The sequence below is a fragment of the Impatiens glandulifera genome, chromosome 6 (assembly GCF_907164915.1).
Source record: "Impatiens glandulifera chromosome 6, dImpGla2.1, whole genome shotgun sequence".
Lineage (NCBI taxonomy): Eukaryota > Viridiplantae > Streptophyta > Magnoliopsida > Ericales > Balsaminaceae > Impatiens > Impatiens glandulifera.
The window spans coordinates 52,461,158-52,522,105 of NC_061867.1; the positions used below are offsets into that span (position 1 = coordinate 52,461,158).

The window sequence follows — 60,948 nt, forward strand, 5'->3', positions numbered from 1 at the left end:
AGTGAAAGGCATAGAACAGCTAATCAACTATGTTTGATAATTCAACAAAGGAAATTGAATCATACTTCATGATAAATGTACAATAAGTAAAAATAATTATTAATCAAAGATTGACTTTAGAATGTTTTTCATCTAATTTTCAATATTTCATTTTCAACATGAATTAATAGTTGAACATTAAACCAAAAACAAAAATAACAAAACAAATCCTCCAAAATTCTTAAATCAACTTAAATTTGAAAACTCTCAACATTTATAATTAAAGACAATATTATATCGGGATTTTTATCAAATTGTTAATATGAAAAATCCAAAAAAGAATTCGGAAAAAGTTAGTCATTGTTTGTCATTTTCCACTACATCAAATCAAATGTTTTTAAAAAAATAAAGTTAACATAACATAATAAAAAGAAGATAAGTTTTAAAAGTAAAATCAATTATAAAAGAAAAAAAACAATATATGCTTTCTGAAATTCGGTTGAGTTAATCGGGGAGTTAATCGTTCTTCTCGTTTACAAGTTCGATAACCTGTTGACTAACGTTTTTAATTTTAGTTTTATTATTTTTTTTTATTCATGTTTTTATCGTTTATTTAAACGATTATCATCATTTTTAATATACATGAAAACTTTGACTAGTTAATTAATAACAAAACAATACAAACATTACTTTTTTATTTTTATTATATAAATCAATAGTTTTATAGTTCTGCTTTATGTATTATTAAGAAGATAACACTTTAATTGTAATTGGTTAATAAAATCATTGAATAAAGTCACAAAATAGAGTTTTATTGTAGCGGAGCCTAGTCTGGTATCGATTCCTTCTTTATAGTCATCTAGTCTTTCAAAAAGAAATTTAATATTTTCTCCTTTTTAACTTCGCTCTTTATAGCTTCTCCTTATGGTTAGAACCTAACATTTCGAGAGTCTCATACTTGGCCAAAGTGTGATCCGTTAGCCCATAAGTAAGTACTATGACGAAGGGCTATGGCTCACATTATACATCACAATTTTCCCAAGATATTCATCCGATCCTTTAGTCTTTCTTATTAGATAACAAAATCAAACCGAAATAATTATATTATTAATAACAGGACCAAATCATTATTCTGAAAAAAAAAAATAGGAAAGTGCAATCAATTTAAATATTTTTTTTATCACTCTCTCTGGAGTCTGGACAATATAATCGAAGTTCCTTATAAAGAAAAATAATAAAAAAAAAAATGTTTTTTACTGTTATGGACTCTTTTCCTCCTAAACATTCCGGCCCAACTAATAAATTGATTAGCCCAAAATAAAAATAACAGCCCACCTTTTATTTGTAAATTGGCTAAGAGTTATGAAAAGAAATTTCAATGGAAAATAAAACAAAAGCCATTATAACATAAACCATTAAGAAGTTGAAAAGACAAAAATCTCAATTTCAATTTTCACATAACGTCTGAAGAAACTATGATGGAAAGTGCTAGCTTCCTAAATAAATAAAAATTGATAACATAAAAAACCGGTAATATGATCCAATGTGATCTAGAAGATGCACGAACAATATACTACTACTAACAGAGAATATCGAATCTATGTGACATTTTCAGGCGTAATAGGTTTAAGAAGACATTCAAGGTCTTAACATTGCTAGCAATTGTTTGGACTGTTTCGAGACCAAGAGTTTTAACTAGCTTAGCTTTATGGCTTGCTAAGCAATGACAAATAGAAGAGGTCTTTTGGGGGCATTGTTTATTTGCTTTCAAAGAATCCATGTATTATTGTTACTTCAATATTGAATATATAATTACAAATTGGGTAATTTGTTATTGAGTAAGTCCAAACTTAACTTGGTCATACAACTACATTTTTATGAATGAGCAGTTCCATTTTAGTGGTAGTCCCTTTCCTTTTTCCACTCTAGGGAAAACATAAATACATTTTCTTAACTAGGAGGGTAACCTAATTTATTGAAATAATCATTATAACTAAGAAAAATGTATAAACATTGTCACATTCCTTAGCCAAATTGTTGGTTGTTTAAAGATTTTATCAATGTGAAATTGAGACTAGTTGGATGGAGTAAGGTGGGCAAGAATGTCGCAATAAAGGGTTATAAATTGACATCCCGATTTAGCTCCTTTCTTTTAAATCGTTTTTGTAGATTTTCAATTCAAACATATGGTCTTTTGGTGAAACTTATTTGAAACAAGTATGACCTTAATTGTATTGAGTTCATGAAACACACACATGACACACATGGTTGTCGATGCGTCCAAGAGCATTAGTCACCAATAGAAAATGCTTCAATGAAATACTAGTTTCGAGGTTGAATTGGGAAATTCATTAGATATTGGCATGTGGGGGTAGAATAGTCTTATCAATTGTTTTTTTGAAATAATTTTACAATGTGAAAATGACACCCTTCAATATATAGTATACCTTAGATTCTATTAATGGAGACTCTAAGATAATGATGTGATGTCTCTAAGATAGACTTTTAGGATGGATTAATTGGAAAATAGGTAAGCTAAGGAACAATTTTGATAAATTCATGATACAATGTTAATTATAATCAAATATGCCTTGAACAAAGTTCTATAACATTCAAAATTCTTGTTTTGGGTGGTGCATTCTTATATAGACAAATTTTAAATGACTATAAATAATTCTTGAATCAATATATAAATCAATCCATAAATCATAAAAGTTAATATATACTCATACAATTTTTTATTATAAATTAACTATCTTAATTCATTTAATGGAGTTTTGAATAAATGTGCAAAAAAATAAATTAATTAAATATCCTTAATTGTACACTAAACTAATTCAACATGTTTGACATTATTTTAATTTTGATTGTATAATTTCATTATTTATCTTAATATTGTAACTTTAAATAATTATATAATTAGTAAATAATTATATATTAATAAAATAAAGTTTTATGTCTAAATTTTTAAAAATTAAATATTATTTTAATTTAATATTAAATTAAACATCTAATTATTTAAATAATACGAAATGCATCGATTATCACATTTCTACAACGATGTGTTTCAAGAAAAAAAACATTGAGTACTCTCATTATTAAAATTTTATATTAATATTATTTATTGGCTATGCATTTTTAAACTTTTTGGTTTTTCAAAATACAAGTTATCAGGGCTAGTTCAGGGCTTAAGATCTTGTTTGGATGGATTATTTTAATAATTTAGAACTGGTTTATATTGGAGTACAAAATAAAAATTGTTAATGATTTTGATAATGTAACGATTATTGTTGATAAAATGATTTAAAATGTATTAATATATATAAATAAAATATAAAATAATAATTTACATTATAAAATATTTTAATATTTTAATTAATAAATGAAGTGATTTAATAGAAAAAAATAAAAAAATAAAACTATGTTTTAATTCAACCAAAGAAAGGCGTTTAGACTTGTTTGCATTTGGGTTATTATAAAAAAAAGAAGTTATGATCAGTGATAATTTTGAAGATATAATAATTTTTTTAAAATATTTAAATTATATATATATATAAATGAATAAAATAAATAATAATAATTTAAAATATAAAATATTTTAGTATTTTGGTTAATGTTCTGATTAATGAGGGTGAAAGTGAAAAAATGTTTGAGTGAATTGTATTATTTAAATAACTCAAATCATGATATTAAATTGAGAGAAAATAATGATGGGTGATTATCTATATATAATGATGCTTAATTTTTAAAGTGTCCGGATTGCCGGGTCGAGAGCTGTGGTTAATTTGGATACTTGGGTCGGATTGTGGGTTGACCCGTTTTTAAATTTAAAACGGTTAAAATAAAATTAAAAATGTTAAAGGTATGTTTCGAACTTGCAACCTAACAAAAACAAGTACAACTCTTTAACCAACTAGGCTACAAAAACTTTATATTTTAAATTAAACACCAAATTTAATAAACGCGGGACGTTTTAATATTAATATAAATTCAACTTTTTAACTGACTAATATATATATATATATATATATATATATATATATATGGGAAATGATATTTTCAACGAAAGAGTAACGAAAGCAAGGCCACGAATCTACGTGGCCTTGCCAGCTAGGAGAGAGAAAAAAAAAGAAAAAAAAAAAGAAAAAAAGAAAACGTTTCAGTTTCCCCCTTCTTCTTTCCTCTGTCTTTCTTCTTTTCATTTATTCTTTCCGGCGATTTTTCTCTTCTCTGGCGATTTTTCTCTCCGGCGGCGGCATCCCCGACTTCTTCAACTTTATTCATCTTCTTTCTTTCGATCGAAAATGGTAGGTCTTCTCCTTCGGGTATTTCCGTTCACTTCACTGTCTGCATTCATTCGTGAATATCTTTTCTCTTTTTCAGGCTGGTGGTCCAGGTACATCTCCATGCAAGACTCCAAAATCTCCAAGGACAAGGTAAATAACATCTCCTTTAGAATCCTAAAACATTTTGATGATTTGAAGACCGTTTAGGTTTTTACGGTTAGGGTTAGGGTTAGGGTTAGGATTATGGATTTTGATGATTCTGCTGATTCTAATGATTTTAACGATAGAAATGGTTGATTATTTTGTGTTTATTTGCTTCTATGTGATGATTTATGTGATTTTTGATATGTTTGGCTGTTATGGGTCCCGAAAGTGTTGTTTCGGGGACCCGAAAGTATGATTACATAGTCCAGAAATTTGATTTTGATATGTTATTTGAATGAACGGTCCCGAAAGTGTGGTTTCGGGACCCAAAAGTGTTGTTTCGGGACCCAAAAGTGTTGTTTCGGGACCCGAAATGTATTGTTTCGGGACCCCAAAATTGAATTTTGATATGTGAGGCTGTTATAAGTCCCGAAATGGGTGGTTTCGGGACCCGAAATGGGTGGTTTCGGGATCCGAAATGGGTGGTTTCGGGACCCGAAATGGGTGGTTTCGGGACCCGAAATGGGTGGTTTCGGGACCCATAAATCTGATTTTGTAATGTTTGGCTGTTATGGGTCCCGAAAGTGTGGTTTCGGGACCCGAAATGGGTGGTTTCGGGACCCATAAATCTGATTTTGTAATGTTTGGCTGTTATGGGTCCCGAAAGTGTGGTTTCGGGACCCGAAATAGGTGGTTTCAGGACCCATAAATCGGATTTTGAAATGTTTGGCTGTTATGGGTCCCGAAAGTGTGGTTTCGGGACCCGAAATGGGTGCTTTCGGGACCCATAAATCGGATTTTGTAATGTTTGGCTGTTAAGGGTCCCGAAAGTGTGGTTTCGGGACCCGAAATGGGTGGTTTCGGGACCTGAAATGGGTGGTTTCGGGACCCGAAATAAGGTGTTTCGGGACCCAAAATTTTGATTTTTAACTTGTTTTCTCTTGGTTTTTAACTTGCTTTAACTTTGTTTCTCTTAGATTATCTGTTTCATGTTTTTTAAATGTTTATCTTTTGTTTTTGTAGGGCAAATAAACGTAAAAAGAATGCCCAAGAAGAAGCATCTCCCAAAGCAGTTCACAAATCCCCAAAAGCTCCCAAATTAGTTCCGAAATCCCCCAGAGCAGCAGCTCCCAAAGCAGCCCCACACAACCTTTTTTTAACTAGGACATCTTCTTTTGGCCTTTTCAATCTTCTGCAACTACTGTCTAATGATCAAAAGGAGGCTGTGAAGTCAATAGGCTTTGGCCATCTACTTTCATTATCACTTTCAAAATGCCCCGGGGAGATATCTCGTTATCTAGTGAGGCAGTTTGACTGTGATAAATGTTCTTTCACTCTAGAGAATGGCGAGGAAGTGAAAATTGAAGAAGATGTTGAAATGGTATTGGGTCTCCCCAGAGGGGAGTTGGACATTGTAGAATATCAGAATAACGAGACTGATGACAAGCTGAAGGCATTTAGGACTCGATGGGGTAACCCTATTAATGGCGCTCCTTTAGTGACTGCTATGCCGACGAAAATGATTGAGAACAAAGCTGCTGACAACAATTTTAAGATAGACTTCGTATTATTTGTTGTCAGCTGCTTTCTCTGGTGTGATCACCTAGGTCAACTATCAAGGTACTATCATTTTTGTTATTTCATTTGCATGACAACTTATATGACATGTTAATAAATCCTCAAATATGTTTTTTCCCCTTGCAGGTATAGAATTCTGAAATCTATTTCAGATGTTCATAATATCAAGAAGTTCAATTGGTGCAAATTTGTACTTGAAGGATTAGTTCAATCATGCGCAAAAGTGAAGGAGAATGAAAAACGACATTTCCAAGGACCACAGACGTTCCTTATTGTAAGTTATCCGTTAATTAATTTCTCTGTTTGCAAAAATAATTGGTTTTAATTAACATATGTTTGTTTTCAGTTGTGCTACGTGTATAGGGTGAGCAACCCACAACTGGGAGGAGTTAATGACCGTCGATTTCCAATACTGTCATGTTGGAATGACACGACTTTGAAGTTTAGACTGGATACGGAGTTTGAAAATGGAGGATTCGGACGCGGAAGCGTTTTGGGACGAATTCCACTACCGGGGATGTGGGGGGAGAACGATGAGGAGGATAATGATGTGGGGGATAATGATGAGGAGGATATGAATGAGGGGGTGTCTGAGACCCCAAAGGCGGCGGCGGCAGCAGCAGCAGCAGAACCTAGGAATAGGTCACCACCTAGGAATAGGTCACCACCTCGGATGAGGCCACCAATGAGGAGGTCAGAACCAACGCAATCAACACCTATGAATCAAGGCCTACCACCTATGAATATAACACCTATTAACACGGCAGGTCCGGACGTTGATAAACTGACTTTTACAGAGAATTTGGCGTGGATTGCTAAATGTACGTTGTTTATTGAAAAAGCCACGAGAAGACTGGAAGCTTTAACTTCAGGTTGGGATGCAACGCCAATGTATGACAACGCCATCCACGTAATTTATAGAGCAATGGACAGTAATAAACCTTTTAGGGATGCCATGCACAGATACTTCAAAGATCGAACACCCACTAAGGATGATGGGGTAAACGATCAGGACGCTCACACTGAGGGGGCTCACACTGAGGGGGCTCACACTGAGCGGGCTCACAGTGAGGGGGCTCAAACTGAGCGTGCTCACAGTGAGGGGGCTCAAACTGAGGTGGCTCACACTGAAGTGGGTGTTCTCGAAGAGGAAGATGAAGATGAAGTACCTGAAAAAGATGGATCTCCAAGAAAAAGAAGGAGAAATCCAGTGCGACATATGAAAATTCCAGCATGCCTTAAATCTCCATACATGACGCAGAACAAGCCGGCGAAGATCATCCAGCCTGCCCCTCAAACTCATGATGTCGTGGGAAAAGAATTGGTTGCTTCCAAAAAACCGAAGAAATATCCCATACATATGATGGAACTTCCAGCACGCCTTCAATCTCAATATATGAAGAAGAACAAGCAAAGAAATCTAGAGTTCTATCATTATGTCAATATGGAATACCGAGATGAAGTCGTTGTGGGATTCATTTATGCAGTTGATTCGAATGCCAGGTAAATCAAGATTTCATAGTTTCTTAAATCATGTTTGTTTGGCTGAATTAATGGTCCCGAAAGTGTGGTTTCGGGACCCGAAAAGGGTGGTTTCGGAACCCGAAATTTTGTTTCGGGACCCAAAAAGGGTGGTTTCGGGACCCGAAATCTGGTTTCGGGACCCGAAAATGGTAGTTTCGGGACCCGAAATAAGGTGTTTCGGGACCTGAAAACGATGGTTTCGGGACCTGAAATGTGGTTTCGGGACCCGAAAAGGGTGGTTTCGGGACGCGAAATGTGGTTTCGGGACCCGAAAAGGGTGGTTTCGGGACCCGAAAGTTTGATTTTTAACTTGTTTTCTTCTTTATCTGGTTTCAGCAAGGAAGTATTCTATGTATCCGAGCTTACCAATATCAACATAGAGCAATTTCAATCAATGAAAAATGAATGCCATGTTGAAAGTGGGATAATTGATGCGTGGGCAAACATGATCACTCTTCACTGCAAATCAACTTCCGACTCGAAAATAGTTTTTTCGACAGTCGTTTCTGTAAGTCTCTATATCTTTCATTGTTGTTTAAACCAATTATCTCTTATTCTGATGTTGATTTCATTTGCAGGACTTTTGGAGAATGAAAGACCTTTTCATTGAAAGATTGGTTGAAGAAATGAGAATTTTCGAATTAACTCCCGAACACATGAAAACTGCTAAGCTGGTAAGTCCTTTTTTATATTATATGATTTTTGATTATATGTGTCATCTAAATCTTGGTGATATTCTTGCAGATATTTTTCCCAATTTTATATGAAAATCACTATTATGTGGTTGTCATCAATATGCGAAACCAAGCAATTGAAATCACCGACAACCTCCCACTGGACCCAGATATTGAATGGGATGATAAATATGTCACAACTCGGCAACTGGTAATGTTGAAGTCTTTTTTACACATAATGTATTGACTTCTTTGAAAGTGTTTATTAACTTCTTTGGTAAAACAGGTACAGAACGTTGTGGACTACTTCCAAACTATCGACCAAGGGATCGCGGATAAAATTGCTCAATTCTCGTTCAATGTTTTGAAATTACCTTGGCAAGACAGTTCAAATAAAACGGATTGCGGATTATACTGTATGAGACATATTCATTGGTACACGGGCGATACAACAAATTGGAATTGTGGTATAACGATAGAAAATGTAAGTTACATATTTTCACATTTCATTTGTTTTACAAATCTTTAATAACCGCTGAATTATAATTTCCTACAGGCAAGGGGAATGCTTGAAGCATTGCGAGTCAAATACACTGCAATGATCATCCGTTCAAACTTAAACAAAAATATCAAGAACATCTTACAGAAGTTTGTAGACATTTTAAAAGTAGAATGTCCTGAAACATATAAGTTGTATGATAACAGCAACTCTTAATTAATTTAGTACATGTTTTGTCTTCAATTATAATCATGTATAAACTAAGTTAAAACCCAAGTATAAACTAAGTTAAAACAAGTTAAAAACCAAGTATAAACTAAGTTAAAACCCAAGTATAAACTAAGTTAAAACAAGTTAAAAACCAAGTATAAAGTAAGTTAAAACCCAAGTATAAACTAAGTTAAAACAAGTTAAAAACCAAGTATAAAATAAGTGGTTTCGGGACCCGAAATGGGTGGTTTCAGGACCCGAAAGGTGGTTTCGGGACCCGAAAGGTTGTTTCGGGGCCCGAAATAAGGTGTTTCGGGACCCGAAAGGTGGTTTCGGGACCCGAAATATGTGGTTTCGGGACCCGAAATAAGGTGTTTCGGGACCCGAAATATGTGGTTTCGGGACCCGATATAAGGTGTTTCGGGACCCGAAATATGTGATTTCGGGACCCGAAAGGTGGTTTTGGGACCCGAAATATGTGATTTCGGGACCCGAAAGGTCGTTTCGGGACCCGAAATAAGGTGTTTCGGGACCCGAAATAAGGTGTTTCGGGACCCGAAATTTAGATTTTTAACTTGTTTTCTCTTGGTTTTTAGCTTGCTTTAACTTGGTTAGACTATCTTCGTTAGAAATGAAAGGACAAAAATGATAAAAATGTAAAAATATTCAAAGTTATAACATGATCAAAATAAGTACTATCTTCGTTGAATGTTATCACCACACGCGTGATCTTCGACATATACTTGAGAGGACAAAAGTGATGTGAAGGATAATTGAGTTGAAAGTGGATCATTCCATTGTTGTTGTTGTGTTGAATCCAAAACTGTAGATGTTGTGGCCGTATTTTCCTTCTTTTTTGATCTCGAAGTCTTGGGGATTTTTTCAATTAAAGATTGTTTCCTCTTTGTTGGTGGTCGTCCTCGACTTCTAACTTTCTTGGGAGAGTGTATCAAAATGGATGTAGCGGGAGATTGAAATGGAGATGGAGATGGAGATGCTTCTGTGCTTTGGTCTTTAGATGCTTCAGTGCTTCCATGATTAAGTGACATAAATTGTTCCATCAAGCCTTTTATTCCGTTCATCCAAAAAGAACAAGTTACTTCCGATTTTACTCCAACTTGTTGAACCTCTTGCATCAATCGAGTTAGACTATTGTGACGTTTTTTTCTTCCACGGACATATCTGAATCATAAATGTTGGTGATATGTTGATACCCACGCTTAATATCTTTACGCCACCGGTCCATTATATAATACATTGGTACCTCATTCACCCTCATTTTTTTCAACACAGCCATGATATGTCTACACAAAATACCTCTGAACTCAAACAATCGACATTCACATTTCACATTGCAATCCTTTTCGGTGTAATGTACTTTGTAAGAAACATCTCTTAGATGTTCTCCATGAACCCCCAACATGATTTCCTCAACTCTAAATATAGAAACTGAACATTCCTCTTCAATGGCTGAGATGTCGCACAACATCAAACCTCTAACTTCTACTTGAACCAATCTAAATATATCTGGAGTGTATAAGTTTTGGTATTGCCTTTCGAAGGCAAATCCACTAACAGTTGGTATCAAAGAATTAAACGATTGGAAATCCAATTTCTTTTCTCTCTCGATATTTCTCAACAGAGCCCTATCATATTGCTCGACAAATTGTTTGAGGGATGTTTTGGACTGCACGTAGTCATCAAAGAAGGCGTTCATACTTTCACTCCGTTGAGATGTTGACATACCGGCCCAAAATTGTCCTTTGACATAAACAGGTATCCATTTAAATCTTTCCAAATACAAAGATTTCAACCAAACATTATCTTCCAATTGATAATCTTCAATTAGTCTATTCCAATCCTCTTCGCATTGTTGAATATTTATGGAATTGTATACAATGTTTTTCAGCCTCTTCTTTATTAGATGGTATTCAGTATGGCTTCCAAGTTTTATAGGAAGTTTCTTCATTATATGCCACAAACAAAATCGATGATGCGTTTTAGGAAATACCTTCTCAATTGCAATCGCCATGGATCGACATTGGTCTGTGATTATGGCATTGGGAGGTCTATCATGCATACATTCCAACCAAGTTCTAAACAACCATGTGAAAGAATCTGAATCTTCACTTGACAATAACCCACATCCAAGCAAAATGGATTGACCATGATGATTAAAACCAACAAACGGAGCGAAAGGCATGTCATAGCGATTTGTCAAATATGTTGTATCGAAAGAGATAACATCATGAAAATCTTCAAAGGCAGCCCTGCACCTACCATCTGCCCAAAACACGTTTTTAATTCGGGATTCCTCGTCCAAATCAATAAGGTAGAAGAAGTTTGAGTTCCTGGTTTGCATTCTTAAGAAATAATTAGTGAGTGCTTCAGCATCCCCAATCCCTAACCTCAACCGTCGTACTTCTGTAACGTAATTTCTACATGTCCTCTCATCGAAAGACATGTTTTCATACCCTCCAGCTTCAACTACAAGTGATTGAAATGTTTTGGCCACAGTTATTCCAGCTTCATCGTTTGTATCCAATCTTCTCTTTACATTTCCGTCAATTACTTTGTAGGATCTAACATGACGTATTCTCTTAGGGCTTAAAAAATGGTTGTGCTCAAGAGAAATACTTGTTATCACATATTCCCCTTCATTTCGAACAACAACATTAATCTTTGCTTTACAATCTGTCTTCGTTATTGGTCTAGGCTGATGAAACTTGTTTTTTGACTTCGATTCTTTCAGAAAACTCTTGGCACAACCAACGCTGAAGTATTTCCTCTTACCACCTACATTTTTGCTCCCTAATTTGGTAATGCCGAATCCCGTTAATTGGGCATATGATGTGTAGAATTCAAGAAGTTGTTCTTCGGAGGAAAATGTCATTCCAACACTAGGAATGTGACTGTAAAAATTAAGTGAAACCGTAAGAAAAAAGTCCATAAACCACGCATTTCGGGTCCCGAAACCACCCATTTCGGGTCCCGAAACCACCTTTCGGGTCCCGAAACCACCTTTCGGGTCCCGAAACAACCCATTTCGGGAAATAAAAGGACCCTTTTGGGTCCTGAAACAACCCATTTCGGGACAAGGAAGGACCCTTTCGGGTCCCGAAACAACCCATTTCGGGACAAGGAAGGACCCTTTCGGGTCCCGAAACAACCCATTTCGGGACAAGGAAGGACCCTTTCTTGTCCCGAAACCAACCATTTCGGGACAAGGAAGGACCCTTTCTTGTCCCGAAACCAACCATTTCGGGACAAGGAATGACCCTTTCTTGTCCCGAAACCAACCATTTCGGGACAAGGAAGGACCCTTTCTTGTCCCGAAACCACTAGATTTGTTCAGGGTACCTTTTGGGTTCAACAGGGGTGGATCTGTTCAGGTTAAGTTCTTCATCTACTGGGTTGTTCAAGTTCGGTGCTTCGGTTTCCTGAAAATTCAAATAGTTTAAATCCATAAATACTTATGTAAAATGTAAACCCTAGATCTGTAAAATCTAAACCCTAGATCTATAAAATCTAAACCCTAGATCTATTCAAAAAAAAATAAAGATCCTTAAAAAGGATACCATGGAGAAGTAAATGCTGCCGTAGAAAAAAATAAATGCAGCCGGAGAAGAGAAATAAGTGCAGTCGGAGCCGGAGAAGAGAAATAAATGATGCGTTTCAGAGAGAGAAAGAAATGCAGAAATATGAAACCCTATTGGGTGAAAGAGGATATGCAGAAATGTAGATTTTTTTTTTCTTTTTCTCTCTCCTAGCTGGCAAGGCCACGTAGGATTCGTGGCCTTGCTTTCGCTAACCCTTCGTTGGGTTTATCATATCTCTCTCTCTCTATATATATATATATATATAATGTTGCTTAATTTTTAAAGTGTCCGAATTACCGGGTCGAGAGCTGTGGTTAATTTGGATACTTGGGTCGAATTGTGGGTTGACCCGTTTTAAAATTTAAAATGCTATAGGTATGTTTCGAACTTGCAAGTTGCAACCTAACAAAACAAGTACAACTCTTTAACCAACTAGGCTACAAAGACTTTATATTTTAAATTCAACACCGAATTTGATAAACGCGGGACGTTTTAATATTAATATAAGTTCAACTTTTTAACTAACTAATCTATGTATATATAATGATGTTGAGTAAATGGATACTTGGGTCGGATTGTGGGTTGACCCATCCATAAACTTAAAACGATTAAAAATAAAATTAAAAATTTTATTCGTAATTTTTTTTACGGTTTTTTTTATTATTACTCGTGCATTTGCACGGACTAAATGCTAATTTTAATAATGTATGAATACTTTTGATAATTGATAAATAATAATTTAAAATTGAAGATATTAAAATATTTTAATTAATTGATTAATTAAGTAATTTGTAATGTATTTAAGAAAAAATAAAATAATATTTGGATGATTTAAATTATTTACAATTCACAATCAGATTATGACATTGTTTAACTAAATTTCACTTTCTCATGTCACATTATTTAATATTAATAAAAATATTCAATTTTTTTTTTATTTCTGATTGAATATTAATATCTTATAAATAATTTTATAAAAAATCATTTATTCAAAATCACAAACACTCAATATTTTATAAATATATTAATTTATTTTAATAACCCAAATAAAAAATTCAACACAATAAAAAAATAAAAAATAAAATATTGTCGGTAAATAGTCATGTAATTAAGTAGTGAAAAGAGAATGATTAAACCACCGACAGTCTTTTATATATATAAATATATATTCTTTATTTTGGAGCCGATATTTAGCTCGTGTCAGTAAGTCTGTCAGACCTTATCTTTTTTTTCTTTTAATTTTCATACTGTTTCGCTTTATTGTAGGTCTCTGATGTGATTTCACGCTATCCCACTTATTTAATAAATTATTATTATACTAATTTAAAATTCAAAATAAATGTTCAAATGATGGGTTATATATTTAAATTATTTTATTTGATAAAATAAAGTAACATCATCATCAAATAAAAAAATAAAAAAATTATTTTCTCACACAAATTCTTTCACTCAATCATTTTTTATAAAAAAAAAATAATTATTAATCAAAAATTTTAATATATATTTAATTTTTAATAATTAAAATATAGAAAATATTTTATTTAATAAATTATTTAATTTAATAAATTATTTAATTTAATTAATAAAAAATAATATTTAAATAGTTAATTTATATTAAAAATTGTAAATATAACTATATAAAAAAATATTTTATTTATTTTATAAGATAATTTGTACTTATTTTAAATATTTATATTTAAATTAAATTTAGGATTTCTTTTAATAAATATAAATCTAGACCATTTTATTCTATGAAGACCTATTAAATATTTGGTTGATTTTTTAAAAAATTAGTATAAAGTTTATCTAAAAAACAAATCTTAAAAAAGTGTAAGTTTTTTTCCTTGGTCTTTTCAATTAATTTTATTATTTTTTTTTTAATTTTTTTTTTTTATAGTAAATATAGGTTTCTTGTTTTATTTTTACTCTTTAGATTTGAGTTATTATTTCACCTTTCGATTCAGCCTTTTGTGTTTGTCGAATATGATTTTTTTATCACGAATTTTATAATCAGAATAATTAGTTACCAGATTAAAAATAAAATTATTTTAATAAAGAATCACTAAAATAAATTTATCAGTTTAGTCACTCGAAGTTTAGTCACTCGAGTATCTTTCCATTATTTCTATTAATTTCTCACTTTTCTTTTAATAATATGGGTAGATGATTAGTTATCACATGGTATTACATTTGATAAAAAAATTTTCCAACATTCTTTGATTGATTTATTTGACTTCTATACTTCATTACTAATTGCTAAAAAAATTTATGGTCACCCTTAATAAATTACAATATTGTAAATATGTTGTATTATTTAACACTTAAATTTTTATTTAATTGTTTTGATTTTTTTACATTATTTTTGTAATTTTATTTTTGATATATAATTCAAAAATTAATTATATATATATATATATATATATAATTTAGAAAGAACATTTTAACATTAATGCATTAAAAGCATAATAGATGTTGTGACATTTTTTTTATTAAACATTATTTAGTTTCTAAATTAATTTTAAATAATTAATCAAATAAAATCAACTAAAAAATACCAACATAATAATATTTTCAATTATTTTCAATTAAGCAATTTATTAAATAAAAAGAGACAATTTGATATATCTGCTATATAAAAAAACATTTACAGCACATGATCACTTATATAATTTGAGTGGACATCACATTTTAATTTAATTATTTGAATATTATCATACATTTTTATTATATTAAAACTCGATCTCAATTAAGAATTTTCAATCTACCCTAAATTTAACTCATTTTAATTATATAAAATATTCTCAATTAAAAAACTTGAGAGAGAGAGATTAGAGGTGGGTTTGGCTTTTTGTCATGTGACTCTTGAAAAGTCGCAATTGTACAAACAAATACAAGTCTCTTTCCAAACTGCCCCTCCAGATCTTACCAGTTCCACCATTTCTCTCTCTACACATGCATTTATATCTTCTTCATTTTTAATTTTTAAGGGAATATTTACCACAATTAGAATCAAAACCCCATAGTAATAATCCAAACAGAAAACAGAATCGATATTCATTTATTATTGTCTTATCTTAACACTAAATTTATTAATCTTGATATCGATTAATACCTTTGTACATTGAAAATTTCAAATTTATACATTTATTGGATCATTCATTAACATCTTACAATTATTTAAGAACATTAGTCACTTTTATAAACTTGTTCACTCTATATTCCAATTTTCAAACATTAAGAATTATCCTACCAACATAAATAATATGATTCAATGTGATCTCCGGAACCATCTCGCTCATGCAAAAATCATACAAAAATGAGCCAATAACATTTTCAATTTGTCGACTTAAGAGACTAAAATGTCACGGGTTCAATTTCATCTGGAAGCGCTTTGAGTTAAAGCGGAAAACCATTACTATGGGTGTCATGCTAGTTTCCTTAATTCAAAAAAAAATTAAACTTATTTTCTTGTTAACAAAAAAAATAAAATCATTTAAGTTAACTTAATCACATTACTCCAACAATTGACTTCAATTCCTTGAATTTTGAACATATCTCATGCTTGTTAAATGAGTTTTCCCTCTTTCTCTAACAATTTTTTTTTTTTTTTTATAATTTTCTATGTTTTTCACAAAATTTCATTCTAGAATTGTAAATCTAACTAACTTTGTTATCGATCTTTATATTAGTGTATTATATTTCGATTCCTATTTTCTTTAAGAATGATTAGATAGTATTTCAACCATGGATCATATCAAAACCAAACATCTTACCCAAATTTTTCTTTACCTAAACTACCCGAACAATATCTCAATCGGGAATCTTCATTCTAGATCTAGACCCATCTCAAGAACAAAACAAAATGGGGTCACAAAAAAATGAAAAAAAAACTTAAAAGTTCTCAATTGTAAATTTAACCATCCCACCCAATGCAAATCTTCATGGTCTTTCAAATCTTCAAATACAATACAAGTTTATTTTTCTTTCTATAGAACATGCAATGCTAGCAATTTTAGGCCTTAATTGATGAGGTTAATCAATCCAAATAATAATTTCTTTTTATTGTTGAGAGAAGGATTTTACATTGTATTAATAGAAGATTTATATATAAAAACTCGAGTTTGTATTTTACAAAAAAAAAAAAAAAAACATTATAAATTATTGAATTTTGTCTCTAAATGGAATGTGAGGGAGGGGTCTTTGTTGTGTGAGACATCTGAAAAATTCAAAATAAGAAAAGAAAAAGAAAAGCATACCATATACAATCCAAATTATCATTGAGACAAAAAATAATTCATAAAGTTTTGAAAACAACATGAGCATCTCAACTAACCATTACTTACCAAATAAAACACCATGATAAAAATAATCAATTAATCCAAGTAATAAATTTGGTCAATTATTTTATCAATCAATTTATTTATATTTATTTTTTATATACAAAATGACATTTTTTTTAAAGGTCAATACAATATTATATAATAATAATTTAAACATAACGATAAAATCAATACAAAAATACGAGTGTTGATTACATTGTCACCAAATTTACCCGAAACACAATCTGATTATACATTTAAGAATAGAAAGGAAAAGATATTCATCAAAAAATATTGACATTTTAATAATATAACTCAAATATTATAGAGATAATATTTTCTATTATATATACATATACATTCCTATCTAATTTTACCCATTCCATTTCAACTTTTAACAATGGCCCTTTCACTCACTCTCTTCCTCCTTCCTCTCTTCCTCTCTCCCTTCACATCCCAAACCCTAACCACACCCAACTGCGCCGCCGTCGACCACCTCAGCTCCGGCCTCCAAATCTTCCACATCAACAGCCCATGTTCCCCATTCCGTCCCAAACAACAAATCTCATTTGAAGAAACCCTTTTTCAGTCCCAATCCAAAGACCAAGCCAGACTTCAATACCTAGTCAGCCTTGTCGCTAAAAGATCCGTTGTTCCTATTGCCTCCGGCCGGCAACAGGTGGTTCAGAGTCCGACTTATGTTGTTAGAGTGAAAATAGGGACACCCCCACAAGTGTTCTTGATGGCGGTTGATACTAGTAATGATGCTTCTTGGGTTCCCTGCGACGGATGCGTTGGATGTCCTTCCGCCGTATTCTCGTCGGAAAAGTCGTCGTCTTTTAAGGTTCTTGGTTGTCAAGCTGCTCAATGCAAACAGGTAGTTTGAAATGTTTGTTTTGTTGAAAGATTTGAATTGTTTAAGACTAATTAGAATGTTTGCTTAGGTTGTTTGAATAAAATATTGTTTGGAAAACAATTAAATTAATTAGTTAAAATTATTAAAATATTTAAGATATAAAAAATAATAAATTCTCTCCTCATTTTATCTAACTAAATAATATTTTTATTGTATATTTATAAAATTTAAATACAAAAATTTATTACAAACCCAAATAGCTCATTTTTTTCATAGAATATTTTTCTTTTTACAAAACCCCTAAAAAAAATCCCCCACAAATAACCAACATCAAACAAGTTCTTGAGTTTACTTTTTTGTGATGTTATTTTGGATACTTTTAATATTTGTTTTTTCTTTGATTTAACTTGCATTACTATTAGCTTTCCAAATTTAAAAAAGTGGTTTTTTTATGTTGTTTGATATGGGTTATTTGGATTTGAAGGTTATAAAATTGAAAAAAAATAATAACCCAAGTTTTTCTAATCCATTAGGTACCTAATCCGGTGTGCAATATTGGTTCTTGCGGATTCAACGTAACCTACGGTGGTTCGACAATGGCAGCCAACTTAACACAAGACACCTTAAAACTAGCAGTTGATGACATTCCCGAATATACATTCGGTTGCATTCAAAAAGTGACCGGTCCAAATCCCGTCCCACCACAAGGAATATTAGGTTTAGGTCGTGGTCCTTTGTCTCTTCTTTCTCAAACCCAAACCTTGTACCAATCTACATTCTCCTATTGTCTACCAAGTTACAAATCCTTAAACTTCTCCGGTTCACTCAAACTTGGACCGGTAGGTCAACCAATAAGAATCAAATACACACCACTCCTAAAAAACCCTAAAAGATCATCTCTTTATTACGTCAACTTAGTGGCAATTAGGGTTGGTCGTAGAATTGTCGATATTCCCAAAGCTGCTCTTGCCTTCAACCCCAACACCGGTGCTGGCACAGTGGTGGACTCCGGTAAGAAAAGTTTAATCTTCCAACTTTTTGAAATCTTGGAAAACACTAATTGGTTTTTAATTTGTCATGATCTTATAGGGACGGTTTACACAAGGCTAGCGCAACCGGCATACGATGCGGTTAAGAACGAGTTTCGTAGGAGGATGAAGCCGGCGACGTTTACATCTCTAGGAGGATTTGATACTTGTTATACGGTTCCGATCACAATACCTACCATCACCTTCATGTTTCAAGGAGCAAATGTGACGCTTCCTCAGGATAATTTTCTGATCCATAGTAGTTCGAGCAGCACAACTTGTTTGGCAATGGCGGCTTCGCCGGAGAATGTGAACTCGGCTTTGAACGTGATTGCTAGTTTTCAGCAGCAAAACCATCGTTATGTATTTGATGTTAAGAACAATCGTTTGGGTATCTCCCGCGAAACTTGTTCTTAGTTAGATAATTATCTTGAATAATCTTTTTTAGAAAGTAATGAGATTTTGGGGACATGGGTATTATCTAATGTTGTGATTTGGGTTAAAAATTATGTATGGCACTTATATATTAATTTTCTAATTCATATGGTTGTGTTTGAAAATTGTATCTTGTTTTTATTAAGTCTTGGAATAATAAATTATGTTGAATAATTATGTTTATAATATATACAAACATTGGAGTAAAATTTTTGGATTATTATGGTTGTATGTTTGTGATTATATTATTAACATAATGAAATATTATTAACATAATGAAATGAGAGAAACTTTTTTTTTTTCTTTCAAAACTAGCATTTTGTGATTGTTGGTGTCACAATAATTTTTTGAATATTGCAAGAGTAAAAAGAAAAGTAATTTTATTTTTATTTAATATAAAATATAAGAATGAATTAGATAAAAATAAATAAAAATAATAATTGTTTGATAGATTTTTAGTTCATGCTAAAAAAACAATTCATCATTTAAAAAAAATGACTTGTTTTGATATTTTGAAAAAAAAATCACATAAATAAGCTAATTTCAATAAATGGCAAAAATATGGAAAAGTTGAGTTTTTTTTTTTTTATTTTCTTTTTATAAAAATTATTTGACTAAAAGTGAGTATTATATTTAGGATTTTATAGGGTGAATTATTAAAAAAATACAATTTAAAATTTAATAAAAGTAAAGTAAATGCATTTTAATATTATAATTAACAAGTGATTTAGATAATTATAATAAGTCATATATCAATATTTGAATAAAAAAAAACACCTCTTACATTTATCATTTTGTTTTTTAATTAGTACAACACCATGTACATTTATAAATTGATTGAGATTATAATCTATGTTTATATTCCTCTAGATTAATTTATAACTATGGAATTAAATTCTTTTTACTTGTATAGAATTATTATTTTCCTAGATTTCTGAAAACATATGAAAAAAAATAAGAGAGAAAATGATTTCCAAATAGTAATGATCACTAATCAATTACAAGAGGTTGCATAGGGGGAGGTGCATAGCTTTGGATTCCTTATTATTGATGAAAAAGCTTATTTTTTTATAAAATATTTTTGTTCACAGACAGACAATCACGGGCCATCCTTTATTTCTTGTCTTTTTCCCCATTGAAGACTAAAGAGGTGAATCACATGTATACTGTAAAATTGGTCTTTTATGATCATGTTCTTAACATATTCTCATTTTGAAATGTCGACAGTCTGCACCCCCATTCAAATTAAATGATATTCAACTTTACTTCATTTATTTGTTTCAGTAACAACATTAATCAAACTAATTAGCTACATATATATATGTTCTATCATTTTAGTTAGTAATAATGTTTAAGCCAGAATCAGATATATAAATAATCCCAAAAATTTTGAAATGTTTGATTCGTCTCCTAAATGGGTTTCGAGTGAATAATACCAAACTTTTTTAATTTCTTTTTTTTGATAGTTTGGATATCTCGAACTAACAATCAGCCTTAAGAGTAAGTTAAACAAGATCTCGTGCGCAATTAGGCATCCTATTTTCTTTTCGAAATGTTACAAGTTTGATTATTAGAATATCTGTAAATTTGTTATTTTGTAACCTAAGCCATCTCGAATTAAATATTGAACATATATTGTCTTTGTTAAACTATTCAACTTTCCTTATAATTGAGTAAATTTTGGATTTACCTAATATTTGTTGCACTCTACTTGGATGAATATTTAAACTTTCTACTGAATTGATTTCATGCAAAGAAAAAAAAGAGAGGTGAGAATGAAAACTAATGTAATAATGTAGGACTCTATCAACGAGTAGTGAACTTAACAGGGCCTAATATAGCCTACCCTACAACAACCCTATGGAGTGTCCTTGTTTTGTCCTTATCCACAATTCAAAGGGTACATCAAACTCAATGGGCACCGAGATGTATATTTATTATAAAATCATGATTGATTTTTTTTATCACTTGTAAGAATATTTTAAATTTAAATTTAAAGTTTTAATAACCAAATTTAAATACAACTTTCTCACGTGAGACACTTCTAGAGTATTGGGATTATGAATGGTATTGCAAAGAGGACGTTGCATGATTAAGTTGAAGAGATTTTGTTGTCCCACATCAGAAAATTACAGAAAATACGAACTCATTATAAGAGTGAGGTTAATAGACTAAAGATATATTCAGTAATATTTATAAAAAAATTATCAAAATGAAGAAAAGTTAGATTGTGAATTTTTCATGTTGTAGTAGGGAGATGAAGAGAAATTAAATAGACAAAAGATTATCAATGGTTAAATTTAATAATTATTTTTTTAATAAAAATCAAACAACATATCTGGGTGTTGGTTTTGTCTAGTTGGTATATTAATATATGTAAATCTATAATACACATCAGGATTGTATTGTCCAAACATAAAATTAATGTAATAGTGAATTTAAAAATAATTGGGAGCGGTTTAAAAATAATTATTAGTAAAAAAATGAATATAAATGTAAGTTTTTTTTTTAAATTAAAGAATAAATAATAAATTAAATTGAAAAATATTTAAAAAAATAAAAAAAATATTACATTTTTATTGTAAAAAAAATAATAATTTGTGTAGATTAGATGGAGCCGACAGTACTAATATAGTGTCGATCACAACATTAAAACAAAAAAATGGATAGGAAAGACCATAAATGGTCAAATGTCTTTGGATCATAGGCCATACACAAAACATAAAAGATTCAGATAGGATTAAAAAATATATATATATATTTTTAAATATTATGAATTGAAAAGACTATTTAGTACAACAACGAGAAAATATTACATTTGTAAAAAAAATCATATAAATAATACAAAATTAACGTGTGCGGAGATCTTCCTAAAAGACAATGAGCTCTCCAACTCAATTTGTCAACTTCCCACATCAAAGTTCATATAATATTAGGACGATAACATTGTGAAGGATCTATAATGGTCGTTTGAGATTGTTAAGGATTACTCAATTTCTCTCAAACCGAATTATCCACCAAAATTAATGAGGATATAAACCCATTATTTCAGGCCCACAAATCTAGTTGTTTCAATCCATGAATCCCAACACGCACCAATGGTATCCAACATAACCCAATGAATAGTAATAATACTTCAAAGAAGACTCCAAATATCATCGACACCCTTACAATGTAAAAGGAGACGAGGGGTCGTCTCCAGCTCCTTAAGACATAGACGACATCAATTAATTAAGATAAGACCCTTGCACATACTATTAGGATTTGAATTCCCCAAATCTAACCTGCGTGAAACGATCTGTAAAAATGCAAGAAAAGAAGATCACAAGAAGACACAAATTTATAGTGCTTCACTCAAATGAGTTACGTCCACTTCAGCCGCCATCAGATTTCATTATGAAAAAAAGTAGAAATATAGAGTTTTGCTTCACACTTTATCTCTCTAAAATTATGTCTTAACAATGTAAAATCTTAATAATAACATATTTATAGGGTAAACATTCACGTAATAAAACTTAAATAACTTTTGGTCAGGCCAAACCCAAACCCAAATACAAACTCAATAAACTCTAATTAACTTTTGTAGAGTTTATTTTAATTATAGTCTCCATAACTCAACACATACATCTAGCATCATTTAGAATACCATCGTGGCACACTCCACCCGAAAAATAGCTCTTAGTGAGAATTTTAGACTTCCATAATATATTTCTCCTAGCTCAACTCAGTTGTGACGACTCTATCAAAAAGATAATAACAATGTTCAACAATAAACTTATACAAACCTCTAAATCGCATCACATCTTGGTTTACGGAGACACCCCTTTGTTGGCCTTTAATGATAAAATCTATTATGAGAAGAGCTTTCCTCAAATTATAACTTCCTTCTATATCTTATACGATGCACAAAACTTTAAGTGCGATGGTCGTACATATCCTTGACTGTAGAATCTATACAACTAGAAATTGAGGACAACACGAAAAATAATAGGCAAATTCTTACCCCACACCATGCATCCTCACAAAAACAAATTGATGAAATGTCGCCCACGGTAAACAAAAAATGTTTGCGATAATTTTTCCACATTATTGATATGTCACTCCATATACTATATCCCAAAGGGCAATTGAATATTTTTGTAAAGCAACTAGACCAATTCAACTCATATTTGTTTCTAATCATATTAACCTATATATTTCAATGTTCTAAACTAAAACGAGCACACCACTTTGACAATAAAGCTTTATTAGAAAACATTGAACACAAAAACTCAAACTTCTTTCATTTATATATATTTTTACTTTGTCCCAACTAACAAGATGTGAAAATGAAGACTTAGAAGACTCACACAAAAATTTTACACATCAATCTCTCCATTTTAATTGCCACGCTTTTAGGAATAACAAATAATAACATCATTTAAGTAGACATAGATAAGAATGCGCTTTTGGTGAGAACCATACGACCTCATTTAGAGATCAACTTGCTTTTCTAGATAGAGAGTTTTTTTTTCATCTTAGAGATAATCGAATTCCAAGAGACTTTAAAGCAAACCTTTGCTCAAAGTGGAAAACCAAGATACGTGGTCGGAAAACATCCAATGTCAAATCCAAAAATACCCGCCAAACGAGATCTTCTCCTAGCCAACATAAAATTAGAGAAGAATATTTCAGACTTTCAGGATTAACACGAAGTCTCGAGCAAACGCCAAATAACTATAAAATATCACGAAAATGCTTGAAATTTCTACGGGAAGCTTGAATCATACGAAGTGTATCATCAATAAAAAGCAAGTGAGAAATAGAAAACAAATCCCTCCTCGATCCGCAATCAACCCCTTGGATAAGTTCATAATAATGACAAACAAAAAGGGGGACAATGAGTCTCCCTGCCTAATCCCCTCGAACTCTCGAAAATGCCTTGAGAACTTCCATTCACAATAACAAAAAATTTAGCCGTGAAATTGCAAAATTTTATCTACCAAATCCACTTTTCGTCCATTCTCATCCTAGCCATGACATCGAAGAAAATTTCCCAGTTAATATGATTAGAGGTGTTTTATTTCTCTTCTTAAATTTTGATTTGATTTTTATAGAAGTTAATTTTTTTTCCTCTGATAACTATTATAGCATCAGAGGTTTTTTTTCAACCACTCAAATTTGAGTTAGCGTTGCGTTTTGTTTCGTTATTCTGTTTACGAATCGGATTTTTCGTCTTGAATTTTTGTAGTCCGACTAATATTTTTAGTTACAGATGGGTCGCTTACTACACGTCCTTTTGATTGTGTCTGTGATCTTTATTTCGGGTCCGTAATTGTCCCCTCTTAACATCAATGACATCAATGGAGACGAAATTATTGAATTTAAAATTGTTTTTCATATTTTTAATAAAGTTATTAGAACTACTCCATCTTTCATATGGAGACCTCATTTATCCATATATAAATTCCCTGAATGAGTTCATCTTCTCCATTCAATTATTCATACATTTGACAATTACTTTTTTGTATAGAATAAAAAATTATGAACACATTTTCCTAGGTTTCCCTTTTGTCAAAGATCGAAGAAACAAACCATGATTAAATAATCTATAATGTCCACATTCATCTTTTGACTTGCCCACACTGAAATCGTCACAAGTTTTGAAGTACTCGGCCAACATTATACTTCATTAATCAAGATTCAAGCAAAATAAAACACAAATTCACAGCTTGGGTTAAGACCAAAATTCATTAAGATCTAGATGTATAATTTCTCTGTAACATATATACATCAAATAATTAATTTGTTACACTGTTGTTGTATAAGAATCTGGTACTAGAATCATATGATTGGTAGCTACAACATCAGACGGCGAGAATGCGATTACAAGAAGAAAAGCCATTATTAAACCAACCGGAAAGAAGAGAAGCATCATCGGCGGTGGCGGTAATGGTGGAAGAAACGGTGGCAATAACAGAAGGGAAGCCGTAATCGCCGATAGTAATAGCCCCCATTTCAAACTAATACACCCCATTTTGATATTTTGATGTTGAATATTGTTGTTGATGATGATGAATGGTGGAACTATAGAATAAGATGATATATAAGTGTTGAAAAAATTGAATAGACTAGGCAACTTGGGCAAATTGTTGTCCAAAGGGTAAGTATTTATAAAGTTCATCCCACTTTACCAAAATATAGTATGATTAGAATAAGGTTCTTTAATCATTTGTTTTATAGTGTAAGCTATCTTACAAATAGTATATTTTATTCTATTGGAGATCTAAAGATGACTAAAACAATGGCTCAAAAATAAAAACACATTATTTTAATATACAACTTAGGAACTCAACATTATGGACGTTCGAGTTTTCATATTCAGATTATTTTAAAAAACATTGTTTAGAATCTTAACTAGTAAGGCATAAAACTTTATAAGAGATATTAGGCGGATTTTGAGTCAAAATGATAAATGTGACATCTACAAGCTCGAAGATCAACCATAAGATCATGATCATTTAAAAAAATATTAAAGAGCATCTACTATAAGAATCTTGCCATGAATATATAACATTATAACTTATGAAAGAAAAACTAGAAAGTTTAGCAATTTCATACAGAGTTCCACGAAAAAACAGATACAACAAGGAATATTTGCAAGTATTTCGTAGCAATGGAGGTCACAATTCTTGGTTCTTTTCTTTTATTCGTCTTTTACAAATGAATTGTTTGTATTAAAAAAGAAGAAGTAAAACTTCAATTTTTTAAAATTGATTTGAATGTTTATCCTTAAAATGAAATGTAATTAAGTGATTCAATAATTAATGAGAAGTAATATTGAGAAGTTAGGGATGAACTAGGGCAAGAGATCCACAATAGGATTAATTGGGACAGGGTTAATTATTCTTAATTATTTGTGTTTTATCTAATCTAATCAAATACTAGAAGCAAGTGTAAAATAAAAGTATAATATAATCACATACTTAGAAGTGAGTGTAAAATGAAAGTGTGGAGCTCAATACTTATTAACCCAATAAATATTGTTAGCAAAATAAAAAATAATAATTAAAAACAATCAATTATTTTGTGTATATATTATTGTATAGAGAGAAGTGTGTGTGTCTGGCATGGGAGTTGGCATAAAAGGAGATGCATGATTCATGAATATATAATCAACCCAAATACAATGAACCTAAGAGATTTTGAATTTTTGGAAAATTATAATTGACCTTAGGTTTACCTTTCTAGATTATAGTAGAATTTTTTTTAAGAGATCTATATTTCTCTATTCTTCTTCTTTCTTTTATTTTTATTTATTTTAGAAAAACTGAATTCATTATTCATATGAAATAGTAGGTGTTTTTCAAGGGAGGGAAGAAATAGAGAAACAAATTATTGCCATGACAAATCACTTGATTTGGGGCAATTGCCCTTTTTTTCTTAAATAAGTTTGGATAAGAATATCACAATCAAACATCCTACACAATTTTATTTTAAAATATTATTTTTGTAATTTTATTTTTGAAATATATAATATATACATTAAAAACTATTAAAAATCAGTATAGTGTGCTTAATAAACATGACAACTCAGATTTTTTTTTTCTTTCAAATAACCTGACTTTTAAAAAAAAAATTAGTGATGGAATAATTATTATAAGGAAGTTAGAATTTTGTTTTTGATAAAAATACTTAAAAAAAAATATTAATATATAATGATAAAATAATAAATAATAATTTAAAATATAATATATTTTAATTAATAAATTGAATGATATGATAAATGAATGTTTAAATAAAATAATGTTTAATTAATTTTAAATAAAAGACTATCCTTATCATTTATGTTCTAACTTTGTAACTATTCATTATTTATTTTTAAATTATGTGACCCTAATTCATGTAAAATAAGATTAAGAGCTTGTTTGAAATCTGATTATTTGAATAATTAACCAATAGATTATTCAAAGATAACCTTATTTATGACAAAAAATAGTTATTTAAATAAAAAGAGATTAAAGATATAACTATATAATGAAACATAAACTTAATTTTTAAATAAAAAATAATATTATAATATTTTGATAGAAAATTTATTTATAAGATTCTGATTTATTTGATATCATATTTTGATAATCCAATAAGTAAGCCATTTTACTTTTTCCTAAAAAAACAAGCCCACTTTGAGATGGATAGATGAATACTTATTCAAAATTAAACATTATATCATAATAATAATAATAATAATATCAATATATAATAAGATTATTTTGATGCACTGAATTTGGTTGTCAGAATATTATGGGTGTTTTCCAAGGTTTTAAAATACGCGGTCGGACCGTCGATCCAACCGGTCCGACCATGAAACGGATGATTAACCGTACCGGTTGCTGGCTTTAATACGTGAACCTTACGAACCGGTCAAAATCCGGTTGAACCGGACGGTTTGGACGGAAAAGAGATACCGAAATTTCCGGTTGGAAATGTTTTCTCTCTCCAAACACCAAAATTTTCTCTTATCAGATCTGTTCAAGATTGATCTTCTTCCTCCGTGTCCTCCTTCCCTTCGTCTTTGATTAGATCTGTTCAGCTAAGAAGTAAAATAAAAAACATGAATATTGAGTCTTCCTTTTACCTTCGACTGGAAGAAGATCAGAAGAAGATAAATGATACTTGAAGAAGATGATACTTGCTTCGAGGAGAGATAAGACAATACTTTTGGAGAAATGATAGCTGGAGAGAGAAAATAAATTTAAGGTTAAAAATTAATCATAGTTAGGTTAAATTTTGTTAACCATAGTTAGGTTAAAAACTAATCATAGTTAAATTAAAAATAAAGGTATATGATTTTGTTTATTTATTACTTTTAAATAATTTTTTTTATTTATTTATTTATTTATTGGTTTCACCCTACAAAAATTAAACCGGTCCAACCAGTGGTTCAACCGGTTGAACCGGTCGGACCGAAGTTCGCCCAAAAAACCGGGTTGATGAACGGAACGATTTTCAAAGATTTTCAAAACCTTGGTTTTTTCCTAGACATTTTTTTTGGGTGGTGTGTATCTCTTGTCATTAACCCATTATGCAGACCGAAAGATTCTAGCATTTTTTACATGTACTAAAATAAAATTAAAAATAAAAATCTTAGTAACAAAAGAAAAATAAAAATACATTAATTGGCAAAAAGTAGATCTGATCCAAAAGAATTTAGTCAACTTTAAAAACATTTTTATTTTTAATTCAGAAAGAATTTATGATTTAAGGTTTAGTTTATTTGAGTATGGAAGAAAATGATTGTATATCAGAAATTCGGAATAGAAGCTAAAAGAGTTTTTTTATGCTCATCACGTGAATACTATTTTTTTTTTATAATATTACTGCTTGTACAAAATACTGAAATAAAATATATAATAATTACAAAATGTCATTCTTGTATGCATAAACAAAATAGGAGAATAATTTTCAATATTGTTATTCATGAGTATTTTGTGATTCTCTTGATTTTTTTTTATGTTATTGAAAGTATAAATAATTATACTCTAAAATATTGTGTTTGATTTGATTAATTAAAAGATTGATTTTGTCGTTTTGATGTGAGTTTTTTATAAAAATTATTACTAAATAATATATATCTAAATTAACAATTATAATTAAAAAATACATTTAAATCAATTTAACATAAAATTATTATTTTTACAAAATAAAAAAATTATTTTATTAGCATTTTGAATTAAAGGAAGGAGTGTGAGTATCATGCTACTTCTTTTCATTTAAAAATCATTAAAAAGGAAAAAAAAGATGTTTTACTATTTTTGTTATATAAAATGTTCCAAAAACTTGACCTAGAAAATTGATTTTTTTAATATCCATGAGTGATTTAGGCCCATATTAATTTTGAGCCTTATTTGTCACCTTGGAGAGCCTTATTCAAAGTCAAAATCAAAAACATTTTATAATCAAATTATCAACAATTAAATTTATTTTAAGAGAATCATAAAAAACCTATATTAACTCCGACAAGATTGTCCTCAAATTCAATTATTTTCTTTAATTAAATCACTTTCAATAGTGAAGTCACTCTTAAGACTTATTGGGTGGGGTTGGGTTGGGATTATTTAAATAATCTTAACTTAATTAAAAAATATTTTATTCTCGCTTTCATTAATTATATGATTCAATTCATTAAATAAAATATTAAAATATTTTTTATTTAAAAATAAATAAAATTATGTTCTCTTTATATATTAATATACTTTAAAATAACTAAAAAAAATTTTTTACCAAAAAAATTTCATTTTCTCAAAATCACTAAAATAATAATTTTTTAAATAACTGACTACCAAACAAGGCCTAAGAGTTTTCTTAATGAAAATATGATTCAAAATTTTATAGTCAAGTTAAGATTATATTTACTTACAAAAAAATTAGAATAAATTAAAAACATTTGAGCTATTTTGTATACCTTAATGAAAGAAAATCAGCTTAAACTTGTATAAATATTTAGTTTTGATTTAAAATTATCGTGTATTAATATCAACAATGTCTAACTGTGAATCAGCTCATATACTGTACCGTTTTGGGCTTATAGATTTTATTCTAGGCCCAATATGATGATAGTGAAAATATAACATATTGGACCAATTCAACATGGGTCAAGAATCAAGATAGGTTTTTTCAAGTGCGAACCATCATGGACCATCAACAAGTCAATGTGGTCCATGCCTCGGACCATTTTCAAGTCTATAGATTATAACTATTTGTTTGAGAATTATTCCGTGTGAATACTCGAACTCATGACTGCAGAACAAGTCAATGTGGTCCATGCCTCGGACCATTTTCAAGTCTATAGCTTATAACTATTTGTTTGAGAATTATTCCGTGTGAATACTCGAACTCATGACTGCAATCTGTCAATTAAAGATATTTGTTTTTGTTAAGCATGCATTCTTTTATATATGGTTCAAATCCACATGGGTCAAACTAAACTAATCCTTGTCGAAGTTCGAGTCATATATCCTAGGAGACCATTAACAAGGTTGTCAACAACAACAAACTAGTTGCACTTTTGTATGCATATATGATCAGAAATTTAGACAAACTTTCTCGATTGAGTATGGATCTAGTACTAATTAAAGAAATCGTCAATAAATTTATTTAGAAACACTTTTGTCTGTCCAAAATTAATTATGAAGTGAATACATAAAAGATTTATTCAAAAACTTCAAATATTTATTAATGCTTTCAAAATGTGTTTCTAAATGAGTTAAATTTATCTTTTCACTTCTAACCGGGTTTAACACACGAAAATGAATACAATATGCCCAATGAAATACATAAACTAGCTGTTTAAGTTTTAAATGAAGACTCGTTATTAAGTGGTATAACACAAGAAAATATCTCTACGAGGTTCAAGTTGTCACGTTTGAACTATTTAAAAGATAAAAAGCTACATATGTTTTAAGTAATATTTTGCTGGTTCCAACCTTCCTTTACATTATTTTTGGTAGCACTCACTTTCCTTAATACCGAAGAAGTGATTATTTTTTATAGCTTTGGACACAAAGAAGAAAATCAGAAAGATCCAAAAATTGGGTCAAATGATTGAACATAAAGATTCAAGTTTTGGAAGTTCCACCTTGAATCTTTGACCAAAAAGAAGCTCTTTTCTTCATAAAATGACTGACAAAGAGATTCAATCATACAAGCTTTTGAGTGACAAAAATGTTCTACAGCACTAAATAGTGAGAAGCTAGCTAATGGTATACATTAGTTTATGTGTTTGTGATGATGTGCACTTTAGCTTTGCTCAATAAGGACATTTTTGTGGTCTCTTTCTTTTTGAGTGTGTAAAGACAAAGAGAAAAAGCAGTCTTTCATATTTTGGAACTTTTGAAAGTTGCTAATTGTTGTACCAACCAAATTCGCCTATATATCATTTAAGAAAGCCATTTCACACTTTCTTTAGTAAAAAATAAATTGTATGGATGTTAGAAGGGGACTATGAAAATGATTTTATGATAATAAATAAAAATATAAAAGAGTCTTACTTAATAAATCAAATATCAAAAGTTTCAATTCTCAATTTGAAGGTTCTAAACTAAAGAAGTTCACGACTATATGAGATCATATTAGTCTCCACAGAAATAAACTCGGGTAAAAACAATATATTAAAATGAACTATGTAAATGATTTTATGATAAATGAAAATGAGGCTCAATCACAAATTTTTGGTTAAGAGCTTGTTTTTTCATAGCAAAGTTTGCATTAGTTTTGTGAATACAACAATCAATTAGATGGATATTTTATTCTTGAATTTAATCACCTTTTAAGTTCATTGTTATAATCCGCTCTATTATGAAAAACATACATAACACCAAGCTCTAACATAAACGAGAAATGATTAACCCCATCAAACTGGCTCAAGTGATAATAGTGATTTCTAAGAGACTAAATGTAGCGGGTTCAATTTTCACTTATAACGCCTTAAATAAAAATAGAAATAATAATTTTGGGATATCATTATAGTTTTTTACATTAAAAAAATTGAAAAATGATGAATATCTTTGACGAGAAGAGGCATTTTCAAGTGTCTTTGATCAAGTGTACGCAAATCTTTGAAGATCATTCAATTTTTTTTTATTGTAGTTTATTTCTTATATATATTTTACCCCTCTATTTGCATCTTACAATTTTCGAGATAAGATTACTCAGTGAATATCTATTCTATTCAATATAACAATCGAAATCAAAGTTTGTAGGACCATTCATGTATTAGCTACAAACACTAATTAATTTGTGAAGAACTGATTTAGGGATAAAACTTAGACGAGTGGCTTAGGAATGCGATGGATGTGATATAATGGAGAATTTTTAAAATGGAAACATAAATCTAATAGGTTATCGAAGTGGCCATTAGTTGTATGATAGAGTTTGTATAATAATATACAATATTGCTACTTTTATGTCCATGATAATGATATAAACATTGCACTATAAAAAAAAGTAACCATGCCATTAATTAATTTAGAGGTTTCTTTCTTTTTATCTTGTAATTGTACACATCTTTTCAAAGTCTAATAAATGATAAAAATATTTATCAATTTTTTTGTATTAATAATAAATTATACTAGCAATAATGTATCTTATTTTATAAAATCACCAGGATCGATAGGGGATCATTTTAAATTATAAATCCCATTTCAATCATATGATAATAAGTTAAATAATTTTGATCAATTTTCTTTCTTCTTCATGTACTCATGTTATGGTTAACATTATTGCATTTGGCTGGCAATAGTTTAGATTTTTAAATTAATTTTGGAACACAAGTAATTAAATAAAAAGAAACAAAATCAAAATTACGAAAATTTAACTTACCATATTTTCAAATAATATTATTATTTTTAATAATATTTTGAATTTTTATATTCAAAATTGTTAGGAATTTCAAGTTGAATAATACTTTCCTATTGAAATCAATTGATCTTATTAATTTCACAAGTCAACCAAATCATACTAGCAGATCAGCAAAGTAATAAAGAACACCAGATTTACGTGGAAAACCCTCTCAACACGGAGGGTAAAAAACCACGGGGCAAAACCAACAGATTTCACTAATCAGTAAGAAACCAATACAATTGTTCTTCTCAACTTTAAACCTAAAGTTGAGGTATACATACAGAGAAACTAATTTCATTCAAACCCAAACAAATCTAGGTTTGAGAAAACATGAAATTCCCTTTACAAGTAAGAGAGAAATGAACCTGAGGGTAATCAAGACAAAGAAGGTGATACTATGTTCTCCTTCTCTTCTTCTTCCTCTATATCTTCTTCTCTTCTTTTTCCTCTGCATTTTCTTCACTCTGTTTCTCTTGATCTCTTCACAGAACTCTCTCTGAAAATTGTGTGATAGAGAGAGAAATGAAATTAGGGTTTATTTGGTTTTTATATTGCCTAATTGGGCTGGACCCATAAGGCCCAACAATCTCCCCCTCCAGCCCACGGAGAAAGGCACACCGATCTTCAAGTCATCACTTGGTATTCACGCCGACAAGCCGACAACAAAGCTCAAACTTGTCTTTTGGAACTATCTTCGTAAACATGTCTGATGGATTCTTATTAGTGTGAATTTTCTTCAGCTTCATCTGCTGGCTTTCTATTGCATCTCTTAACCAATGAAATCTCACATCAATATGCTTAGTTCTGGAATGATATGTAGCATTCTTGCTCAAATCTATAGCACTCTGGCTATCACAGAAAACAACTGCATCTTCTTGTTGCATACCAAGCTCCAAGAGAAATCTAATCAACCACAATAGCTCTTTACCAGCTTTAGTGGCTGCAATGTATTCTGCTTCTATGGTTGACAAAGCCACACATTTCTGCAATTTGGATTGCCATGACACGGCTCCCCCTGCAAAAGTAAACACATAACCTGAAGTGGATTTTCTGTGATCCAGATCTCCAGCCATATCAGAATCAGTGTAACCTTCTAGCACATGTTCACCATTTCCAAAACTCAAACACAAATTGGAAGTGCCTCTTAGATATCTAAGAATCCATTTCACTGCTTCCCAATGTTGTTTTCCTGGATTAGAAAGGAATCTGCTTACCACACCGACTGCATAAGCTATATCTGGCCTAGTGCAAACCATTTCATACATCAAACTCCCTACAGTTGAGGAGTATGGCACACTTGACATTTCATCCTTTTCTTTTTCTGTTGATGGACACAACTTCTTGCTCAATTTCAAATGGCTAGGAAGTGGACAACTTACTTTCTTTGCTCCTTGCATGTTGAATCTTTCAAGCACCCTTTCAATGTACTTCTCTTGTGACAACCAAAGTCTCTTAGACTTTCTGTCACGAGTAATCTTCATGCCCAATATCTGGCGTGCTTGACCCATGTCTTTCATTTCAAATGTCTTGGACATCTCTTTCTTCAACATAGCTATAAACAGAGCATCCTGTCCTGCAATCAACATATCATCAACATAAAATAAAAGGATTATAAATTTTCCATTAGGAAATCTTTTGAAGAAAACACATGGAAGTGCCTTGGTTTTCTGGTACCCATGACTCATCATAAAGGAGTCAAATTTCTTGTACCACTGTCTCGGGGCTTGTTTCAAACCATATAGACTCTTCTTCAATTTGCAAACCATATTCTCTTTTTCTTTCACTTCAAATCCCTCTGGTTGCACCATATAGATCTCTTCTTCAAGGTTACCATGAAGGAATACAGTTTTTACATCAAGTTGTTCAAGTTCAAGATCTAGGCCAGATACTAGACCTAACACTGCACGAATGGAAGTCATCTTTACCACTGGTGAGAAAATTTCCTCAAAGTCGATGCCCTGTTTCTGTCCAAAACCCTTTACAACCAGTCGGGCTTTGTACTTCATAAGTTCTCCATTTTCATCTCTCTTTAGCTTGAACACCCATTTATTTCTCAAGGCCTTTCTGCCCTTAGGAAGCTCCACAAGCTCATATGTGTCATTTTCTTGCAATGACTTCATCTCGTCTTTCATTGCATCCTGCCACTTAACTTTGTCTTTATGAGCTTGTGCCTCCTGAAAACTTTCTGGCTCTCCTTCTTCAATCAACAGGATATACTCTGAAGAAGGGTATCTTTTAGAAGGTTTGTGCTCTCTTTCTGATCTTCTTACTTGGGGCTCTTCTGGCTCCACTTGATGATGTTGCTCCCCCTGCATAGAAGCATCATTAACAATATCATCATCATTACTACCATTCATGTCAGAGGTTTCTTCAGCAACTTCTTCATCATGTTCATCTTCATTTGTTACTGCTGACTGTACATATGAAGGAACTGGTATGAGTTCTATGAACTCATCAACCCTCTCTGAATTCTCGTTGATTTCTAGACTTATCCCTGTCTGACCTTCAAAGAACACAACATCTCTGCACCTGACAATTCTCTTCTTTTCTGAGTCCCATAACCTGTATCCAAATTCTTCATTTCCATATCCAAGGAAAATACATGGAGTTGCTTTATCATCCAACTTGGATCTTTGTTCCTTTGGAATATGCACATATGCTTTGCATCCAAACACCCTTAGGTGTGAGTATGAAACATTCTTCTTAGACCATATTGTTTCTGGTATCTCGAATTTCAAAGGAACAGATGGCGACCTGTTTATGAGATAGCAGGCTGTGCGAACTGCTTCTCCCCAAAACTGTTTTGGCAACTTTGCCATCTTCAGCATGCATCTCACCTTTTCTACAATGGTGCGATTCATTCTCTCAGCCACACCATTGTGCTGCGGAGTTCCAGGCACTGTCTTCTCATGTCGAATACCATATTTGGTACAGTATGCTTTAAATTCCTTGGAGGTATACTCTCCCCCGTTATCAGAGCGAAGACATTTCAGCTTACTGTTTATCTCTCTTTCTACCATGACATGGAACTCTTGAAAGTAATTGAATACCTGGTCTTTTGTTCTAAAAAAATAAACACACACCTTTCTAGACGCATCATCAATAAATGTTAAAAAATATCGATTGCCACCCAATGACTCCACTTCAAAAGGACCACACACATCAGAATAAATCAAGTCTAACACATTATGTTTTCTTTCTGATGTCTGACTAAAAGAGACTCGATGTTGCTTATCAAATGGGCAGTAGTCGCATAGATCCAGAATCTCATCTTTGGTTGAGGGGATGTGCAGCTTCCTCACCAGAATTCGCAGCCCTTTCTCACTCATGTGGCCAAGGCGTTGATGCCACAGGTTTAGAGAGCTTTCAGCTTGTACTGCATTCAGATCATCTTTGAGTACCTTCACATGTGTTCTGTACAATGAGTGCCACGACTTCCCTTTTGCTACAATCATTGATCCTTTGCTGAGTTTCCATTCACCACCACCAAGATAATGCTTGAATCCATCTTTGTCCAATGCATCACCTGATATCAAATTTAGACGCAAATCAGGAATATGTCGCACATCTTTCAGTGTTAACCGATGCCCCTGTTCTGTCTGCAAATAAATGTCACCAATACCCACAATGCTTGAGTGACTAGTATTACCCATCTTCACTGTACCAAGATCTCTAGCCTTGTACGTGGTGAAGAACTCTTTATTCGGTGTAGCATGATAGCAAGCACCTGTATCAACTATCCACTCAACTCCTTGGTGATCTTCTGCATGTAGATATTGTTCCTTTTCACAAGAAAGAATAACTACATCCTCTGCAGTTACTGTGGCTGTGGTATTTCTGTTTTCATCATCTTTCTTCTGATTTTTGCCTTCATTCTGTAGTCTTTTCCAGGCTCTACAATTTTTCTTCATGTGACCTTCTTTACCACAGTGATAACATTCTCTTCCCTTAGATTTTGATTTGCCTCTTGACTTGCTATGGCCTCTTGATTGTTGTCGGTGTTCAGCTCTTCCCCTGTTCTCTGTGACTAGGGTATGTGCACTATTTGTATTAGTTGACTTCCTTCTTGTCTCCTCATTGAACAAGCTGCTAGTAACTATACTCATAGTAAGCACACCATTCGGAGCTGCATTACTAACTGTCACAACCAATGTCTCCCAACTGTCAGGCAATGATCCCAATAGCAATAAGGCTTGTATCTCATGTTCTAAGGTCATCTCCATCACTGATAATTGATTAATCAAGCTCTGGAACTCGTTTAAATGCTCAGCAACACCTGTGCCTTCTCTGAATTTCAGATTTACCAACTTTCGGATTAGAAACGCTTTGTTACTTGCCGTTTTCTGCTCATACAATGACTCTAACTTCTTCCATAGCTCATGAGCACTTTTCTCACTTGCTACATGGTTATAAACACTATCATCAAGTCATTGTCTGATTGTGCCGACTGCTTTCCGGTTTAGTTTTATCCAATCAGCTTCAGCCATCTCTTTTGGCTTTGCACTATCTCCTTCAACTGGCTCATACAGATCCTTACAATAAAGGATGTCCTCAATTTTGGATTTCCAAATCTGCCAGTTATTGTTTGTCAGCCTGATCATAGTGCTACTGCCTTCCATCTGAACCTGAGAAAAACACTCTTCAATAGAAAGTAAACCTAACAGCTCTGATACCACTTGTTAGGAATTTCAAGTTGAATAATACTTTCCTATTGAAATCAATTGATCTGATTAATTTCACAAGTCAACCAAATCATACTAGCAGATCATCAAAGTAATAAAGAACACCAGATTTATGTGGAAAACCCTCTCAACACGGAGGGTAAAAAACCACGGGGCAAAACCAACAGATTTCACTAATTAGTAAGAAACCAATACAATTGTTCTTCTCAACTTTAAACCTAAAGTTGAGGTATACATACAGAGAAACTAATTTCATTCAAACCTAAACAAATCTAGGTTTGAGAAAACATGAAATTTCCTTTACAAGTAAGAGAGAAATGAACCTGAGGGTAATCAAGACAAAGAAGGTGATACTCTGTTCTCCTTCTCTTCTTCTTCCTCTATATCTTCTTCTCTTCTTTTTCCTCTGTATTTTCTTCACTCTGTTTCTCTTGATCTCTTCACAGAACTCTCTCTGAAAATTGTGTGATAGAGAGAGAAACAAATTAGACCAAAGAGGTTAAAAATATTGTGATAATTAAAAATTAGAACTTTAAAAAGATTGAAAATTTAATTAAGGGTCAATTATTGTGATAATTAAATCTTAATTAGGAAAATTGTTCAAAATTCCAAAATTAATTTGAAAATAAAATATTATATTTGTTTAACCCAAATTAGACCAAAGAGGTTAAAAATATTTAATTGTGATTTAATCAATTATGTTTAATTTATAACTTAAACCAATTAAATAAAATACCCAAAATGTCCAAAAATACTCAAGAAAATAAAATATAAAATATGAACATAATTGTTATTGTATTGATAGAAATATTTTTATGGATTTTTTGTGAAAAAATGAGTGAAAAAGGGATTAAAAATCGGTTTTTAATAAAAATAAAATCTAATAACTCTATGTGGCATAAATTATTTTTAATTTTTGCAGTAGGATTCTGTACCATCAAATGAGCGCCCAGATACTCCCACACAATCCGCTACAACAGATCAAGTGCATTCCTTCCCACACCGGATTAACTAACGGGATGGACTAACCCCGTTATTCAAGACCGCTGATCGCGGATTGAACAGGAACGACGTCAAATGAAATGACGCCATTTCGGTCTTCTTCTTTGCTTGAATCGCAACCTCGCAGGAAACGCGATCTCGTCGGTGCATTTCTTTAAGAAGGGAGAACTTCGTCATTTCTCGACCTTATCCACTGATTTCTTCACCTACACGTTTGTCTCGTCATCGCCTATCATAGCCCTAGACCTAGGTTGTACACCTCGCGCTAAAACGGGCTTCCACGAAGAAGATATGATTTAGGGATAAGACTAAAAATTGGCGAATTCAAGTTGAATTGGATTTCTTCAACAGACCTTCCTTGATTATAAATACTCCCTTGCCCTTCCACTACTAAATAATCAAACAAACACCAATCAATCGCCACCTGAATCAAACCTTTGAAGATTCTGGTGAACTGTTTTTTTTAAAACCTGCTTTGACGATCTAAGCCTCGATCCATGTCTTGGGATAGCTTCCAACACGCCCCAAGAGTGTTCTCCAGTTGTTGGTATGCTTCTATATCATTTGTATCATGATTTGTGCTAGAAAATTTTGAATTTTTTCAAATTTTCTTGTTTGATCGGGCTTAATCTGTTATTAAGTTTGATTATGAAATTTCTTTGTTTAGAATCCTTATATATATCATGTATGAACTTTCTGTTGAAAGAAATCAGATCAAATCATTTTAAATCAAATTTTTTTATAAATTTGAGTTTAAGAACTGAATTGTTTAAAATCTTATGTTCTTGAGTTTAATTCGATATTTTTGATTCAGTTAGTTGCTATACATGTTTGTTAACATGTTAGAATGATTTACAAGTAATTGTAACAATGTTTTGATCATGTTTGATCAAACTGAATTTTTTTTTAAGAATTATGCTTAAAACTGTATTTTAAAAAATTTTATGTTCTTGGTTTAATCTAGATTTTTTTTATCCAATTAGTTGCTATACATGTTTGTTAATGTGTTAGGATGTATTCCAAGGAATCAAATTGTGTTTTTGAAAATTTTTGAATTTTGATTTAATCTTCAAAATTTGTTTTAATGTTTGAATTGTGTTATTGTTTTGGTTGAGTTCAACTATATTCATCGTTTCAAAGCTAATGAAACAAAAATCAGACATTGAAATGACTAATTTGAAAATTCCCAAAATTTGACCTAGAAATGGTGTTTTGAAATTGATCTTTGTAAAGATCTTGAAATCGTTTTTTATGTTAGGGTTTTTATTCTTCATGATCTTATGAACTAATTGTAGCTTATAGATCATGATTCCATGATATGAATAAAAAGTTATGAACTTATGAAATTTTAACCAAAATAAGAGCTCATCGGTCCTAAAGCTTTATTCTAGGACCAATATCCTCGGTCTTGTTTCTTCAGCCGTGACCGAGAAAACTTAGCCTCCGACCGAGGACTAGGACCGGTGTTCTTCAGCTCTGACCGAGGACCATGACCCGTGTTCTTCAGCTCCAATTGAGGACATTGACCGGTGTTCTTCAACTCCAACGAGGATTATGACTGGTGTTCTTGAGGAAGGGCCGAGCCCCAAGACCGATGGTTTTTACCTTGGACCGAAGAACTTGACCGAGTTTTCCAAACTTAGGACCGAATCCTCCCCTTATTTTAGGACCATTTTTTTTAACCCAAGACCAAGGAACCTGACCGAGTTATTTTTAACTTAGGACCGAGCCTAAGACCGATGTTTCTAACCTAAGACTGAGCACCCCCTTTAGCCTAGGATCGGTGTTTTTAACACTAGAATCGATGTTTCTAACCCTAGGACCGAACCCTTTCTTAGCCTAGGACCGATAAAACTAACCCAAACCCTAAACATAGGACCGACGACCATGACCAACGAACTTGACCCAGGACCGAGCCTCCCGGTCCCTTGACCCATGCGCTCGAGCCCTAGTCCGGACCACCCCGATCTTGACCGAGCCCGACTAAGCCTAGATCGACTAAACCGAACGCAAACCCTAGGACTCGGGTCCTAAGGCCTGTTTGGTTCCACTTTTCAAAATCCAAAATTATTTTTGTAATTTTGAAACCCGAATTTATTTTCAAATAATCCCAAAAGGTCAGAAAATAATATTTTAATATTTTTGGGATTCTTCCTAAACCAATATTTTTGCTAAGGTTCTGTTTGGAATTTATTTTTAAATTCTAACACATTTTCTGATATTTTTCAGATTTTTTACTCAGATATATATCAACGCAATCGCGTGTACGCCCTTCTAAATAATTTTGTATAATTATTTATGAAACTTAAGTCTATCCTTGTTTAAGACCCTCAGACTACTAATTGAAAAATAAATGTTATAAAAAAAGTTTTAATAGCGAGAGTATTTTTAAAAATAAAAAATGTCGTCCTTCGACGGGCGCGGAGGACTGGTGGTGATGTTTATAATAAGTAGAGCACAACATGATACAACTATACTCTGGTAGGTAATGCAATCAATTGGATTTCAAAACTGCAGAAGATTGTCGCTCTTTCTAGTTGCGAGGCAAAGTTTGTTGTTGTGACACAGACTGGTAAGAAAATGTTGTGGTTGCAAAAGAATACGAGGGAAGTGTGTTGCAATACGACAATTAGAGTTCCATTCATTTGGAAAAAGAATCCAGTTTATCATAGTAGGAAGAAACGTATATAGTTTCGTTATTATTTCATCCAATCAGTTTAAAAAGATGAAGTGTTAGATCTTGAGAAGATTTCGGGAGTGAGAATTCAGTCGATGTGCTGACAAAGTTGTGACAAACGAGAAACTGAAGTTGTGTGCAACTTCAGTTGGTCTTCTTCGTTAAGACACCGGTTGGAAAGTCGCTACCGATCGAGAGAAGATGAACTTAGTCTTCAAGTGGAATTATTGAGTAATGAAGCCTACACTTATAATAAACTCTAAGAAGCTAATTAGAGTTTATTGGGTTTGTGTTTGAGTTTGGGATTGAGTTTGACCAAGAGTTATTTAGGTTTGATTACCTGAATGTTTACCATATAAAAATGTCATTGTTAATGGTTTACATTAATAAGACAAAATTATAGAGATAAAGTGTGAGGCGAAACTCTATATTTATTATTTTTCATAGTGAAATCTGTTAACGGTTGGAGTGGACATAGCTTATTTGAGTGAACCACTATAAATATGTGTTTTCTTGTGTTATTTTTTTACATTTTTACTGATCGTTTCAAGCCGATCAGATTTTAAGATCTAAATTCTAGCCATTCGTGTTTGTTCCTATGGAGCTAATAGTTCTAGGAGTTGCTCCATTCAAAGAACATTGGGACTCGAATACAATTTCCGCCAAAATCATAAAGATGGAACTGTTGAGAATGCTCACTAGACGAGTCGAGTCTTATTTGAAAAGAATCACATGTTACAATAGAGCTGGATAATGCGCCCAAAGTAATTGAGATCGGGATCTTTTATTTTTTTCGAAATATAGCTCGTTTTAGGTGTGAAAGCATGTTAATTAAAAATCTTCAAACTTAACTATTAAAAAATGAACTTAAAAGAGTTCTAAATAAAATAAAATGTCATGGGTGTGTATCAAAATTTGAAAATACTATTCATGCAATCCTTTCACTCACAAACAAGAGAACAAATTAAAGCATGTGAGAATGAGAGATGTCCCCCATTAAATAGTCAAATAATATCTTTAGAGTATCACATATTTGATTTAACAGTTTTGTTAAAATGTAGCCCTTATATGACTACCATCAAATTATTCTTGTTTTGTATTGTTCTCTTTTTAACTCATAATATAATGCTTTTAAATGACAATTTAGCTTAACAATATACAATAAGTGTTTTTTTTTCTAGTTTAACTAACAAATAAAGCGCAAGTCTCAGAGTTACATTATCATAAGTTTGAACCTTCAGGATCATTTACAAAAACAATTAAAAAAATATAATAAACACTTATGTCACGCAACATTAAAATAAATACTGACCCCTCAAAGGCACCAAGTGTATACATTTTCTTCAAAATATTCATACAAAATGATATAAACGAGGGTTGTTTGTAGTTCCAACGACAAAAACATTATTAAAAATTGAGTTAAAACCAATAAAAAAATCAGAAAGACACAAAAATGTTCATCAATGGATAAAGAAGAAATAAACAAATCATAACAAACTTTAATGAGCATGGAAGTCTTTGAGAAGATAAATGAGTTGCACGCACTGTCTCAACTGATTTACCCAATTAAACATCCCGATTGTCATAATAATATAATTATAGATTAAACGCATCGGATGACAACCTTCATTGAAGGTCCTACCGTTCCTTCCTGTTACGGTCAACCAAAAGATAAGCGGATAGACCAACCGAGCTCACATCCTCTATTCACAATTCTCAACAACTGCATAACCCACTTAATATAGTTAGGTTCCATAGTAGTCCAAATTCATTAGGTATAACCTTAATGATTCAAATAGACAATCAGATAAACATTGAACTAGCACTGATATTTTTTAGTAAGTTCATTATAATTGTGTGATGATAAACTTGTGTTGGGCATAACCACATACACAACCAAAACCACAGCCACAATCACTAGGTCCAAAACCATATTTTGTGTGGGAAAACTGTGCAGAACTAAAGGTGAGTCAAGTGACGAACCACACAAGTGTTCATCTGATTGGGGATGATTAGACACCCATTTCTATATGTTTTCTTTAGGTGCTCCACTTGTTCATCATTCATCTCTCTATTATCATCATCTTTCTCCCACAAATAGACTCCACCTATCTAATGCAACTTGTGAAATTCTTTCATCCTCGTGTGTTTCATTTAGTTCTTGATCATCCCATGAATGCTAACATGTTCTCAACTCCTCCAATATGTACACAATATATTTTCTTCTTTTTTCTTAAATGGTTCGAATCGAACTCATGACTTTGAGAACATGATTTTTTTACTGTCAAAATATCCTTAGACGAAGATAATGGAGACCGTAACTAATCTTATCTAAAAATCAAACACACCTTCAAGGTTCTTTTGTTTCTCTAAATCCAAACCATCCCTAGGGAACTGCTTTTTTTTTTTTCCTTTATAGAAAAAACTTGAGTAAGATCCACTAATTCATTCCAATGCCTTCAATTAAAATCGAATTTCAAAAATCTTAGTTATTCTATCCTCAAGAGCTAACCGACCACATAACTTCAGTTTGGGAGAGGTTCCAATTATTAGGGATGTAATGTGTGGATCAGGTTGGGAGTGGAGTCCATGACATCACCCTGTTTCATTCAAGAAACTTATTTTCTCTACCATTCCCACTATCATTATATTCAATAAATCTATATAAGATAAAAAAAAATATTAATATATAATGATAAAATAATATTTTTTAAATATAAAATATTTTATTATTTTAATTATCAAATTAAGTAATATAATTAATGATAAGATAAATAGAGGTGATGTTTGAGATTGAATTTTAAAAAAAAAAAAATCTTAAACACGTTTTTAGAATCTTTATGAAGACAAACCCTAGTCCAAAAAAATATAATAATAATAATAATAATAATAATAATAATAATAATAATAATAAAAGATTATAAATATATGAATTAAAATATAAAATAATTATATTGCTTGTGTTTTTGGAAAAACATGTTTGATTCGACTGATCGGTTGGATGGAATGGAATCACCTTCCCTAGTCCTAACTACTAATTGATGTTCTTGAACTTTCTATGGACCATTTCCATTATTTTGCTTTAATTAATGGAGTGAAAAGTGAAAATTAATATTTATTTATTTATTTTCTGTTTTAATTATATGATGATCATGAACCCATTACAGAAAAAGCACCCTATTTTTTTTTAATAATGTGATTTTTTTTCTTATAATAATATTCGTGATTGGATTTCTCGAAATAGATATCTCTAACGTACATCTGCCTTGTTTGTTTTGACATTCTTTAAAGAAGTTCTTTTTTATTTAAATTTTGATTTATTCATAGTCTTGCTAATAATACTAAGTTAATATTCCAACATACAACACAAATCTTTATGTCACATGCATGGCCATTCTATTTTGAATCGCCAAACCATTATATCGATTAAGATCAGTTAGATATATAGTTGGATATAAAGTTTTGATATAATAAAAATCGATTTATTAAAGTCGGATATAAATAAAAAAAAATACTATTTGAAATTGTTATTTATTGAGTTTGTAATTAATTTTATTTGATGAGTTGTTTTAAAATTAGTTTAAAACATGTCAATTAATATGAATATTAGATGTATATGGTCGGATATCTAAACAATGATCAAATCAACTAAATATATGATGCATTCAATCCCGGATGTAAGATCTTAATCAAATATAACCGACATAAAAAAGCAAAATTTATATTAACCAATAAACATGACAATCAAATCTACGATCATCCATACAAACAACAACAACAACATTAGAGAATAGGTATGTTCCCTAAGTGCAAGTGCTAAAATTTGAGACTAGGGTCTAGGACATGTTATAGTCTTGGGTCCCCTTTGTTTCATGTGCTAAATTTTGTTTATTTTTTTTACATGATTTGAATGTGAAGCTTGAACTCGTGTCATTTTTATGATTCAACACTATACTACAATATTTATCGTTTCGTGAATAATTTTGAATTTGCAAAAAATATGAAAGATTTCGTTTTTTTTTTACAATTCTAGTATCTTATTAAACCATTATTTGGAAACTCGTCATAGTTGAATTTATTTTTACTACAAATAATAAGTTAAAGAAAATAAGTTATTTTTCACCAAAAAAAATTAATTTTAAAATGCACTTTTGAAAAGAAAACCTTTTTTTCTTCTATCAATTGGTATAAACAAACAACCTGGTGGAAACTTGCAAATTGGCATTTAATTAATTTAAAAAAAGGTGATCCATTTGGTACGCCAAAAACAGATCAATGTGATTAATTGTTAAATAATTGTATGGTGGTATTGTTGCTACTTTGAAGTGCAAGTGCTTTAAAATTAAAATATTATATTATCATTGAATTCTTGATTGTTAAGAATTCTTCAAATTCTAAGTTGTACTATCATTTCCTTTTTCTTTTGATAAATTGTTTAGTTAATAAAGATCAAAACTTTATTTGAGAAATGGAGAGTATTGAAGGATGATTCAATTTTCTTAAGTGAAAAAGAAAATTACATCAAACTTAAAACTTATTAAAGTATCTAGGAGTTTTATTTTGAAAGAGTAAAGTCTAATATCTGAATTTAACGAAACACTTTAAATTGAAGCGAGAGACATGACGACATCGAGGGGAAATCATGTTAACCTTTTAAAATTTAAAAGAAAATTATATAATGTTTATCGTTTTATAATTATTCAAAATTAATTTGGATCATGATTAATGATAAACAAAATACCAAATAAAGAGCATAGTAATATTAAAACACCATAAGATTTAAAGAAATTAAGCCATGAACCAACCATAACATTAATCATAATATTCTATATATAGAATGAAACATTAAGTCAATTACATAATATAAGTGAACCTTGTTGGTTGGAAAATGAGTAACAATGAAATTTATTCCAATTAAATCATTTGATTACTTGTATCAATAAGGCATCCCACTAAGATTAAGATATAAAATATAACAACTCAATGGAATAAAGATCCGAATAAATTGAAATAAATGAGAAACAATCCATCTAGAGAGTGTGAAATTAAAAAATAATAAGAAAACTCAATTAGATCCTTAAGAGCTTGATTTTCATTTGATAAATTATGACTAATTTCTCTTAATTTTCATGGTATTATCTTATTTGGGATATTATGTATTCTTAGAGTTATGATTTATTTAATTTTGGTTTAATGTTCTTCTTATTTTTATTTTATGTGTTTTTATTTTCATTTTTTTATTCTCAAATATCCATATAATAAATATACTAATTTTTTTTTATTTAATGTGTTTTTAATATCTCTTAAGAAGCACTATTGACATTTGAGTTACCTTAGACCGTCTTCAATTCAACCGTCTCTAATTCAACAGCATAGCATAAGCACACTCATCTTAGGTTTGGAAACTCCAACCCATCGTTACTGTACCTACTCAAGGGCTGTTTATATATATATATATATATATATATATATATATATATATATATATATATATATATATATATAATAAAATAAAAAATCTGAATCCCTATTTCTCATATATACCATACTTATATATATGGACAAATATATATATTTCCCATTTCATTTGAGATTTATTTAGACTTAAATTTTATTTCACTAATTTAATATATTATTAATTTTTTATCATCCGATCATTTTTATTTAAAATTTTTATATTTATTTTTCTAATTTGAAAAGAGATAAAATATTATTATTATTATTATTTTTAATTCTCTCTCCTAATATTATTTTCTTAATTTATGTATTGGTTAACTTTATTATATTTATAATTGATTTGATTTTAGGATTAATATTTTTTATTTTTTTTATAATTTCACTATAACTGTTTAATAAAATATTTAATTTTTTTAATTTTTTTTTAATAATAATGAGTAAACATTTTCGGCAATGAAAATGTAAAGATTGAATTTCAAAATAAAATAAAGCGTGATTTTTTGTCAACTTTTTGACACTTTATATTGAAGGAGATTTATCTAAGAATGTAAATATATATTTTATTATTCATAAATTTTATGTTTTAAAATTCCATAGAGTTTAACGTATTTAATTATTATAATATAACGTCTTTTTTTATATAATTTATTATACAAAATTTAAGCCCACCCAAGATGAATTCCTCGATCCGTCTCTGCCCATCATCAAACTTATACCCCTAATATCTACCAAAAGACTATTTTATATATATTTCAGTCTTTAATGTATTTTAATATTTACCAACTGAGTTTAAAGTTATTTGTTTAATTTTATTTTTTTATATATTAATCTTGTTTATATAATTTATTTATATAATCTTTTAATATATTAAATTTGTTTTTTATATATTTATATAATTTATTTATATATATAATTATTTTTTTCTTATATATTTTTTCTTATAATTTCTTTTAATTAAATAGAAAAATGATTGAGGTTTAATTTGTAAAATTTATGAATATGTAGATAGTATTGAAAATATAAAGTTGGAAATATTCGTTTGAGTTTAAAAATGAGTTTTTGAGTTAGAGATGAATTACTATTTAATGTGACGTTTACTATATTTTGGGTATGAGAATGAGATTAAGGGTTGGAAATAGCCTTAGTGTCTTATTATATATTTTTAAAATGATTAATACAATGATATTATGAGATGTACAGTCGCTTAAACACAACGACAAAATATTACATTTGGGAAGAAAATCACGTAAATATTGTAAAATTAATGTGTGCAGAGATCTTTTAAAAGGGCAATGAGCTATTTGACTGAATCGGTTGGCTTTCCTTAATAAACCTCTTATAATATTAGGATGATAGCATTACGAAGGATCCTAAACGGTCGTTTGAAATTGTTGAAGGTTTTACATATCTCAAATCAAATTATCCACCAGAAATTAATGGGATATAACCTCATTGTTTAAGGCCCACAAATCTAGTTGCCTCATTCCACGATTCTCAACACGCACCAATGGTTCTCGATTTAAATCAATGAATACTAATAATACTCCAAAGAAGACTCTAAATACCAACACCACCCTTATAATGTAAAAAATTGAGAGGTTGTCTCTATCTCCTTAAAACATATACAACATCGATTAACTAAGATAAGACTCTTGTGCATACATCTATCATCAATTAAAATACCACCGTGGATCGCATTATACCCGAAAAAAGATCTTAGCGGGAATCATAGACTCCCATAATTTTTCACAACACAACTCAGTTGGAACGACTCTATCAAGGAGATAATAACAATGTCTCTCATTAAACTTATTAAAATCTCTCCATCGCATTGCATCCTGGTTCAATGAAGACACCCATTTGTTGGCCACTGATGATAACAATCTATTATAAAAAGAACTTTCCCCAAATACTAACCTCCTTCTATATCTGATACGATGCACAAAACCTTGAGAGCGATGTTTGAACATATCATTGAATTGTGACATCTCTACAAATAGTAATAGAGGCCAACACATGGAAAAGAATAACAAAACACTTACCCCACATTATTCATCATCCTAAAGACGGATTAATGAACCATCGCTCACGGTAAACAAAGAATGTTCTTGATAACTTTTCCACATGATTGATATGCCACTCCATATGTTAATTTCACGCGGCGATTGAATATTTTTGTGAACTAATTAGACCAATTTAACTCATATTTACTTATAATATAAATCTTAGAGTTGATAGTTTTTTTTATGATTTGGTATTAAAATTTAATTATTTTAATAGAATTATTTAGTTTTATTTATTGAAATAATTTTTAAATAATTTCTTTTTTAAAAAATGGTTCATGTATATTAAAAATGATAAAAATCATTTAAGTACAACGACAAAACAATACATTAAAAAATAAAAATATAAAAGAAAAGAAAAAAATAAGAAGAAATAATACAACCATGTCACCCAATAGGTTATCGAGTTCGTAAGTTCCCGAGAAAAACTATTAACTCCCTGATCGACTTCACCGACTTTCCAGAATGAATCTCATAAAAAATCATAATAATAACATTATAAATGATACGCATCGAATGACTAAAGTTGAATTTCAACTTTGATGATTTCTCTCCAACCAAATATTCCTTAGAAATAATTGAGATGATAACCCAAATATGCAGTTCTATCATATCAACTGCATCAATCTAAATTTCTTAACATATACACAAAGACTCGGACATTATCTAGTGAATTTCAATTATACTTAAAAAAGATTTCAAATACTAGTCACCATTAATACAAAAATAATTGAGATTTTGATTCAACATTCTCGTGACACGTACGACAATGACTTAACATAATACAATTTTTTTCATAAACAAATCATCCGTTCTAACGTGAATAGCACTCCATCAAAAAAAACGAGATCTTAAATGTATTTAGTTATAATTATTGAAATAATTTTCAAATAAGTTATTATTTTTTTAGTTTTATTTTATAATCCTTCAATTAAAATACACTTATTTATTTTATTATTCTATCATCTAATAAATTAATTTATATATATATATATATATATATTTAAATATTTCCCTGGCCTAGTTTTGATTGGGGTTGGTTTATGTGAAGTAACTCTCATAGGCGGGGTGAGTCAGATGCCTTATTCTCTAATGACACGTGTAGCCCACCCTTTTCCTCTTTCTCTCTCTTATGTCATACGTCAGCCCCAATATGAAAAAGAATATATATATTTAATTTACATGGATAATAGAGGATTAATTCTAATAAGTAATAATTTGTTTTTATGCCATCACATTCCACATGAACCCTAAAGCCAAAGATGTTTATTCTCGACCCCTCCATCTTTAAGGTTTTTATTATTCTAATATTTATATTCCTTATAACATTTATTCTATTTTTATTATATTTATGTGCCTTTTTAAGCAATTATATATATTTTTCAATTGCAATTGGATTTTACAAAAATAAAAATAATTATACAACAAACAGTATGAATCCACAACAAATTCATCTTATATTATTATACTTATGTGTTTGTGAGTTGTGATACCATGCATCTTTCCTTTTTTCTTGCTAAGAGAAAATTCATTTATTTAGTCCTTTTAAAATCGACATATCAAATACATATTTCATCATTGATATCTCGAACATGATCCATCACAAACAGAAGTCCCAAATGTTAGTCCTCCATATACAAATGATGCTAGTGTCCGAGAGGGCGAATAACCAAACTTCATCGGTGACACGAGAATTCAAATACATATGCTTGTCATTTCCTTCCCTCTTGTTTTAGTCTCAAATCCATGTGTTTTTAAGGATATAATCATTTCATTAATTATTTTATTTTTATAAAAATCACGAAAGAAATTATAAAATCACGTGATAAACCAATTGAAAATAAGTTACACTCGAACTAAGTACTGGTGCGATTAGTACCACACAAATTAATTAATGGACGAGACAAAACAACATAAAAAACAAAAAAAGGACAACTCAAGGAACACAAGTATCAAAATTGACGATCATAATCCACAAAAATTTAGTCCAATTTTTGGTAGTCTATGAATGCGAGAGAGCATCTTGGCTATATGTTCTTCATTAGATCCCTCTATTACTGTCCAACAAATTCTTAATCTCGTTATCATTTTCTTCAATGTTTTTTCTAAATTCTTAATCTTGTTTCCTCATAATCAAGTGAGTACTATATTTTCAATCTCTCTTTTAATGCAAGACTTGAGTCTTTTCTTAATAATAGCTTGCTTTAAACAAATAATATTATAGTTAAATGTACACTATCTTAAACACTATTCAAAATTTGGGACCACATTACTTTGTTAGGCGTCCAAATAGTATCTACATATACTTTATTATTGTCCCAAAACCACTTATTAAAAAAATAAAATTAATGAAAATTAAATTTGCATGAGATACCCTTTCTTCCCAGCTAATATAAATACCTGCATTTGGCATTGGCATTGTCATTAGGTAACAACAACAACACAAACAAGCTCATGTTTGCTTCCTCTTCCTCTCTTAGTTCTCTCATTTTATAATTAAGTTCCCCCAAACACTTCATTTCCAGTTCTAACTTTTTCTCGAAGAAAATGGATACTCGCCAAGGATGTTGTATGAACTTCTTGAAGAGCTCGAAACCGTATTTCTTCATGATATCGCTACAATTTGGTTACGCAGGGATGAATATCATTACGAAAGTGTCTCTCAACCATGGCATGAGCCACTATGTTCTTGTTGTTTATCGTCATGCAATCGCAACTGCTGTCATTGCCCCTTTTGCAATCTTCCTCGAAAGGTGAATATATGTAAACTTAATTAATGAAAAAATATATTAAAAAATCAATCCAAGCCCAATTCAAATATTGATGATTATGAACTAATTGTTTCAGGAAAGCAAGGCCACAGATTACTTTCAAGACTTTCATGCAAATATTTGTTCTTGGACTCCTTGGGTTAGTCTACAACTTCTTTAAATCTCTTTATATTACATGTCAAATCATTCTTATATATTCATCAAATTCATTTATTGTATTTTAACCAAATAGGCCGGTGATAGATCAAAACTTTTACTATGCGGGTCTCAAGTATACATCCCCCACTTTCTCTTGCGCTATGAGCAACATGCTCCCTGCCATGACATTTATTCTTGCGGTTATATTCAGGTATCAATCTTTTTCTTAAAAAAAGAAAAACTTGTATTATCAAACGAGATACCAAGTACCAAGAACATACATAAAATGAACATTTTGCTTACTTGTATTTGCATAGGATGGAGAAAATAAGCCTGAAGAAGCTAATATACCAAGTGAAGGTGGCAGGAACAGCAGTTACAGTGGCTGGGGCTATGTTGATGACCTTATACAAAGGACCGATTGTCGAACTTTTCTGGTCTAAACATGGCCATAATGGCGGAAGCAGCGAAGCCGGAACAGAAACAAGTGACAAAGATTGGTTGAAGGGTTCCATTCTTCTCATCATTGCCACTTTTGCATGGGCTTCTCTTTTCATCCTTCAGGTAAAATTAATTTTTTTTATGAAAATTAAGTTGAAATAATTCATAGGAAATTTATTGAGTTACAAATATGAATTCTTATGCATGATGAATTTTCGCAGAAAGCAGCTCTCAAGACATACGAAAAACATCAGCTTACATTGACGACATTAGTTTGTTTAATGGGAACACTACAGGCCATCGCTGTCACTTTCGTCATGGAACACAAACCATCAGCTTGGTCCATTGGATGGGACATGAACCTTCTTGCTGCTGCTTACGCGGTTAGTCTCTTTTACAAGTGTTAAATTATATATGTTGCACATATTAGGTTTTCAAGAAATGAAAATTAACTAACATGATTGTATAATATGTATTGTAGGGTATTGTGACATCAAGTATCTCATACTATGTACAAGGACTTGTGATGAAAGTGAAAGGACCTGTTTTTGCAACTGCTTTTAGCCCTTTGATGATGATCATTGTAGCTATCATGGGTTCTTTCATTTTAGCTGAAAAGATCTATCTTGGCGGGTAAGAAATTATCACAACCCCACAAATTAAATGGTTCAATGTGAATTCATAATATTAAGTGAATTAATTCATTTGTTTGATGTTTGTATGCAGTGTGGTTGGTTCGGTTTTGATTGTAATTGGACTCTACGCCGTTCTATGGGGAAAATACAAGGAGGGAAAGGAAACGAAAGAAAACAAGACAATCGAAGAAGCTATAAAGGATAATACGCAATATCAAAAAGGAGGAGCGATTAATCCGACTTGCAACCATGAGATGAAAGTAGTAGATATTAATGAATTAGAAGATGGAGAATTTGATCACAAAAAACAAAAGCTTTCTAATTCATCAACCATTACCACCAAACCCGACCAAGAGGTGTAATTCACTTGCTAAAAGGGAAAAAAAATATCCCTTTTTTTTTTTGTATTTTGTGTTTTGTGTACTCCACTCATTCTCTCTTTTGTTTTCTTTTGAGTTATGGGTTTATCTTGTTTAAATATGCTTATGGAGGATGAATGAAGAGAGTTATATAATTATTATGTGAACATTGAACTCAATTGTGTATTTTCCATTTTTCTAAATTTATTTTTGAAGGAAACATAAACAAATTATAAGAGAAAATCTATAAAGCAGCCGTCTTAATTAATAAATCAAGTGAAAATAGATTTTATCTAAGAGATCAAATATATTGTATTTATTTTTATTAGTTTAAAAAAATAATAGTTTAAGATGTTATATATGTTTATTAATTAATTAATTGGAGTAATCTTTTTATAACATGTTGGGGGGAAATTAATGTTGCTGATGTCTGAGGCAGATTCCACTCGACCCCTCCAAATTGACACACAACATGCACTCATCGATTCTTCTCATATTTGGAAGTTATAATAATATATTAACTTTATTTTAGATTTATTATTGTATTTTTAAACATTATTAATCATGTTGTGAATTTAATAATATGAAATAATAGAAAATAAATCAATAACAACGAAAACCATGTAAATTATTGTGGCGGAAAGTTCGTACATACTAAATCAGAGCATATTACATTATTGTCGCTAAAATTGTTTTTGTTTATGAATGTATCAAGCTAGAATGTTTCTCATAGTCATGTTTTTCATTTTTAATTAAAGCATTTTAATTATGAATCGAACTCGTAAGTTTAAAAGCGTTTTAAATATGAATTGAGCTTGTGAACTTTAAAAATATTGTCCTTAAATCTATTAACCTAGATAAATAATCCTAGTTAAAAGTATCTTTTGCGATAATAACATCTGGGCATGCTTATTAGTGTAAAATATTGTTAAGGCTTATTCAAATTTTATTTTTATTATTTTTAATAGTTTTAAAATAATATAGAGATATATAATATTTAAATATTAAATTTAATATAAAAAATGTTAATTAATTACATATCTTTCTTATTGGGATAAATGAATGGTTCAAACCTTAATTAACAGGTATATTTTTATTTTTTTTAAGTTATCTTCAAAGTGTTGATGTCAATATATATTATCCTCTCTTATAGTCTAGCGATAACAAAAGGTGGATAACCCATCTTCTTAAGGTCTTAAATTTGAGCCCGTCAAACGACAAATTCTACGCTTGTTTAAATGATTAAGTGTATTTGTGAATTAAGTACTTATAGCACATATCCGTGTTCCTTAATCGATCTTACGGTCTTACCAATGAAATTGTTGAGTTGATAATTTGATTGGTATAATTTGACCTATTTTAAAATAGGTTTTGAAACTTAATCCGGAAGAGAAAAAATGTCAATAAATTTTCTTTGAAACATTTTTTTTTTGTCAAAGCATCTTATTCAGAAATTGATTTAAACGAGTATTGGTTGAGAATATAACTTAGTTAAAACGTTTATTCATAAATTTGTTAACCTTTTCACGTCTAAATTCATATATTTCAATAAACCCAATTCGAGAAAATATATGTTACTATAATTTTACTATAAAAATAATCAAAGATATGGTTGAAGTGGGATTAATTTAGATTATATATATATATCAATCTTTTTCACACAATCTCTATCTCTCCAGGTTGGTGTTAGGTACTTATTAGTTGCATTCACACTAATTTTGTTCTTGGAATAGGGATGATTCTTTATGCTTAATTAATTGAATCTGATGCAATCAGGAAATTCTTGTAAAAAAGTTGATGTGTATTCACGAATCATACAAAATCGGTATATTTAATGTGAGTTTAAATCAAATCCCAAGAATAAGTTCTCTTATTCCACTTGTAAGTGATCGATGAGTATGTCAATGGAGATTTTATTCCATTCCCTACATGTGATTCATGTTTCATTTACTTTTCATAATTTTAAGATTTTTTTTTTAATTGAGAAAAATAGTGTTATATTTTCGAATTCATACTTTTACTTTTATTTTATTTTTTTATTTTTGTTTAAATGATCCATTTAATTAAGATAATCGTTTAGCTACAATAATAAAAGTATAATATGAGAGTAAATATTAATTTAAGAGAAATAATTAATTAAATCGAATTAAAGTATTTAACTAGAGCAATAAGGTCTCCACACGAATTTAATCTCCAACATCATCATAATAATGACATTTTGAATAATCCTAACAACATATTTTGGTTGTTAAATGTTCTCCGATTTCTTTCCAACCAAATAGTCCACCAGAAATAGGGATAGAGGTGCATCTTTTAAGTCTCGTTTCTTTAGTCGCCCAAATCCACGTCTCTCAATAAACGGTCTCCGGCATAACCCATTGAAGTCCAGTTAAATTCCACAAAAGACTTCATATACTTGCAACAACGTGACATTGTAAAAACATATGAAAAGTCGTTTCAACTTCTTTGCAGAACATACAACTCACAATAATCATATATTTTCTCATACATCTATCATAAATGAGAATTTCGTCGTGAATAACATTTCATCCTAAAAGGAGATCTTAGTAGGCATCTTAAACTCTCATAGATTTTTCTAACAAAGATTTATCGGACTAAATTTATTGAACAAAATGTAACAATATCCCACTTCAAAATTATTCAGATGATGTCACCGCATATAATCCCGAGACGGCGAATTTAATTTCTTATTTTCAAATTCATACTCTATACCAACCAATATATAAAACAGAAATGAAACAATTTAATTACAAATATTGCAATAAAATAATAAAAATTATTAAAAATAATTCAGTATAAGTGATGACATGATTTTATCATAAGTTAAGGATGAATCACATAAACTTCGTAACCACACAACTTTTCTCACCCAACAAAAATACTAAAATTTTATATAGTGCAGGTTAGATAAATAGACTAAAGTCTTTTTTTTATTAGCTGTTTTTAAATATGGGTAGTGATATATTATTTGTTTAATTTTATTTTTCTATTATCATAAATATTATTTGTTTGCATATAAAATATTTACATATATATGAGATGTGAGATAATCTAAAGTGGCATTAGAAATAATGCAATTTATAAAAATAAAAAATAAACAGGTGAAGTGATGTATTAAAATTATAAAGTTACATTATAATATATAATAATATTTAAAAAAATGAGAGAATTAACAAATCTTACCTAACACTAATCAATATAATTCAACTTTTTAAGTGGACAATATAAAATATTTAAAATAATATATATATATATATTAAAAAAATAAAAAAATATAAAAAAAATTATTATATATTTTTTAAATAACATACTGTATTATTATAAAATTATACTATACAAATATATTAATTTGATAATTATTATTTTTACAATAACTATTTATTCCTCCGACTTTCTATATTGATTTGCAATTCCATATAAATTTGTCTTTTTAAGTTAATATAATATTATTAAGAATCCTTTTAATATAATATTAAAAATATTATCAAAATATGAGTGTATAAAGTGTCATCAAACTCATAAAAAAACGAGATTAATCATTTTGAGAATAAAAATAAAAATATAAGTACAAAATATTCACAAACGAATAAACATAACGTTTTTAACGTTAATGATCTTGAAGATCTTTCTTCTTTCACAGCCCCACCAATTTTGCAAAGAATCATTTATATATATCGTTATAATAATAATATTGTATAATAAAATGACATACAAAAAACATAATATTGAAACGTTTTTCAATTCCTTACTAGCAGGTCGGCCCTGGGTAAGCCCAGCAAGCCCTTGGGCTAGGGCAGCCCACTCCCCAGGACAGGCCAATTAATAAAATTAATAAGATATTTTTATTTAATTTGTTATAATTTTAAATAAAAAGTGTTATAACTTAACGGTGAAAGATAAGTGTTTAAAATGTTTAGTTGATTATGAGTTCAAATCTCATCCATATTTTTTTTTTACCGGAGGCTATCCATATTTTTTTTACCGGAGGCTGGGCAGCCCAAATCTCAGAGTCAGGGTCGGCACTGCTTATTAACCATATATTTTGGAAACTTTTATTAAACAAAATTTGTTATTTAACTGATTATTTTTTACGTACTCTTTCTTCTCTTTTTATATTTTATTTTAATTTAACATTTTATATTTATTTTATTTTAATTTAACATTTTAAAAAGTCCCACTAATTTGTGTTTAGAATAATTTTGATCCCAAACTTTAGTAAATAATGAAATTGGCTAAATATTATTTTCAATTTATTTCTGTCCTCGATCTATTTTTAAATAGACCAATTTGGTCAAATTAATGTTTAAAATTTATTTTATTGTATTTTATAATTTCTTATTCTTTTTAATTTTTTTTTATAAAATATTAGTTTTATTAATCAATTTTTTTTTAATTGAAGTTTTTATTTCAAATTTTTTCAAGTAACCCATTGTAACCCTTGTGCAAATTATTAATGCAGATCAAAATTTCACAATTTAATATGATATTTTCAATGCAAATTATTAAATAAAAATAATAATTATGCAAACATAATTTTTCCTGTTAAAATTGATTTGAGTTTTCACAACAAAAAGTGACTTTCATTCTTCTCTTGAATAAGTAAAATAGTTTCACTATAAGGTAAAAAATAATGAAATCTAGAATATGTGTGTATGACACGTCATTGTGATGTAATAAAAAAACATAATCTTATATTTCAATTATTGGTGATTTTAATTTCTTTTCTTACTGCAACTAATATAATGTATTTTTTATATAATGATAAACAAAGAAATAATAAAAAAAAAGGTTTCACTTTCAAGAAAAAAGCTAAAACTATATAAAAAGATATTGATTTTACACATCATTTTTTATCCATATATTTAATTAACATATATTTTCTCCTTTTGCTAAATACTCAATCTTTATTGTTATGTTTCAATAATTAAATATTGATTTTGTCAATAAGCCCCTAGTGTTAATTATATTAATATATATATATGTTCTATTGTGATTCTACTACTCTAAGTCAGTCAAGAATAAAATGCTTGGTTTTTCAATAGTAATTTACCATTTTATACAAATAAATTAATTAAGAAAAAATAGTGATTAATAATTAAATACTATATAAATGTAAAGATCCAAACATTTAGTCAATTTCTAAATTGTGATTATTGAGTATTTTCATACATTAAGAAAAATCAAATTGACGCCAACTATTAACAACCGAAAAAATATCAAACCAAATAAATTACCCATTCTCATTTGAATCAATACCAAACCAAATTGATTATACATTCACATTTGATTCAAGAAATTCATTAGATTGCATGAACAACTTTATGATTAATGTAGTTTTAAGATTTGAAAGCATAAGATATGTTAATCAAATCCTCAATAGATTACATTACAAGGATTTTTTAAATCAATCAATAGATCACTTTATAAAGATAAAGTAGATTAATCTACCTATATTGAGTCATGATCCCTTGCTAATTTACTTCCATTAAGAAGCATACCAAAAAGATATAATATTGATCATTTTACATCTAAAGTTACTACCAAAGATATAAAGTACCATTTGCTGTTTTATTTTTTATTTTTTATTTTTTATAAAGATTACAAATATGAATCCTAAATAAGTTCGATAAATTACTAAAATCTAAAATGAAATTCAAGAAACCACCAATCCAGTTAGCATGAGGATGCATAGAGGTTTGTCACATATTTTCTAGGAAATTAAAATACAAAAATGACATAATTTGATGCACTTGAATATATATATCTAATTATTATAGTAGATTGAAATCTCCAGTTGTAATATAGAATGGAAGATGCTTCTATTAATATCATATGATTTGATGAAATATTTAAACGAACCAGAAAATTAAAGATACGACAAAAACGTGTTTAGTTAATTAAATCGTTCTCATTATTGCAAAAGTAAACATTTTCATTTATATAAAAGATAGTTCTTTTAATATATTCACGTGTTTAAAGAAAAAAGAAATATACGGTGAGAAAAAAAAAATCAGGTTACATCAATTAAAGGTTTTTCAAACTAACACCTTATATATCTTACATAATTATTCTTATATATCTTACATAATTATTCATTACATTTGAAAGAAACTTCAATATTATTCATGATGAAACAAACGTGAACATTAATGAAGCAAATGACATAAAATGTAAGTATTCAAATAACAAAACACAAACATAATTATAACCATAAGTTGAAACAAATAAGATTAATTGTTCATTATATATCTTACATAATTGTTGATCATTCCATTTGAAAGAAACTTCAATTTTATTCATGATGAAACAAACATGAACATTAATGAAGCAAATGACATAAAATGTAAGTATTCAAAGAACAAAACACAAGCATAATCATAACCATAAGTTGAAACAAGCAAGATTAATTGTTTTTCTTCAAAGTTCTTCAAAGTTTCAGATTCAGATCGAGTCCACGTCCGCCATCATCCTCTACCGAAGTATTGCTGCCTAGCTTAAGAAAGTCTCGTTGCACATAAAGATTTCTTTCATTGTCTTCATCCATATTCCAATGGGGTACTGCTGGTATCGGTGATGGTATCGGTATCGGTGATGGTGATGGAAAAAAGCCCCCATTAACACCTCCTCCATGGTAGCTTACATTTCCGGGGAATCTAAGTTGTGGATCAACAATATTGTTGCCACCACCACCATTAGGGTTTGCATGAAACTCCTCAAAACCCCTAAACCTATCATAGGGAGATGGTGGGGGCTGGTGATGGGGCATCATTGGTGACCTATTTGACCACCCATAAGCAGGTCCATAGCGATAGTTGGACCAATTAGGAAAAGAAGGCTTATGGATATATGAATCCATCCTCACCCCTAGTGGAGAAGATCTACTAGAATGGCCATAAAACGGGGGTGGTTGATGGTGGTAAGGGTAGTAAGCATACGGTGGAGCCTGGGGATGAGGCCCATACGGGCCATCTATCCCCGCTCCATTCTGTCTTTTAATCAAAGCCCTCTCTTGCTTATGAGCATTCTGGTGACCACCTAAAGCCTGAGAAGTCGAGAAAACCCTATTACAAAAATTGCATGAAAAAACCCTTACATCATCCGATACTTTCTCTTCTCCCGCAACTTCTTGATCATTTTCCACCGGGGAGGATGAGGATGAACCAACCAAATTGGGGCCACAAGCCGCGTTCCCCTCATTCGAGATCTTCACATTAAGAACCGCCTCGGATCTAGTTGTTTCATCCTTGAGAACATCATCTTCATCATCATTCGCTCCAACCACTTCATGATCGGCTTTCATCTTCTCTTTCTCAGCACGGGAATGCACACTTTCAGAAGCTACCACAGAAATGCTCGAGGCATCGGATTGGATGTTATCAATAGCTATTTCCTCCATGGATGCAATAGTTATCTCTCTATCTTCAATATGTTATACAAGAAAATGATATGTGTGGAAAGATAGTTGTTATTGTCTAGATATATTATAAGAGCATTAATGTCAAAATCTTCCATAATATAGAAAGATATCTTACCATAACTAAGAATTACTAGAATAGCTAATTTTTGAATGTGTATTATACAGATTTTGAATTTATTTTATTTGTTATTAAGTATATTTTGTGTGTGTATATCTTGAGTTTAAACTAGAATAAACATTTGGTATTGTCTGGTGACAAGTGGAGGTCAATTATCTTGAGTATTTATTTTGGTAATCATATTACATTCATTCCTTAGTTATATATTTACATAAATAATAGAAAGGAAAGAATTTTAATTTTATTAAAAGGGGGGAGAACTTCAATTAGACTATGACTAATATGTACCATAAACAACCAAGCATATCCTTCTATTAAATACATTTAATTAGTTTTGGAAAAAAATGTTGGCTGTCATTTAATTAAAATTTTCTAATTTAATTATAAGATATTTATGTACACGACGACAAGACACGTAAATTATATATGAAAAAACTAGAAAAATATTACAAAAATGAAAACTCAAATGGAGGATTGAGTAAGAAGAGATCAACAAAGTAACACGACCATTAAGAGGTGTATGATAGTTAAATAAAAAATGATAACAAGAAAATAAAATATTACAATACTAAATTGGATGATTTAGACACGAAAATGATAGTAGCCTACATAAATGATTTTGTGTTATAAGTGAATTACAAATGTATACTCGTTTG

At 30.3% G+C, this 60,948-nt stretch overlaps 3 protein-coding genes across 3 annotated transcripts; 2 read left to right on the forward strand and 1 right to left on the reverse strand.

The window, feature by feature from the left end:
• The first annotated feature begins 17,176 nt into the window (after positions 1–17,176).
• LOC124942864 (aspartyl protease AED3-like) lies at positions 17,177–19,252 on the forward strand. The gene is made up of 3 exons (XM_047483434.1): positions 17,177–17,689; positions 18,202–18,679; positions 18,758–19,252. The coding sequence occupies exons 1-3, from the start codon at positions 17,213–17,215 to the stop codon at positions 19,111–19,113; spliced, it is 1,311 nt and encodes a 436-aa protein (XP_047339390.1). The 5' UTR covers positions 17,177–17,212; the 3' UTR covers positions 19,114–19,252.
• Positions 19,253–50,831: 31,579 nt separating this feature from the next.
• LOC124941959 (WAT1-related protein At5g07050-like) lies at positions 50,832–52,922 on the forward strand. The gene is made up of 7 exons (XM_047482351.1): positions 50,832–51,145; positions 51,240–51,302; positions 51,396–51,512; positions 51,619–51,865; positions 51,964–52,125; positions 52,224–52,375; positions 52,469–52,922. The coding sequence occupies exons 1-7, from the start codon at positions 50,940–50,942 to the stop codon at positions 52,737–52,739; spliced, it is 1,218 nt and encodes a 405-aa protein (XP_047338307.1). The 5' UTR covers positions 50,832–50,939; the 3' UTR covers positions 52,740–52,922.
• A 6,262-nt stretch (positions 52,923–59,184) lies between these two features.
• Positions 59,185–60,153, reverse strand: LOC124943847 (zinc finger protein 1-like). Its single transcript, XM_047484308.1, has one exon. It carries the CDS (start codon positions 60,151–60,153, stop codon positions 59,185–59,187), a length of 969 nt encoding a protein of 322 aa, XP_047340264.1.
• Positions 60,154–60,948: the final 795 nt, after the last annotated feature.

Excerpts from the sequence above, each read along its gene's own strand:
- LOC124942864 (XM_047483434.1), top strand. The coding sequence starts at position 17,213 with ATGGCCCTTTCACTCACTCTCTTCCTCCTTCCTCTCTTCCTCTCTCCC. Across the intron at positions 17,690-18,201 it reads AAGCTGCTCAATGCAAACAG|GTACCTAATCCGGTGTGCAA; the intron begins GTAGTTTGAAAT and ends CTAATCCATTAG. Across the intron at positions 18,680-18,757 it reads TGGCACAGTGGTGGACTCCG|GGACGGTTTACACAAGGCTA; the intron begins GTAAGAAAAGTT and ends ATGATCTTATAG.
- LOC124941959 (XM_047482351.1), top strand. The coding sequence starts at position 50,940 with ATGGATACTCGCCAAGGATGTTGTATGAACTTCTTGAAGAGCTCGAAA. Across the intron at positions 51,146-51,239 it reads TTTGCAATCTTCCTCGAAAG|GAAAGCAAGGCCACAGATTA; the intron begins GTGAATATATGT and ends TAATTGTTTCAG. Across the intron at positions 51,513-51,618 it reads ATTCTTGCGGTTATATTCAG|GATGGAGAAAATAAGCCTGA; the intron begins GTATCAATCTTT and ends GTATTTGCATAG.
- LOC124943847 (XM_047484308.1), bottom strand. The coding sequence starts at position 60,153 with ATGGAGGAAATAGCTATTGATAACATCCAATCCGATGCCTCGAGCATT.